The following is a 72,089-nucleotide window of genomic DNA, read 5'->3' as shown; positions in this document are numbered from 1 at the left end:
TCCGTGTTTCTATTCAGTCCGTTGACGTTCACTGATAAAATTTTGAGGTCTTTTGTCGCCATTGGATGTGGGTTGGATAAAGACGTTAATATTTTTCAGCGTTAGGGAAAGAAAGGGAAAGTGGATAGGGTAGGGTGAAAACCCACTACACTACTTTCTTCTTTCTTTTTTTCTTCTATTTTTCTGCATTCTTGAGTTGGAGCTGGATGCAGATGATGAGGAGGGTTGGTCTTCTTTTTTTCTTTTCTTTGTCTGTGATGCCGATGTTGAATTTGCTTCCTATTATTTTTGCTGTTTTTTCGACATCTTTTTGTGGTGTTAGGGGTGGGCGTATTGGGGTCATGGGGTTTACGTCATTTGCCTTTGATCTGCAGGGGGAGAGGATTCCTTTGGGTGGTAGATTTTGGAGGTTTTTTGGTGTTCCATATGATGAATTTTCTGATTCTGTGTTTGTCATTATTTTTAGATCACCAGATTCAGTAGATTTTCCTGGTTCTTCTTTTTTGTCTTCTATGGTTTCTGTTTCTTCGGGTTGTTTTTCTTTTTCTGTTTGGATTTCTTTTTCTTGTTTGCTTTCTGTTGGCAGAAACTGTGCTTTATTTAAATTCTCCATTTTTTCTTCATGTATTTTTATTCGATTCAGAATTGGAGATAGGTCTTGTGTTTCTGTCACTATTCCTTTGCCGATTGGGGTAGATTTTTTTGGTATGGGAGGAAAAGCGTATTCGAAAGATAACTTTGGTTGGCTTTGTGCTTTATTGATTTTTGACACTTCCGGGCACCATTTGCCTCCGTGTCCTCTTTCGCCGCATATAGGGCAACGATTTTTTTTAGGACATTGTGTTGTCCAGTGTCCACGCTGATTGCACAAAGTGCAAGCGGGTCCAAAGGACTCTCCAGGTTTCGCGATTTGGATTGAATGGCCGAACAAATCTGTAATGCATTTGATGTTCTCTTCTTTGAAATCTTCTAGTATAAGATGTACGTATCCGTTGTAGAGGTTCCTGTGCTTTTTGTGTGTGAGGAATCTGTGTTCGATGTATGTTCCCCAGCCAAGGTCGTTTGTTGCCTTTTGGAAGTGATGTTTGTCCATTTCAATTGGAACTGGATATAAAGTGAGTTGTGTGCGCGGTTTTGGTGGTTTTGACGATTGTATAATTATCCCGTATGTTTCACTGAAGTCATAGGGGGTCGGATCTTTTAGTTCCTCTAAGATTTTTTCTCTGTTCAGCAGTGCAAAATCTAAGCCCGAATAAGAGATTTTGAAGATCGATTTTGTTTTGTTAACGGATGTCACCCCTATCAGACCATCTTTATGTTTTTCTAGCTTGGTTTGGAATAAGTCTATGAAAGCTTCTAGGGAAAAGTGATCATAGTTGATTATTTGCAAGTAGGCCGATCTATCCTCAACAAGGTAGTTTGTTTTTTTCAGCATTTTCTTGTTTGCTGTAGTGTGTTTGTGGGTTTTTGAGCGTTAGGAAAGGTCGTTTGAGTGAAGGTAGCGGTTTCGCAATAATTGTACAAGGACTTTGACGACAGGCGTTAAACTGTTATTTAATTGGTCTCCGCGGAAAACAAAGCGGGGAACCAATTAGGAAGGAGGAGGGGGAGCCTCCGGGTGCAACTCAGGAGGAGTATTACCGGAGGGTCGCCTTCCTGCTTTCTCTCAATAATAAGAAACGTTCTCCTTCGTTTCTGCCTCAGAGGGCAATGAAACGTTGGGAGGATGTTTCTTGTGAGCTCTCTTTAGAGCACAAGGTTGGGTCCAGGAAACAAGTTCCTGGCTAGCAAGCTGACTGGCACAGGTAAACTGACACAAAATACGTCTAGACTGTTATAATATGGCTTTATCGCAAGTGAAATCAGGCAACAAAAATGAGCATGCACAAAAAACAACAGAGCACACGTGGTTTTGATACTTCCTGCAATAACCGTGAAAATGAACCGGTGAAGGCCCTCGTCAGGTAAGTATGCTTTGCACAGCTTCTTGAGAGGTAGCATTTTTGTCGTCCGTCCTTGTGTTTGCCGCATTGTGCATTTCACGGCTTGTTTTATCTGGTCTCCGACAAGCACAACAACCAAATGTGCCGTTAAATTAATTGCTCTCCCGCCCTCCCTCTCTACCTCTCTTTCCTTGGCGTGTGCATACAGACGACACACACACACTCATGGGATGCACCGCTGTTTCGTGCAATTGTTTTGCGAATGATTAACAGATGGTTATTCCCACATGTGTGGGAATGTGGGCCGTGCCTAGAGGTAGTGCAATACCAGGACAACCCGTGGGCAGGTCGAAGCAAGCTCCGGTACCGTGCCCCCCGTCCAAAAATCAGGTTAATACAAAGACATGCAAGCGAATCGCTTGCGTCCCAGGTATTAAACTGAGAAGAACAAAGTGGTGTACTAGTACCAACCCGGGTGTTAGTCGGGTGGACCATTCGCCATGCCGAAAGGGCTGGTTTGCAACCGTGGCCTCCGGTCGCCATCGCAAGCGACAGCAACCGGGCGAGGGGGTGTTGGATAGGCGAGTTCGCCCGTCCGGGTGACAGACAAGTAATCTGTCGGGTTCGTTTAAAACCGCGCCGAACCTGGGTCAAAAGACTGAGGTCGTGCGAGGGCACTATGGCCCCTCTGGGTATAAAATGGAAGGAACTCAGGTCTAAAACCCTCCCCGAGAAAGAAGGTCGGGGAGCCGACCACCCAAAGGGAGCAGACGGGGAACCAACGTGGGGGGTTATTTCTGGTAACTACAGGGATGAGTCGGATGATCGCTCACCGACCAGAAGCAGAGCCCTGAAGGAACCACGGTATGCCCGGGTAGCCAACCCCTTCTTAGCTCTAAAGAGCCGAGAAGCGATGCCGCAACATCCACTGAGTCCGCAACGTCCGGAAGAGTCCGTCTCGCATTTGCTGCCAAATTTTATTCCGGTGAAAAATGTGGAGAAAGTTGTGTTTCCGTTCGTTGCGTTTGGGGCGTAGAATCGAGTGGAACGGGTCGCCCTGTTAGAGAGGGGTCAAGCTTGGTAAAGTATGCATGCATTCAAGACAAAATTCTCCTCAAATGGTTGCCTTTGGGATACGTATTACTTTACAGTTGCAAATAAGAGTAAAATTTGAATATTTGGTGTATTATGCTACCCCAGGAAGCAAGTCAAAACCTTATATACGGCGCATGCCAATGATGAATCATCGCACTATATGCAGGCCTGTATTTGGCGATCTCAGCAATTCTGCATTGATCATGAGGTTTTGTGGAATAATCCGCCTTGGCATTATACATTCAAGTCGGGACAAAAATTAGGTTACCAGAAACTGTGGGAGGACACTTACCACACGCCAAGCCACCAATCACCGGCAACCAATAAGCCCTGGTTGATCGGAATCATGAGAATCGACAGAAGCAGAGTGAGTTTGTTATGGGATAAATACTCCCAATATGACCTCCATCCAATGCTCCCCACAGACTTTTCCTCTTCTTTCTCAGCTACCGCCATGTGTTCAACCTGCAGAAACATGGGTGTGTTTTTATGGAATTACGGCCGTTTATAATGTGTCATATAATGGTCCAAAATTCTGGGCAAAAGCCTCTGTCAATGCTTTCTGTACGTTGTATTACTGGTGACCAAATTCAAAATCCACATTTATATCTCAGAAGTCACCTTTAATAAAAATGGTCGAACGTAACAATATCAAGCACGAGAAACATTTTTGGTCAAGCGGAGAGAAGTATTTATACCTGTTGAACCTTTAAAAGGGTCTCGGAGAGTTGTTTCGACAGCCTACGTGATTTCAATGCAACGGATCTTTTTCTCGATGAAACAACGCGATCAGACGACTCAGCAATAATATCTTAAACGAAATAACACCCTGAGCACTGTAGTGGTTAAACGCTTAATTTTGTACCGTCAACTTCCTCATGCGAGCAAATTCTGTGAAATCCGTACCGCTTGCTTGCAGCTCCTCGCATGTACCCGAGTCTGCAATATTGCCCTGTTATTGAAAATAATTCTTTTGAGCAAATAGTTGTTTTAGCGCAGTAGTTCTACCACAACCACAAATACTCGCTATAGATGTATATCATATATACAAAATACAAGTGCACAACATCTTCGCAAACCCACCTCTTTCCTGCATATTTTTAAACTGCTGAAGCATTTCCTGAAACCGCCAATGTCGTGCGCCTAAATTATCAGGAGCTAGAGTTGCCACTGAACCCCTAATGGTTTCAGAATTGTCACAACTGGTCAGGGTTGCCAGGTTGGCGCTTTCGGCGCCAAATTCCCTGAATTTGGCTTTTTTCCATTTTGTCTGGCGCCCAAAATTTGGTTTGGCTTATTTGGCCCTTTTCTGGCGTTTTTCCTGTTAGCTTTGCGTTCGGAAGTTGCCCGGGCTCGTTCGTGACGAAACAGGTTCGCGGTATGCTTCTTTTCGGTAAAAACGTCACGCATCACAGCCCAAGCTAGTACAGAAGCGTTGCAAACTGTATGCCTGGGTAGCGTAAACTTGACTACTTCTATAGTGACGTCATAATTTGAGTTTTGAAAGACTGTTTGTTAAAAGTTTGCGTAGCACTGGCACTGCTATGCACATAGAAAGACGGATATAATCCAAGAGCATAAATAAACAAAGAAGAGATTGTATGTTGCTCTACCGCATGAATGTAATTTGCCTGTAAATACAATTGAACATATGTTCGGGAAGCAGAAAATTAAACAATACAGTATATAAACGATTGGCTCTTTTCTGTTTCACTCAAAACTAGTTTTGGCGCTTTTTGGCGTTTTTTGTCGTGTTGTTTGGCTCTAAACAAAAAAAATATTCTGGCAACCGTGCAACTGGTTTTAATTTGTATTCCACTCTTTTCCAGAATATTGATATCGGTCAAAAGAGGCTGTAAAACTTTTATGTAGCCCAACTCTTTTACTAAAGAAGATTGTGTTATAACGCAAACAAAAATGTTTTTTAAAGATGACAAATGTTTTTGACCTACATTTCCAACTGTGAAGTAAAAGCATGTTAGCTTGTTCTTCTTTCAAAAAGATCCAATGGGATTACACATTTCCACATCATCACAATAGAGATGCAGGCGCAATAGTTGTTTGTTGCCATAAAAGAAAGGGTGATTTAGAAAAAAATTCGCTCATGTAAAATCTAACATCATCTCATCGCTGCAATGGGCAGAACTATTAATTAGATATTCTTCCCATACTTCTGAATTTTGCAGGTAAATGGTCAAGGTCTTTAATATTGGCACATAGAAAACTGACTTATTGTCATCAAAATTTACTTGAATTGCTTGCACTAGTCCAATTGATGAACAGTATGTAGCAGATTCTGTTTCATTTTTATTTTATGCCATAGATTCATCAAATATTCTTTGTCGTTTAAATATTGATATTCTTCACTTGAGCTCAAAACCGAAGAGTGAGCATCAAGTACAGGACTGAAAACTTGAAAACAAACCCATCATTTCATTGATCTGGGAAATTTACTGGGAAGTTGATCTTGGAACGGAATACCTTTCTCGCATCATTAACACAAATCTAGCCATGTTGTGCACAAAAGTTGTTTCTGCTGGAATGTACACCCTGCTCTCAGCAAATCCACTGCTAGGCTCAGCTTCTATTGGCTCATTAATATCTGTCTGTTCAACAGCCATTGCCACGGGTGTGTTTTCCAATTACAACAAATTTTAATGCATTCTTGAAATGTGCAAAGCTTCTTATACTTATATATATTTTACCACAATCAACTATTTTGCATTACAGCAACAAAGGCCTTGATAAAACATGATCAGTTCTCAAGTGGGCTAATAGTAGTTTTCGACTTGGAAACAAACTGTTGCAACTTCGAAATGGGGATGGGTATCTGATTATCTCCGTCAAAATGCAATCAGCCGTAACACTTACAATGTAATTCACTCCCTTTAAAATTGTCAAACAATCAAGTATTTTTAACGCGGACTCGACAAATGGAATTATGTAACCTAATGGAACAATAAGTTGCAATACGAGAAAATCACAAATAACTTCACACAAAAGCTTAAGTTCAACTTCTTTGAAACACAACATGCCTTACTCACCACACACCAGATTGGAAAGTTTGCAAACTGCGCGGAGGATTTTTGTCTGTGGATGGTGAATGCGCGGATTGTGCGCGGACTAGCGATTTTTTTGCGCGGATTGTAGTAAATTTTTTGTTGTTTAATATACAGTGCCTTTAGAAACAACTCTATTTTCCCTTTGGCAATAACTATGAGAAGAATGTATTTTTAAGAACCGATTCATAATATTTTAATGTTGGAAGGGTTTACTTCAACGAAATCGCACTTTTCACAGATGATTATATCGGCTTTTTAAGCGGTGATCAGCTGCAATGGATTAGCGTAGTTGGCACGGGTGGCGAAAGCTAGTGGGAGGGTTGTGAGTTGGAATCCCGTGTTCATAGCTTTTTGCTCTGGGAACTTATTAATATTTTATTGGTGTTATTCTTGCTGTCACGCAGTCACAACGTACAACTTAACAAAACGATTTGCCACAAACAACTGTAAAGCAAAAACAAGCGTTTCAAAACGTTTTAACTTTATTTACACTTCATTTGTAACTAGCCAGTTGCCATCACGAAAATTTATAAAAGAAAGGGAAACTTGGGTTCCTCATTTTTGAGTCTTGTAACCACTTTAGAAGCAGCGCCATGCCTATGTTTGCTTCGACGATCTTTCGATATGGGAATGAAGTGCCTTCTTATCCCATGTTTCTTGCTGCCTTCAACATAAAGTGTAGCCATCTCGAACAAAGCCTCGTCACACTGGATTGCATGGGGCAGAGACCAATCAACGATTGTTCTGTTCTTCAGAACTTCAAAACTTTGTTGCCCATCCATTTCTTGTTTTTCCATTACTCGGTAGAAAGACTCGGCAACTGCTTCGGTGCCTGTTTTTGCATACATAGTATCAAAAACCAAGCAAAATTCCTGACCAATTTTCGTGTATAGCTCGGGGTCGGTGTATATAGCGTGGATAAACTTTCTTTCGTTGAAGGCAGTAATGAACGATCTTCCATCATCGAAAGAAACTTTGAAGACCTCAGCTAGTGTGAACGTTTTGGGTACAAAGGAAGAAAACTCAAGCAACCGAGTTGTAGAAACATTAATTTTAGAAAATGGCTCTTGGCTTGGGTCGCAATCTTCCGTCTTGATGTGATCAAACATTACTGCAAAGTGAGTTTGAAACATATTCCCCCAAACTACATCAAGTAAAGTTGACTTTAACCTCCAATATATGCTGGCAGAAAACTCTGGTCCAAGCTCCAAATTTTCGTCACGAACATGCGGTAATTGGGCCACAAAATTAACACATTTTTCGAATTCGGACAACCCAAAAGATGCAAGCTTTCGCTTATTAACAGGATGATTTTCTGCAAGTCTTCTGCCACACATCTCTTTGAAAAGCAACCCAAAATCCAAACATTTTGACAATAAACTTAACAAATCTGGACAAGCAGAAGAAAACCTTCTTTCAAGTTCAGCGACCACTTTACTTGTCAACCGCTTGAGGTCTTCGAAGCAATCTTTTCTGTCACTAGGCTCCCAGTTAATTGGTTGCCCAGGTTTAACATGACCCACAACTAGCCAGCCTTCAACCAGATCACAGCTGCCATACTTTAGTTTTGCGATTTCTGGCAAATACTTTGCTAGCAAAGGGCATGTTGACAATGAAAATCTCTCTGTCTCCAGTGCTGCGCTAAACTGTTGCATTGCCGACAAAACAGCAGGAACGTATTGTGTCAACTTCCAACCAGGACACCAGTGAGCTTGAACTTGTTTCATTAAAACAACCAGGGGCCACAGCATGTCCAATAAGCCAAGGAGATCTGTGACAAAATCAGCCCCATATATTTTGTAGCCCAATTCCTGTCTATTGTCGTGATCTTTGTAGGCCTCAAGACTTTCCTGAAGATTTTTCAATGACAAATAGCTGGAACTTAGAAAGCGTTGTTGGGCAAAAGCGCTTGTCACCTTTCGGAACCGCGATTGCTCCTTAGCCATGACCGTTGCAACGCTGTGCATTTTCCCACGCCCAAACAGTTGGTGGTACATATTAGAACGTTTGAGCAACCTGTCAACAAATTCGGAATCTTTGAATTTGGAAAAAGCTTTGTCTAACCAGTGACTTGGGTCCCACTGACATGGCCACCAAAATTCGTCGTTAACCTCACGACTGCTGCTAGTTTCGGTTTCAAGCACAGAAAATATTGCCTTGTTAACCGTGGAGACAAAGCGCCCGGTGAGATATTGACCATCAGTAACTTTTCCTTGCATTTGTACCATTCTTTCATTCCAAATGCCCAAGTCTTTCACACCCGACAGCAAAGTTGTTGCTAGCTCTTCTGAACTGCCACCAATGCCCTCGGAAGAAGTATACACCAAATCGACTGAAGCGACTATTCCTTGGCGTCGGCCTTGCACCACTGGGCATACCAATGTTACTTGGTTTGTTTCCCTGTGATTTGTTGACTTGTCGGCTGTAACATAAAAGTGTGGAGGAAATCCAGTATTGGCAAGTGGAGCAGATAAAAATTTCGAACATTTCTCTTTAATATATGCCACAGCTACGGCTGCCATGTCTGGAAAAAGTTTTCGAGAATGGCCAAAATCTCCGATTGGTGCACCAGCAGCATACAGTTCTGCCAATCGGTCTTCATAGTGTAGAGCAGCAGACTTGGACTTAATCACGCCAACTGCAGTGCGAAGTTGATTTTGTACAACATGTTTACGCATAGCTAAACCTTTTAAAACTGTTTTGTTATGCATTGCGCTTTTTTGATGCAAATCACTTTTTAAGTGTTGTAAGAGACGCGATTTTTGGTGATACCAATCTTCGTTATGACCCATCAGAAGATTGTCGCAGACCTCTGGTTTAATAGTCACTCCCATCGCTAACGTCCCCTGCTTTGCGGCTAGTAAACCCGTACTTCCAATGGAATTGGTGTACTCTTTACAAGTTTTACACATCAGAATGTGCAAACTGTCATCAGAAATTAGCTCGAAGTCTTCATATTCTTCGATAAAAGCAGTCAGGTTGCCAGCTTTGGATACAAATTGCTGCGTAGGCTCTCTGCTTTTGCTTGAAAATCCGCCAGGCAGAAGTTTCTGAAGTTTTTTTGCCACTTTGTCAGAAATTACGTCTAAGTCTATTGTCGATAACAAGTTGGTTGAAGTGGTTGTCGCTGGCAAGATACGTGTTTGAACCCTGCAAAACAAAGATTGAAAAAGGCACTAAGAGCAAGTCAACTTAAATCATGTGTATTTTGCGCAAAAACAACTACTCGGGCCTAACAATAGAAAAAAAATAAGGAAAATAAAAAATCAAGCAAATGTAATTTACTTCACTAACTTTATGTTTCTAGCTGTTGGTTCTTGATCAGAGCTACTTAAAGGGCCATGTGGGTCACCGCTGCTTGACGGTCCCTGCGTGTCACCACTGGTCGACGGTCCCTGCGAGTCGCCACTGTGAGAGGGTTGACTAAAAGAAAAGATAATATTGCAAAAATACAAAATTTGTTTGTAGATTGTGACCACCTGACCTATAAGGTTAAGTGCATTTAACACCAAATAACTTTTCTTAAAAATATGCACCTCGGCTGGAGTGAAGGGACGTCTTGTTTCTGGGTGTAGCTGGGATTTACCGTCTCTAATGATTGATTGCCCCTATAAGTAAATTTACTGTATTTTGGTTGTTGCCACAATTATGATAACAAAATCCACCCGGTACCTTCTTTGAATTTCTTTGTATTTATCCAGTGCATGTTTCGCTTCCGGCGATTTTTCCCCCACAACATCCGTCTCAACGGTCAAGTCGTTTTTGTGCGCATAGCGTATGTGTGCAGCTATGGTGGACTTGTTAAACCGACTAAGCCAGAAATGCTTCTTGTTTTGGCGAAAACATGCTAAGCAAAATGCTATTTGGGTGTTTTCATGACCCTGCTTAGCTCTTTTAGGCGGAAACGTCACATCTTTACCCGGTCGTTTAAAAAGACTTGCAAAAGCTGGAGTAACAAAATACTGTCAGTAAACGATTAAAAATAAAGAAACACAAACAAACAAACAAAAGTGTCTTACCTCTTGATTGTTCAGCGACCTGTTTCTTGCTGAAACATTTTTTGCAAACAACATCTACACCGAAGCCTTCTTTTGCCTGCTCTGCAAATTTTGTTTCACAGCACGGCTCAATTGCATGACAAGGACTCTTACATTCGCTACATTTGTGTGAACCACATTCTTTTTGGCATGTAATGCACAAATTTATTTTTCTGCTATAAGATCTGAGCTACACGACAAACCAAAAATATAATCTGAGTTTCTTTGCAGTAGAGTTTCTGGACTATAAATGACTATTGACTGCGACTCGTACTTCTTCGACCCTGACAATAAAACTCCCGCTGTTTCTTTCCGAATCCATCAACTGATGAGCTAGTTTATCTTATTAAAGTCGTAACATCTGGTTTACAATCGCTTTCCCTGCCTCAGCATGTCTAAACACTTGCAGCTGTACATAAACTCTTTAAACTCCCCATACGGTTGAACTCTTAATCGTGACTCACTAGCATCCAAATACACTAAAAATCCGGTTTGTTAAAAACGTAATTGCAAAATATTGTTACCTTATTGTTAAAAGTTAAGGGCTGCGGTACTCACCGTGGTCCGTAGGAAGTCATATCTTGCGTTTAAATGATTACCTATTGTGACGTTGCAGCAGTCTTTATTAACTTTTGTTACTAAGAAATAGTTAGTGACGTTTGTTACTCATTACAGGGAAACTGTCAACCAACCTATAAGAAAAAACGTATCTTACCTTAAATCGTATTATCACCATACCAATAGAGTTTCAGAATTTAAAAGCGTATGTTTTTTCAAATATAAAGATCAAATCGTAGATCGTAATGGATTTCAAAATTTAACGAATGTGTGATGTGCGTAATTTATGCCATTATAAAAAAAAAGTTGGCAAATATTGCATTCACCCCGCTCGGCCTAGTCCTTTTTTCGTTGTTCGTGATTTTCGAGAGAAGGAGAGAAAAAATCAACGCGCAGGTCAGTGAAGCATATCCAAAAGCCTTCGAACCGAACATTGGTGCTGATTTACTGCTGAACAGTTGGGGTCTTGGGGAAAAGTCATCCAGTGTTGCAAGACTTGGAGCGATTTGTGCGCGGATTAATAATTTTTGCGCGGATTGCTAGTAAAATCACGAAAATTGCGCGGATTTTTGACCGATGTTCAAAATCCTCCGCGCACGACATATTTTCCAATCTGGACCACACACGTTTCGTTCGTCGAAAACAGAAGACAACCATCATCACGTGGTATCAAAAGCTTTGATCATAGAAATTGAAACACTGACAATGTTTATGTCAATGCACTCAAGTTGGAAGCAATACCGGAGTTATTTGTGAATCGATATTTTAGTATATACTCAACAAGCTTTATTTTTTTAAATGTACGTTAATTAGACAATAAAAGTGTAACCTTCCCGTTATCCATTTGTAACTTAGCGGTTAAACACTACTTTCATTATACAGTATCAAAAATTCATTACCTCTTATACACCTAACGTGATACATAAATGTCAATGGTACATTCTTCGTCGCGAAAGGTGGAATTCTATCACCCATACATTTACCACCAGACAAATGGTGGTATTAAAACACCCCAACACGCGCTATAGTTACTAAACGAATGGTGTTGCTTCAAGGGTTGACGAAACCATGCAAAAACAGCCGTAAGGTATAAAATTACATCCAATATTTATGTTTCCCACCCTTTGGATTTAGAGTGCACGCTCACCAACCAGAGTCTCATCGCCGTTTTCCAGAGCCTCCAAATCCTGTGCAAGTATTAAGAACATTATTAATGTAGATGGGCTACCTGAGGCACCATTGAGTGAGAGTTATAGTCAAGCTTTGTCAGCATGTCTTTCTTCATTGTACAGTTTTCCTTAAATTCGGATCAAGTTAAACTACAGTAGCGATAGAAATTGGAAGATGTGCTAAAATTTTTTGTGAAACCTCCTAACCAATGACTTCCAAGATTATCACACAAATCATCAAGACGCTAGCACCAACAGTAAAACCAGCACCAATATCAATGCCTTCATTCTCTAACAATTTTAGATCATCTATCAGTGAACGAAACAAAACTGTCTTTGTTACTTTCATTTGCATCTTTTTCTTTGCACAGTTGGACTACCTGAAATGAATCAACCTTTGATCTGTTCCGGGGATAGACATTTGAAACAAATGATTAGATTTAAATACCAAACCATCTGCAAAGTCAGTTATACCAGTTGTGTGATTGATAGGGTTCTAATACTGATGCTTAACCAGTGAAGAAACGTGCTACCTGACTGTCCAAGAATAATTTGTATTGGAGAAACATAGTTGAATTTTTTTTAAACGTACTCTTTCCTGCTGTGGATTCGAGAGAAGCGTGAATTTCAGATGAATGCCGGAATAGAAGTTTACTTCCTGAACAGTGCTTACTGGTACAAATGCTTGTTCTGGAGCAAAAAAAAGGTACACATTCTTTAGTTATGTCAGCATCCACACTTTGTGAACTTGCTGCGTCTGTATGAACAGGTTTGATAGAAAACGATTCCTCAAAAGGCTTGTTTCAACAACATGGGTCTTGAAATTTTTTGCACTGTACGCATGACAGCGAAATAGGTAAGAAGAAAATGAATTTACAACAGAAAAAATCTTTTTCCAGCCATCCATAGGGCAAATCACATTTTCGACACGGCAAAATGTTACAAAGTGGTCTTCGTCGAACAGCCCCCTGTCCATTCATTGGACATATGTGAAGACAAATGGTTTCACAAAATTAAGGCAAAAATGTGTTGTTTTTTGCTCAGACTTATCGACGAAGTTCCAACTGTGTTGTCATTGTGACAATCAGTGTATTCAATGGGCAGTGTCCGTTGTCAGAAACTGAGGTACATGCTGATGAATGCTTAAGTAGAAAGCAAACTGCATTTGCATGTGGTACAACAGAAGGCAACGACTGCATCAAATAGGAAGAAGACGACGAAACTGAGTACACTGTCTCGGATGATGGCTGCAGTACGGCTGTGAACACCCCGGTAGCGACAAAAACAGCAATTGTGGAAGCTTTGTAAATGGCTGTAATTGACAAATCAGATGTCGATGCAGTAAAGATTCAAGTACAAAGAAATTTAAAGAAATTTTGCTTTTCGCAACTTTCACAATTTCTTCCTGAAATCATGGAATTAGAAAAAAAACGGAGTATCGGGAGATTTCTATGCAGGTGGTGTGTGACCTATGTGCGTATTGTGCTTCATGGCTGTTATTGGTCTCGCGATTGCACGTCTTAAATTCATTACAACAAAGTGTATTGTTCCAGAATCGCTGATGTAAGTCAAAGAGCAGTTATTTACTGAATGCTTGGATGGAAGTGGTTATGAGCCCGGGACTACATGCGTTGCTGATGGTACAGCGCGCAATATTGGGCATCTCATCAGGGTTACCAGAATTATTTTTTATTTAGAGCAGGGGTTCTTAACCTGGGGTCCATGAACCCCCAAAGGGTCCGAAAAGATGCATTAAGGGGTCCATGAAACGAAATAAAATTATTCCGAAAATCCACGTATTTTCCTTTGTCCATAAGGTTTCGCTGTCCACGAATTTTAATTTTTCGACATTTGCAATGTGTTTCTTGCAAAGGGGTCCATAGCTTTTCAAAGAATGTTTTAGGGGTTCAAACACTGATTTAGAGCCAAACAGCACCAGAAAAGCGTCGAAAAGAGCCAATGGTTTAAATATTGCATCGTTTAACTTTCTTGGCCGTTTGGTCAGTAAAGTCGTCTTATAGTCGCACCAGCTGCACTTATGAGACCTTTTAGGTCGAAACAGTGGCCATCTGTCTGCAGCTTATACACAATTCATATTATTGGCTCCATATTGTTTAACTTTCTGTTTGGCCTAACGTATGTTTCTTTAACTTGCCGTGTCAGTTTATGCACTGTTTTTGTAAGAGAGTGACTGGTAAATAACAGGTTTGTTAAATAACACGGTGACAACAACCAAGGAGAACTTTGGGACATACCCATGTGGGACGCGAGCTAATCACCTCATGACTAAACATGGGCAACACTTTTCACCATAGGGAACATTTTCCTGCAGGTCCACCAACGTCATTTTTGTTATGACGTGTGCTCGCTGTCCACTAGCTTTGTTCATTGGGCAAACCGGGCAAACACTACGACAACGGATGAACGGACACAAGTGTGATATTCGGCACAAGAATACCGAGAAACCGGTAGGAGCGCATTTCAACGAGTCGGACCACAGTGTGGAAGACATGAGAGTTATGGTTCTGCAGAAGGTAAAGAGAAGAACTAGACTAGCGAGAGAGACGGTGGAACAACGCTATATCGAAAAGTTCGACTCCGTCAATCACGGTCTCAGAGACTGGGGCTTCATGAGTCACTACACTCACCACTGATGCCACGGGCATTAAGTGACCAACAATGGTCACCTTTTCGTGCGTTTTTCCCTTTTTTCTTTCTTGTTTGACACTCCATTTACTGCACCTGAAAACGCGAGGTAAAGCTCGCGAAAGCTCGTGCTATAATAAAGTTATTTACCAGTCACTCTCTTACAAAAACAGTGCACCAACAAGCATTTTATGTTAAACTGTATTTACAGGCAAAATACACTTATGTGGTGGAGCAACGGTTAAACTTTTCGTCAAGATAACGCAAACTTTTACAGCAGTCACAGTCTTTCCAAACTTGACAAACAAATTATTACGTCACTATCACCACCCCAGCCATAGAGTTGCATTGGTGAACAGGATTGCCATTTCAATTTTGAAAGTGGAAATTAGTAAACCAACATCTGAATTTTGTCCGTTACTGAAATTTTCTGCTATATTGTACTTGCATTATATTTTAATCCAAATGTTCATGCACACAAAACCTGTGACAAAAAATCCCGCCAGTGATGGCAGTAGATCTTCATCAACCAACAGCAGTAAAAGTAATAACGCCATAAACAACGAAACAAAAAGAATGCGTGCAGAAATATGACACAATGATAGCCTATATCACAAAAACAGATCAATGTCCACAAAATCTACATTTTTGCAGATGGAACAAAATCTTTGTCAGAGATTAGAAGATCTTTCCTAATTCTGGCAATTGAGTTTTGAAGACTTAAGGCCCGTTTACACTACAGACGATTCCGTGTTTTTTTTATTGTACGCGTGTGCTGACTTGTGCTGGGATGGGATGTGCCGGTCTGTGCTCGCTTTTGCTCGAAGAGCATAAATTCGGGCACAGTTGGGCACACATTGATGCGAAAGTGCAAGGCGACTGCTTAAAAGGAGAGGACATATATTATTTTAGTTGTGGTTGTGTGATGTGACCGCGTTTGACATGTGATCGATTGATTTGAGCGTGTGAAATGGGTGCCGTAACTGCATTACAAAGCGGTGTATGGAACGGCGCTTCAGCGGGATGCTGCTTTGAAAAAAAATAATGGTTTTCCAAGATGGGTGCAGGCAGAGGTTCAATAACAGCAGATAGACTGTGTGTATTTAACTTGTATAGAATGTCATTTACTGATGAGCAACTGGTAATTTAAATATATGAATGTTTGTACAACACAACCATGCAGGGTTACCGAGATAGAGATAGAAAAGCAAATGCTTGGAAAAATGTAGCAATTGCATTAGGATTAACAGGTATGTTTTATTATACTTACGGCATTTCATGTTGGACAAATCTGTACTATTTATTTTAGGTAAACATGGGCCGTGTAATTGTTGTAAACGCTTTAAAGCCCTTCGACAGAAATACATAAGGGAAAAAGGAAAACAAAACCCAACATACTGGGGATCTGCTTAAGGTTCTTTCCTTTTTGGAACCATTTGTAAAACCACGAAGGTTATTTAATAATACCTAAGAAATTGGCAGAAAAACAAAAAGTAATTGTGTTGCAGCACACAATCCAACATGGAGTCTACAGAAACAGTTCAACCAGTCCAGCTGATGAAAACTTAATAATTGAAATAAATTCCAAAGCTGCAGACAGGGTGTGTACACGCACTGTTTCGACCTGTAAGGTCTCATCAGTGCAGCTGTTGAGTGGCACTGTGCTAGCTTTCACACTAGCAGGCACACTAGTTTCCACTTTGTGGTACCTTACGGTCAACGTCGATCTCTGAAATAAATTCAGAATCAAACTTTTCAGAAAGCCAGTCAACTGATAATAAGAATAACATCCAATGTCAACAGTCTACGAAAGGTTTGTAAAGGATTTTGTTGTGGCTGGCAACCAATACAATGATATTTTTTAGAAATGAAGGGGACATCTAAACGCACCAAAAGAAAACAAGTTAACAATGATGACAGTTTGGACAAGATATTTAAGGAATTAAAACAATCAAATGGTATTTTTATTTGTTCAAATTTTGTTGTGAAGTATTAAAAAAATATTTTATATTGGACAGAGCCTGCAGACAGTGGTGACATGTTTTTTTGCTTGCATGGCGAAAGAAAGAGGCAAAACTCATTCCCAAGTCCGAACAAAAATAATGACAAGTATACACAACAATTAGCTGTAATTATATTTGCCCAGCATGCATGTTTCTTGTTGTGTCTACATATTCTACATTTTTCACTTGTACATATGGTAACTACAATGCATAATACTGACTTTTTACAAACTTAAGAGTATTATTGTACAATACCTCAAAATGGCAAATCAAACACAAAACTGTGTTCACTTTCTTTCTTGCCATTCTTTATAACCATGTTATTGGTATGCATTTTCTTGTAACTAACCGTTTTCGGTTTTCACTTTCACTAATACTACATTCATATCAAACCACATTTTTGACATGATTTTACATTTATTGTGACATATTTTTGTAGTGAAGAAAGGTTTACTGCTAACTTTACAACAATTTTACCAACAGCATAAGACCAAATAATTATGACCGCATTGTAACATCATTTTTCCATGGTACGGTTCCCATTGGACTTGTAAAATACTTCACAAAATCCTTGCGAACTTCAGCTTTTGCTGAATGCTTTCCTCCAGTACGCAATAATGGTTGCAGAACAGTTGACTGTGAGGTATCTGCACGCCATTGTCCTGGTTCAATTATACCATCTTTGTTTTCATAATCAGTGGTGTTTGGTTCAACATACTGTAGGGTTACCTTGCGTCGTAAAAAATTATGTAAAACAGTACATGCCTTAACAATGTCATCAACAGTTTCTGGCCGAACTAACAAAGGCTGGTGAAACACCCGAAAAGGTGATGCCATGATGCCAAATGCATTTTCCACTATGCGCCTTGCTCTGCTCAACCGATAGTTATAGACTCTTTGCTCATGTGACAAATTATACATATGGAAGAGGCTGAGCAAATCCAGATAAACTAGTGGGGGTAGGTAAATCTAACAGGTCACCTCTTAAACCTTTTCCTAATACATTTCCATCACTCTGTCTGCCACAAGCTCCAACATCAACAATTATAAAATTGTTTTAAGCATCCACAACCGCCAATAGCACAATGCTATATGTCTTTATAATTGAAGTACAGTGAACCTGAATTGGATGGTGCTTGAATGAGCACATGCTTTCCATCTATGCTCCCCAAACAATGAGGGAACTGCCAAAACGTTTCATATTCATCAGCGATTTTTATCCCCACCGTCTTCTTTTTGGGTGAGGCATCACTTCTGGCTGCAGTACATTCCATAGGTACAATCCTTGATATTGTTGACTTGCGCATTCTGTATGAATGAGCAATGCTGGTATAACTGTTTCCTGTTGCTAAAAATCTAAAAAGAGTTTGAAATGACTGAAGTCATGGTGAACAATTTTAGGCATATATTTCTTTTATGTTAATGGGCTTGTCCGTTTACCTTAAAGTAACAGCCAATCTTTCTCCAGCTGATATGAAAAACCATGGCTGATGCAAGATTCGCATGCTTCGCACAAGATTGTGGTATTCGCCTGATTACGTAAAGTTTAAGGAGCGCCAACAAACATCAATTGACTTTAAGACAACATACCTTCAGTTTTCCTTGTTTTAAGCAGTGGATGAATCCAAAATTTACGTTTTTTTGTTTCTTTGTTGAAGAATATGTACAGACAATAGCAACAACTTCAATTTGTACCTATAATAACGCTGCAAGTCAAGACTGACATCCTTAAAAATTATCAACGTCACTTGCACTTGTAGGTTTCGTGTTTATATCAGGGAAATAGGTTCTTAATTTCTTCATTTTCTCTCAAGTCCACAGTACTAATGGACGAACTGATCTCGTCACTTAATTTTAGTTTTGAAGGGTAACTGCAAACAAAATAATACACCAAATAATTACTGGCATAAATGTTCAATCATACACTCACAATTTTTTCTCCCCATAATTCAGAGACACATTGGTGACAAAACTCTTTTTGTTCGTTGTTGAAAAATAAACGTCTTTATTGAGTTGATCGATGATGATACTCCCCTGAGAGTTCGCAAGTACTCTGTCTTTAAGGTCAGCAAACTGAAACCAAACAAAAGGCCTGAATTATGGCAACAAATTTGCATTGTTGATGTTAAATATCTGGACAAGCAAGCAAATAGAATATTAAAGCTATCATCAAAATAACTAGTGCTTCTTACAAAGTTTTTTGATGGGGGAACTGTGGATTCATCAGTCAATGAAGATAGGAATCTATGAATAGTTTTTCTTTGACCAACAGTATCAAAACCAATTAATTTGAATTCATTTTCATTAAGTTCAAATAAAGTCTGTCCATCAATGTTTTCATCTGAAATGCAAGAGTTAGACATGTTTCATAACCACATAGTGCAATTGACCAGTGCTTTTAGGTTAAGAGGATAAACTTTTTCAAGTTCATCAAACATAACACACATGTATTTTGGGGGTTTTGACTATTCAAGGGCATATGCATAATAATGATTATCAAAACCGTGCGTTTTAAACATACATACTAAAAAGCACACTTTATTATCAGGTAATAAGAACATTGTAGATGCGTGTTCTATTTTAGAAAACTCCGTGTAGATCTGACACCATTTCAGCATAACAATCTTTTATTGGGATGGCAAAAACTTAGCAAATCCAAGAGTTCAGTTATCAATTTAAACGTTCGGTATCGAAATAGTCAGAATGGCATTGAGTTGAGTTGTTAGAGTAATCTGGTCTTTAGACAATGCATTACATCGCTTTTTTTAAACCCGCTTGCAACTTTCTTTCGAACAATAAACTTCTTCAAGTTTTTATCGGGGTCGCAAGCGAGTTAATTGTTTTAGAGCGATGGTCGTGAAAGTTTTAAATGGTCGTTCAGAGTTACGTGAATGCGTGAGTAAACGCTCCAGGGTATGAAATTTGCACAAACATAACATCGGCAAGTAATCAACGTACATTATAAAAATACATCTTACAAATACACATGTGTGTTCACTACAACATTTGGGCAATTTTTCCAAAAACAGGCCAATTTTCATTTATGTTATGTATGGCAATAACAAAGTTACGCCTGTAGGAAATGCTGCCAAGTGAAATCGGATGAAAACACAATTTCCATAATTTGTAGTAGTAGCAAAATTAATTCCAGAAGTGGATCATCTTCTGAAAGCAGGTCCCCAAAAATTAGTGGAAAATGCCGAATAAAGCACCATGTTTGAGCAGCTTTATCTTTTGCCTCAACTTATGATTTTTTGCACATATGCCAAGTTATGCAAAACTAGTTTTATTTCCTTTGGGGCCACACCCTTCAGTAAATCATGCATTGGATCAAATGAATAATTTTCTGTAATTTTAAAGTACTTTAAATCAGCCAAACATGATCTACCAGCAACACCCAACTGGGGAAGGGACCCATTCCCAACAATTAAGTTGTGACTATCAGATGTCCTCAAGTGAAAATTTGACTCTTTAAAAGCAGTTTGGGCTTCCTCTCTGCTTGCATAACAAAGTCGACAAAAATAAGTTGCTGATGGTGACTGAAAGCCAAGCGTTGCATGAGCCGCAAGTGAGTCTGCCACCAGCATTGTGACAGTGCCCCGCAGAAATCTAGAATTTATCAAAAGCCCTTCTTCACTTTCAAGTTCATTTATTTCTTTAATAAACGGAGCAAGTATTTTTTTAAATCCATACTTCTTGACATCAAGAGAGTGTGCTACTGCCAACAAATATATATTTTTCAGTGCAGCATTGCATTCCAAAGGAAAGTTTTGTATGGTGTAATAAAATAGGGCTAGTTCATGCACTTTTGTTTTTGAACCAAGGGGATTGACAATTTCAACATCATCGTAATACAGCTGAATTTGTAACGCATTTGGGTCACTTGCAAAAAGAACATGCTTTTTGTAGGCCTCTCCATCAAAGTACGACCTAATCATATCATTTTCCTGTGAAGTTTTGTTTGCACTCAGCCATGTTGCTACATCTGTTTGTTCCTTAAGTTTTTTTTGGAACTTTGGTGATGGAAATATACTGAAAAGTTTCTGTTACTGAAACAGGAATATGCTTATCCAAATCCCTGTTGTACTTTAAGTCAATTCGGCTGCCTAAAGCCACTTCAGTAGGTTTAACCACTTGCAAAGTTTCATTGAAAAACTTATTTTGCTTGTATATAGAGTCCATCTGATTGATGGTACTTCTTATCTGACAAAAGATGTCTTCAATAGATTGCTTTAAGTCGAAAGAAATAGAAGGTTTTCAAAATTCTTTGTTATTGCAGATTCCATATCAAACATACTGCAGCGTAACCAATAGGATTCCCCGTCGCTGCTTTACTGAATCTAAAGTCTGTTTGCGTGTTCTTGCTGATATAGACTACTGAATTAAAAGCTCCGTGGACAGACGCTACCAGGTGGCTTAAGTTTAACTTGTTTCAAGCGCGTTTAACACGTGACTGAATTGCAGCGAATTAACTATTAAAAGAACGTGCGAACGTTTACAGCGCGATGGCAAGAATAACGACAGGGCCGAGAGAGTACGAGCGACTGAGAGACTTCAAAAAACGTACAAACATGACAGTAGTGCATTCATTGATCCCCGGTTTAGATCGCATTTCCAATAAAAATTGCAAGAGATTGGTTTTCAACAAACCTTGGCTTTCATTATTGCAATTTTCATCTTCCCCAGAAAAACTTGTGTCAGTTTCAATACTACTGCTTGCCAAGAATTCATTTTGTATGCCTGATGATAGCACATGGTACTTTTTTAAATGAGATGTGTAATTGCGCAAATAAATAAAGGTGGAAAAACATCCTTGTTGACCACAGTCAATGTGTCGAAGTTTATTGCTATGATGAAGCCTAAGATGACTTCACAATTGTTTTATTTCTTTGCAGGTAAATCCACATTTGAAAGGGCAGTTATAACTCTCACTGTTCATTGTTGTTTATTTTTAAAGTTTACGATATTAAAGTAGGCAATTTTTGAAAAAGATCAATACTATAAAATATAACCTAAAAACACATATTAATTAGTACAAGATAATAAACTAACTTACTTCTCATTTTCTCCTCGATAGCATCGTCAATTAACTGTTTATCCCTTCAAAAACAGTAGCAGCTCTTCAATGCTAAATCGCAAAATCTCTGCCTTCCTACGGCGCTTTCAGGTCAAATACTTTCGAAGTCTAACTTGGTGATAATGTTTAGGCCTTCAAATTCCATGTCCCGCAGTTTTCGCGCAATAAATATGTCCATGGCGTAATTCAATTTCGATCTCCTCCCATGCGCCAGCCAATCACGTTGTCGGCTGCGGAGCGCGCGATTTTAAAAAGAGAGAAAGGTTCTCCTATTTCGTTGCGAAAAAAAGGGTTGAGCGAAAGCTTAGCTTGCCTCGAAGCGGCAGGCGGGAATTTCGCTCGTTGCCTCCCGCCGGAAAGAAGAAATGAGCGAAGTTTTTTTAGAGTGTATTTGCCATATAAGGCCTATACATAAACATATTTATGAAGTCTTTTGGGTTGTTTACAAAATTTACAGTGTGGAGAAACAAAACTAGATAAAAAAATAAGCAATACAAAATGTGCCTGTTAACTTAGATTCAAAAATGTATTTTTCAAAGAAGCTTCGGGTTTCATGTTGTTGAAATATATTCTGATGCTAGCATGACACGAGTATTTCCTTTGCAATTGTACATAAACAAAGTATCCTGTTTACTTTTTGTGTGGTGATTGGTTTTTGCTAGACAGAAGACATACATTTTGATTTAGAATTTATTATCATACACCATAAAACTTACAATAATTTTAATATTTGAACACATTAAATGTTTTCATCAGAGATAGAATTCAAATAATATAAATTTGTGGAGATTGGTACAAAAATCTTGCTTCTTTCATCTGAGAATTCTGAAGATTGTCTGAAATATATTACTTCTGACATGTTTTGGCGAAATAGTATGTGATAATTTGGACATACAAATTTAGGCAAGGAAGACAGATTAAGTAGAGTTTTACTTTAAACTGCAACATGCGAACTTGTGACACAATACCAAAATCTACTAATTTTGTTTGGTGACTTAGTTTATATCCAACACATAAAAATGATCAAACCCTATTAAAATATTACATCAAGATGCAAGATACATGCAAAAATAGATTAGCAGCACATTTATAAATGTCTGAAGACCCGGAATAACTTCAAAATATAGTCTACTTGTGGCAGACTACGTTATTTTGCCTTGAAACAAAGCGGTTTTAGCCATATTAGTACTCGCAAACTGCGTCATGATTACGTCAGCAGAGGCATGTTGAAACACACTTAACAACAAAAACAAATCTAAAGTGGCATACTTACGCTTTTTCATTCGATTTGCACAAAGCCTTCAAAAAATTCTTCGGAAAAACGACGTGTTATTTCAAAAAAGGAAATGATTTATTTCTTATTTTTTTACCCATTCGAATCACGTTTTAAGTAATTCGAATTTGTTTGCGAGTTTCCTATCTCTTCGTATGCAAAAAGTCGCATTTGATCTCCTGGAAATCATGCGTGACAAAGAAAATAGGAGCCGTTGCACTACCATAAGAGTATACTATGGTCTGCGGGACGGTTAGGTTTAGGTAATTTGTTACAACTACGTGAGTATACTGTATGTTACATGGTTACTCCAGTTTTAGTACATTAATTTTGATTAATATTGTGTAAGTAATGAATGAATTGTGCAAACATCAAGATACAAAAAAGCAAGATTCATTTTGGAGACCTCAAGAAAACAAATGCATTGCAGGGTTGCTGGCACTTGCTTCAAACAAGAATGATGTATCCGTAAATATGAGACTCATGTCCATATTGATGTGACATGTACATTTTCCATCACAAAAAGAACATTTTTTAGTAACTGAAACTATTATTTGGCTTAGTTGTGTTAACTGATTTCATTTGATGCCGGATGTGATATAACAGAACAAGTCAATGCAAACTGGTTGTTTATTCATTTTTACTGCATCCTTTTTATGAAAGGATTATGTGAACAACAATCAACCATAAAATACAAAAGTAGGCTTATATAAACCTTCTCTGTTTGTCAAAATCAAATCAATATGACAAGAATGCCATGACACAAGTTTATGCTATGTAACTATCACATCTTCTGCATATTTGTTTCAAATTAATCAACATTGGGCTGCTCTTAAACATTTCATCCAGCCTTTTTTGGCACCCAATTGTACATGGGATCAGACAGCTTCTGAAAAGAAGAACAGAGACAATTAATACAACTAAACATACAGTTTTCAATTGAATGCTGTTGTTGTGAAAACATTCCAGCCTTTTTGTTTAATCAGGAATTAAAAAATATGGATTGAAGCAGGCAAGGACCAATTTGCAGAAAGTCTTTAATGGCGTAAACTAACTGCCAAGAACTTTTTTCTGCATTTCTAATGCAGAGTCTGAATTTACAGCCTGTCAGTCCGAGACAGCTTAACTTAAGCTGACTTGAAAGCCCCATGTAAATTCTGCGTTTTCGCGCGTCGAATTTGAAAATCACGTGACCCGGTTACGAGTCGACTTGGGCATGTACTAAATGCAAATAATGATTCCATGTAGAGTGTGTAGGCAAAACTGTTGGCGATGCATCAGATGATATGTATTTTGTTTGCCCAAGTTAAACACGCAAATGTGCAATTTTAGCAAAACCTACCCAGTGTAATCACTTGGGTGTATGCCACTATGCTGTGCGACGGTTGCAAAACCTTGGCCAGTGTAATTACTTGGCCATTATGTGACGTATGTATGCCACTATGCTGTGCGACGGTTGCAAAACCCTGGCCAGTGCAATCGCTTGGGCATCGAGTGAGGTTTATATGCCACTATGCTGTGCAAAGGTTGCAACCTTTTATTAATAAACAAAGCTATTTGTTCTTCAGTTTATTGGTGATGCTGAATAAAAAAAAAACAATATTGTAAATGACATGCATCCATGTGGTGGAACAAAATTAGCATCCAGTGTTGACAGTTACCTCTGGGTCTTTTTTCGTCAAAACAAAAATGATAAAATGTAGACCGGTTTATATGTGCTTGAAGATAAGATTAAAAAATATGTCTTTCATAAGAATTGCAGTAGTTACAACTGTAGCGCAAAAGAACTTTTCAAGTTGCACGCTTCTGTTATATCATTCTTTACGACACGTTATTTCACCTTTCACCTGTTCACAAGCTCCATGGGCCCGACATGCATGAGGTATGAATTCACCGTTCGCTCAAAATTTTCTTGGGAAATGTAATCTAGGACCTTCGTATTCCAAAGATGTACGTCATAATGTTACACAAACAAAGATTTTTGAAACTGCATCAAGAAAACATTGCATGTACAGATAAACAAAACGACAAATAATTGAAAACCGATAATTACACATGAACAGTTTGATGGTACTCCCTAAAGCAAGGCGAAACACACAAATACACATTATACAGTTCACATTATTGCATAGTCCGCATCCTTGTTTAAAATTTTTTTGGTAGGGAGTTTTGTGACTGCAGTTACCTTCGAGGTCAAAAAAGTCGCTGAAATGTTGTATGAACTTGCTTGCCACCTAAATTTGTGTTTGTAGACCATTTTTAGCAATTTATAAAACAAATACTGCCCATTTAGACCCAACTTTTGGATTGTTCTTGACTAGTCAAATCATTAAAATAATGAGATTTCGGCCTCCTTCGTCTCCAAGTAAGATGGAATGAATTTCCAATCAGTGTTTTGGCTAATGCCCATAAACTTCCAATGCTTGTAACATATTGCTGCGAATGGTTCACGGTTTGGTGTAGACGATTTACAAATTTCTTTACGCTCTCCACTCATCTGACCAGATTTCTGTGGCCGGGAGAATGTGGCGACGGATAACCGCTTCTAAGGTATGCTGGTCACGGGCGGGAAACAGTCGCATGAAGCACCAATCCACACACGCTCCATTGGCAATCTCTGCAGATTGCATCCAGAGTTCTTTAGAGGACGGTCATGGAGAGGTTGCTTCTCATAAAGAATGGGCACCTCCAACCATAGGCGTCGATTTGTCAACCCTGGATTTCGTTTAAATTAAAAACTATTGTCAGGAAAGCCACATACATTCGTGGATTGTTACGCAATGCAGCAGCTTATGATGGTAAGAATCGGCATTGTTACGTAATGGGATTGTACATCATTTCATAATTACTATATCTGCAATAGACCGAGTGAACAAAAAAATGTACCGCTTTCAGTAAGGGGTCGTTTGCGTATCTTTATGGCAATACGACTGACGAAATGTTTTTTGAGCGTTTCTAAATCATGGAAAAGTCACCCTTATTTTACAAAACGTAAAAAAAATGACGCATATTCCTCCAACCTTGTAGTTGTTGCTGACAGTATACCATGTTGACTAGCCCAATAAATGGCGTCGTTGCTGTGCAGGAACGCACCACACAAAGATTACTGTCGTGAAATAAGATCCACCAGCGAATTCATGTTTTTATCAGGAAAAGACAGTTTTTTTGCATTTCACGTTATACCCAAGTGATTAAGATGCCCATTACTAGACAACCCAATGAGCATTATTGGCAAATTTGCAGGGACTTGGACTACCAAATAAGGCAACGAAAATATGCTTCCTGGTATTGCGAAACTACTTTCAGTACCACAGCAAAGCAGTTCTGGAACTGTAAAACACTGTTCTATGCACACAAATTTTGCAATTACAGTACATTTGAGGTTTTTCAATCGCACCCATGAGGTAATCTCTTTACGATCATTAGGTTTTTTTTGACTAAGCGGGACCTTTCGCCAGGAGCCTCACATTTTCAGTATGGTGCTTGGATCGTTGCTATTTGTTCGCGGCATAATTTACACTATGCATTATGAGAATCCACAGCTTTGGTCACCCAGGTATATTTTTTCTCCCACGACATCTGATACTTCCGACCACTATCATAGCCTCCTTTCCATTTTTTGGTTTATGTGATGTACCTCCTGTTTTAAAAAATAACGTCAAAACAATGCGCAACCTTGTAATGACAAAAGTTTTTTTTGTACTTGGCTAGGCAAGGTTATTAACACTGTATAATATATCACAAGAGTTGTTTTTAACCTCTCCAATAGCGCAATTCATTTGCCCATATCATCGACCAGCACCCTCTTTCAAAAATACAGCTTGACGTGAATCATTTAATCCAGCCACATTAGTCTTTGTCAACGATGGGCAGTGTTTCAAAAATTAATAGGCGGCCTAGCTGAACATTTATTTGCAATAATTAATGTTGAAAAGTAACGTTGAAAACCAAAAAGCGCAAAATAACTACAAAAAAGTATACGAATGTTATTGAGCGAAACAAATTTATACTCGGGAGGAACAGAGTTTAGCCATGTCTGCTCTGATAAACTTAAATACTGTTGCAAGTAAATCCACAAAAAGCATTGCTGGTTATCAAAACATTTGTGGACGATTGTGTTGTCATGATTGGTGCAAATGGCCGAGTTAGTAACGATATATGCTTTTTGTTAGCGACATGGCCGGTTTTGAAAGATCCTGTAGAGAACAGTGTTTTAAACATACAATTTACGTATTTATTTTCGGCTATCTAGTCGTTTGTATTGAAATCAGCAAACTTTGTTTGGCCGTAAGAGATAAAAAAAAATGGCCGACAAGTGCTATAAACATCTGGCAGCCCTGGAGCTCACTAATAACTTTTTTGTTTCGGAGCACTTGAGCTTTTGTGATTTCTGTTGGAAGCATCTATATTCGGAGGCATTTCCAAATAAGATTTTTTTTAGACAATAAAAATGTGTTGGTTGACGCTCTAGGAAAAAATACGATTCCAGATCTACGTCACAAATTGTGCGTTACTGTCGTGCGTGTTGCATCACACACAACATTGTCCTGTATTCTCACTGCAAGCTGTTATTGGACTTATGGAAACCATGTGTTGTTGAACAAATCTTAGTACGATATTTGCAAAACGAAGATGTTTTTCTGTGGCATGAGTTTGTATCTACTAAACGACATTGTCGATCCATGTGCCCGAAGTCATGGCAATGAAGAAAAAAAAAATGGAAGTAAAACCTAACGCCCACCAGTAATAGATACAACAAATTACACCTGCGTGTTTAGGCAGAGGTGCACACATTAGAGCAATGCTACAGGAGTGCAACAGAAATGTAAAAAACATGCAAGTTATTTGAGATCGCATGCAAAGAACATTTGTACACAGACAAGATGAATCCAAAAATGGTTCAGTAACAATTCATGCCATAATTGAAAAATACGTGCGCACTGCAGCTGTTGTCGCACATTCTCAAAATATCTGAAAAAAATTTATGTAACCTCGACAGTACAAAAGTTCGTTTACTCGCTTTAAAGTCGACACTCGCTTTTCCGTTCTGCTTGTTCTGTTTATGCGTTAAAGGCAAGCAATTCGCACCAGTTTGCCTGGCAGCGCAATTTACTTACTCGATATGGGCAAAAATTCAGGATGTCGATTTATGCCTTTTTCGCCATTCTAAATGTTCGACACGGACGGCGTGAAATGACAAAGGCAACTTTAGGTACAATGATAACATACATTGTTTTTCGGTACGAACCGTGACAAGCGCCGATTGCCCCTTTCATTTAAATTTATCAGCGCTTGAGTAAACATTTCCCAAAAGTGATGCTTTGGATTTATTTTACCATACACACTTATTTTGAAACACATTAAGGACTTGGTGACTCGCTATCAACAGGTTCTAAACTTTGGTGGAATAACATAGAAGAGATAGAGGTTGTGGATATGTTAACTTGCTTTGACATACACAGATGCACGCAGAATTAATTTCAACAACCCATGCATGAAAGCGTTCATGAAAATGAAGTGTGTCTACTTATTTGCATCACATTATCCAATGATAGACCAATGCACACAGTCCAGTTCACAGAATAGTTAATGCCATCAGCAACAATTTTTTCAATCTTGAGTAATATATTTAGTTGTTGTTGGAATTCCTGGGAATTGCGCAAAAAAATCATTCCTTTTACATATAGTGCCTGTAACGGACAGAACTGAGTATGATTTCTGTGGGTGCACTCATGCGCGGAAACTTATTTTGTGTTTGGGTTGTGCGCGGTAGATGCTAAAGAACCGTCACCAGAATTAGTCGAGATATGCAAATTCCATAGAAATCTCGGAAACATAGAAATCAGCGCGAACGGTAATTAAACAAAGCAATCACCTGCTGTTTAAACACATGTATTATCAATGTAAAATAACATGATTATTTTAAAACAGTTGCCTTCTGCATAACTTAATGCTAATGTCTTCTATACCTAATGTCATGGATGTTGCCGCATCACACAATGAATGGCGGGAAAGCAATCACGTGAGTCTTTTATGCAGCGTGCGAATGCGTTTGGGTGATTTTACGTTGACGGTTTGCACCCAGGCATAATAACAAAAATTTAATCTATCTAACTAATTGTTTGTAATAGTATGCTTTTATTTATTATTTTTTTTTATTAATTTAAAGATGGAGACGAAAATTAGTTGCAACACCATTAATTCGGTGGTGATGAACCACCACCACCACCAGCCGCAGCAACAGCACCGAAGGCGCCGCAAAAGGTAGGAAAACAGTTTTGCAAAGTCCTTTTTTTATTTTTACTGTAGAAGAGTTTCAACGGCTGCAATCGTAAGATGCTTTTCATATATTATTTTTACAAAATTCTATTCACAACTTAATAACTAACACAACTTTTTTTTAAATAGAATAAACAGAATATCAAAGAAAGTTGGCAGGGAAAGCAGTTTTTTTTCCTTTACAGATGGGTCCCAGAAGACATTTTTTTGGGAGGAATTGTAAGATAATAATCTTTGTACTGTAAACATCATTTTTTTTGTTAGTCTGTAATATTTTTGATTGATAAGTAGACTTTACACGCTGTTAAAGGGCAAAGTGTTCAATCTTATTGTGAAGGATTTGCCTATTAAATACCAATCAGTTTTAATTTAATATGTTTTGTTCCTGTTTCAGAGGCAAGTAGAGAAGGAGGACGATGTGAGTATATATTGTCTTATACTAATCTAACGTTGTGTATCAGTTTTAATTTAATATGTTTTGTTCCTGTTTCAGAGGCAAGTAGAGAAGGAGGACGATGTGAGTATATATTGTCTTGTACTAATCTAACGTTGTGTATCAGTTTTAATTTAATATGTTTTGTTCCTGTTTCAGAGGCAAGTAGAGAAGGAGGACGATGTGAGTACATATTGTCTTATACTAATCTAACGTTGTGTATCGGTTTTAATTTAATATGTTTTGTTCCTGTTTCAGAGGCAAGTACAGAAGGAGGACAATGTGAGTATATATTGTCTTATATAGTAATCCGTTTCTTTTTGTTTGTAGAAAGAAGTTAAAAGAAAAGTTGTAAGTATAAAATGAGCCAGTCTCAGTACATATACACTGTAACTAAACTTTGCATCCAATAGCAATAGTCTGTAAATATACTAAAATGTGGTAATGTTGTAGAAAATTTGCCAAGGATTTTTGCAAAATATGCAGAAGTATGTCAAATTTATTTAGCAAATAATTCTGCAGATTAATGTTTTCTGTATTTTGTAGGAGGATGATCAGACCGTTGTAAGTACAACAAATATCCTGCGACTAGATGCACACACACTGTTGCGAAAGTTTTTTATTGTTTCACAGAAAAATGGAGAAAAGAAATAAAAAAAATTAATGCACTAAAGTTGTGATTTGCAAGTCATAAACAAGGTGTTAGTGTTATTCAGTCAATGTTTGCACAGGATTTCCAACCACGGCTGAGGGAGCCATCCTGCGTGTGGTCGTTGGTCATTTTTGATAACCCAGAAGCCTCGCCAATAGCCATATCAAACTGGGTCTTTCATAACTATTTGTTACAAGGTTAGGGCTCAGCAAGTTAAGGTTAACCACACTTTTACAAGCGTTCAGCTAGCATCAGGTATACACAAGGGAAGTTTCATTTTTTCATAAACCTTATCCTTGTGCAGAACGTTCCGATTGTCTTCGCTGGTTGATCACACTTGCGTTCCACTATGCTTTTGCCCTTACAGAATGATTTATGCATTCAAAAAATATGTGTATTTACATTGGACAGACAAGGAATTTATCTTTCTTGGCATATTCTAGTGAATAGTTAACGCACTTTAAATGAAACCATTTACTACGTTTCCATGGCCACATTTGTACATAGCCCGAAAACATGGCCCGATCATATACTAGGCCCGAACGAACAGGCGCAAAACGGCTTGCGTTTCCATGTCCGTTCAGACTTGTGCATGTTGTGGAAAGTACGGCCAAATAATGCTGTCTTTCTGGTTATTAGACATAAAAGGGTGCCACAGAACATTGAATTCCCAAGAAAATTATAAAATACTGTAAAACACCACCAATCTTGTCTATTTCCACTTTTTGTGAAAATTAAGAAGTTTTAAACAGTTGTACACATTACAGATTCCATCATATAACTGTGCCCAGCATTAGACAGTAACATATTTTCTTGGGTGCAAAGTATCTGGAGTTAAATAGTCTAAATAAAAAAGCCAAAGCTAGAATGCTGTTCATCATAATGCTGGTAGACATATTTTCTATATCTTTGATTTTTTTAATCCACACAAAACTTTGTGATTTTATTTATTGAATTGAAACAAAACATGGTACACAATTCATTCATAGGTGAGCATTCACAAGGCCCATTTGCTTTCAATGGTTAGGTCCATACACACATAATACTGTGCACCATGATCAAGCTCATGTGAAGTTTCAATGACTGACCATTTTCATATGTCTGCATGAGCTTTAAATGTTTACTGGATTAACAACCTAATGCATTGTTTACAAAACATTTGTATGTGATAACAAGTCATCAAAATGTATGTGATAACAAGGGAAGCATATGGTGATCCTTGTAGAATGGGAAGTTCCTTCAAATACAACTTGATTTCTGAACTTTCAAGCCAGTAGCTACCTGACAATTAATATCCATAAATTTACAAAAAAGAATTAAATTGCAAATAATTAGTCATAAATAGTGAAGCTGTGACCTTTCTAATTTCATCAGCAACCAGCTGTACAGTGAGTCTACCACAATCCGGTTCATAGCATTTTTGCAAGGTGGCTATGTAGTCACATTTTTGTCTCCCTGCAAGGATATTATTTTCAATAAATTGTTACTACTCAAGTTAACAACACTAACGCCATTCGCAGAACTATTTCTTATCACCACACGACTGCACAGTTACAACTTCAAAAAAACCGAAATCCGTCGGGCCGAGTATACTCCGCCTCAACTCGGTCAGGCAACCCCTTCTAGACCGCCCGACCAATCGCCAGTTCAGGCGCAGTAAAGCGCCCCGTTTTACTACGTCACTTCCGTTTTTCGGCCTTCGGGCCGAGTACTGCGCCTGAAAAGTGGCCATGGAAACGTAGTAATTGTTTGCATCGAGTGCATTCAATCCAGACAAGTTCCGAAGAGTCGTCACCTTTATCTTTGCATGATTTGCACACATCCTTTTTTGTTGTATTAGTAAGGCATTTGCCAGCAATCAAGTTTAAGATTTGCATTCGGTACCCTTTAACAGAACCAAATTGTTGTAAGCATTGTCCTGATGCTAGCCATTTTGCATACATGCAAATCATAACTCCACAACTTGATCCATCTGGCTGCTGTTCTCTTTCTGGAGTCACCACGGAAGCAATTTTCCAACCAAACTTGACAGCTAATAGATAATTAACCATCTTTCGTGCAGTGGAAACATAATCGTCTGTTTCCTTGCAGGGCATTGACATTGGATCAATGTAGAGCAGTGTTTTTCTTTCAATATGAACAACTAAAAGTACCCAATGACAACCAGAAGGGTTCCAGGGTATAAAAATCACACCCTTCCAAATGTTTGTAATTGACACTCTTCTTTGTAATGCTTGAGCTACAGTTGAACATGCATATATGGTGTGTTCAAACATGGAAGTTAATTGCCATAGGTAGCTGTTAATGATTTCATCATAAAGCCAACCAATATGAAATCGGCTGTCATGCTTTTGCAAAACACAAACTTCATCTGCAGGCAATTCGTCATCCAGTGATTTCAATTCCAAAAAGGAGCTTGAATGAGGTCCATTTTGCAAAGCTTTTTTTATGGGATTATAAATTTTAATGAAGCCAGTTATGCCCTGATTTCTGCTGGTTTCAGGACACTGAGGCTCCTTCATGATACGTGCATTGCAAAAAGAGGACTTACTTTTAAAACTTTTAGTTGTTTGTTTTTGCATTTTATCCTGTTTACACATTGGAAAGAGTGTGGTAACTTGGTGCAACGGTTGCATCATATTTGCATACTTTCCAACACGAGAGGCAAAAGGATTTGGTTTGGGCCACTTACGCGGCAGTTCATCATGAGAACCATGCAAAGGTGTCGGTACTTTTCTTTTTCTTCTCAGGGATGTCAATTTTGGTGATTGTGTTATTCTCAATCCGGCATCAATGGAACATGCCTTGGAAAATTCAGAAATAATTGCTTGAACATCTGAACACCCTTTTTCCAATACTTGCTCTGTAGTCACATCATATGAAAGATCTGACAAAAATTTAATCAGGTCAACAAATTTCCGATGTGTTTGTTTGCAACTTTTAGTGTCTTTTTCTGAATTAACTTGTGAAGTACTGTTGACAGGTGTTATTTTTAATGTTGTTGGTGAGTCAACAATTTCTTCAACTTGTGTATCATGATAAACGTTTCCTGGAGAGATTTGATCCACAACAGCAGGATCCAATACCATGTACACTGAGCTGTGGTACCACTCTGGTAGGCTATACCAACCAACATCTGAAAACTTGTTAAAAACTGCAAACATGTGCTTGCATGGTAAAAAATGTAGTGTAAAATCAATGCATGTGCATTTTGGAAATTCACTACCACTACCAAGTTTTACATTGTACACTTCACATGTGGAACTGCTCACTACAGTAAACACATTGTCTCCTATTCTACAAATTCTACCTTCCTCAACATTTACAGACTCTCCGATTCGTTTAATACAATGTTGCACCACCTTTTTTGGTTGATTTTGTAGATAGGTGGGAATGTTTTCATTGTAACATCTGTAATTGCTTGATGACCGCAAGTTTTCTTGTTTGTATCTATTCAAAATGTGTCTTGTCATTGAGCTCTGGTAAAGCACTAGTGATAAAACACAATAGCTTACTTGTTCCAACCGTTTGGCAAAAATTCCTTATGTAAAATAGTAATTAGGCCAGACAGGGACTTGTCAGTCCTAAATCTGACATGACATTCTTTCAAAACACGATTTTGTCTCTCCACACCATTGTTTGTGCGAATGAGAACCTTTAACTGATCGGCTCGATGCAACCACAACCATCGCTGAAATACATTTATGGTTTACCTTATATTTTATATCTCTGCCTATACATACCTTTTTTTCTTTGAGCCAAATATTACTGAAGTACTTCTGCAGTTTTACATTATTTTTCCAGTGTGAGCTGGACTGTAAAAACTGCAATGCTTTTTCATAGCTTTCTACACATTCTGCAGTTGCAACATTTCTCATTAGCGCAAGCACTTCGTCCTTGTGTTCACCCACATTGTTGTCAGACTTTCTATATTGGCAAAGTGTAGGCTATGTTTGGGTAGCTCACTAAAGTAAAACATAAAACCCAACCCAAAAAAATACATCATGTTTTAATCCAAACCAAACAGAAACATAGGACTTGTTTCTGTTTGGTTTGGATTAAAACATGGTGGTCTAAGAACAAGGCCATGAACTGTGTGCAGTCACCTAGACATTTCTTATTTGTTAAAGATTGCGGAGGCTGGCCCTTTTCCTGCCAATTTCCTTTTAAATTTAGAATACTGCATAACGATATTGTGGACTGGAGCCAATTATTTTCTAAATTTTTTTTGGGAAAAAAATAATAAGCCTATAGGAACGATATATACTTTCCTTCTAGCCATCTTGATAAATGAATGTATCCAGTCTTGTAAAAAAAACATATTTCTTTGTACTTCGTTAGAGGGAAATCTGTTTTTAACAATAAAATCGAGTATGTATGGTACAATTTTAACCACTTTAAAATATTTTCGACTACCTTTCCAATGCTGATTGTGATGTGTGCTTACCCCACGATTGTTTCTGTTTTCTTTTTCCGCAGCCAACTGCACAGCAACTTTAGAAATCCATATTTTTGAACAATGCTTACATACTCCTCTACGGTAGAAATTAGGGATAATCCGTAAATTACCGCTGTACTACTTTTTCTAATCCTAAAATCACCCTCTCCAATGCCTTCTGCACGGGAAGTTGGACCTTCCAAGATGGCGGCCGCGTCTTTCAATTTGCTTCAAAAATCATTCATGCGTCACAGTGAGATGCGCAATCCAGTGTTTATAGATCTCTATTAAACACTGGATAGCGCAACACCGTTATGCGCATGAGCGATTTTTGAGGCAAATTGAACAAGGCGGCGGCCATATTGGAAGGTCCCACTTCGCCCAGGCTTAGTTGCCAGATTAGACGTTTTAAGGCCTAATTTTGTTAATTTGGCTTTTTTGAAGAAGTTTAGCATTGTAAAATTTTGTTTAGTCTTTGTTCATTTGCATGAACGTTTATTACTTGGGAATTATTGATGAAAGTGTTATAATCTAGAATTTTTGCATCGTTGGTAATCAGTAACTTTCATGCCTGTGTAGACTGGATATTTATTTTAAGTCTATGCTCTGCAAACTGTTGTATTAAAAAACAAATAAATTGACAAGTTTTTCAGATAATTCTGATAATCCTGTTTGTAGACCATGGCTTCAAAAAGAGGAACACAGTGTTGTGCATTTGGTTGCACAAAAAGAAAAAAAAGTAAAAACGTAGATAGGAGTGATAGTGAAGGGAGTGAGGATGAGGAGTCGGCAATTAAACGACAACAACCAAGAACTTTTCACAAGTATGAGTGATGTGAAACATTACATGTTGGCCAAAGTTAATTATTTGCCATGTCATTGGTGCTGCTGTTTATTTTCCTTTACATTATTTTGAAGTTTTTTTTCTTGTTTTGATGCTGCTCATATACAATAAAACAACTTTTAAGTTTCATTCAGTATTCTATGTGGTTGTGCAGAATTGCAGGTTAATAACAAAAACAGACTTTATATACATATATAAATGCTTTCAATAATAACTGAAAAAACTTGTGTTTGGGCCACCTTTGCAAATATGTTAATGCAAGGTATATGCAATGATGAATGAAAATAAAATACTTAGTTGTGAAAGAATATGCAGTAGCAGCAAAAAATGTATTACAGATTTCCAAAAAATCCAGTGCAAAGAAAACAATGGCAGAGTAAATTGCACAGAAGTGGGTGGTCACCCACAAAAAACTCAGAGGTTTGCTCAGACCATTTTTTTGAAAAAAACATGAACCGAACAGGCCAGATAGTGTTGCTTCGTGAAGGTGCTGTACCAACGAGGTTTAAGCTCTTTCCCAAACATCTCCGAAAGGTATCAGTCATTTTTATTTTTACTATTAACTATACACAATGTAATTCTAGCAAACAAATGAAAGAAAGCAACCAATAAAGCGAAGTTTGGCAAGCGGAAAAGAAAACACAATTCAAAGGCAAAACAAAAGCATAACTGAGACTGCAGAAAAGCGAATAAGGTTTGATCACAATTATTGTGTGACAGAATCCCCAAGGAAAATTTTATTGAAAGCACAAGAAAGGAAAAATAAACTAAGTTGCAAATTAAAAAGAGCAAAACAAACAGCCAAGCGCCAACAGAAAAAAATAACTTCATTAAAAAGTGCAATAAGAATTTTAAGGGATAAGAACATGATTACTGCTCAATGTGAGGAAATGCTCACGCAAAGTCTGTTAGGTGTGCCATTGGCAATTATGCAAAGGATTGTCAAAGGACAATCAGGCAGAAAAGAGAAGTATCCCCCTGCCCTGAGAGCCTTCGCAACAACTTTGCAGTTTTATTCAGCAAAGGCATATGAGTTTGTACGTAAAACATTCAACTTGGCTTTACCCCATCAGGCCCAAATAAGAAAGTGGTATGGGCGTATACCAGCAGACCCAGGATTTACCAGGCCAGCATTTGATGCGATTAGAGAAAAAGTGAAACGAGCACAAGAGGTGGGCAGAGAAGTTGTATAAAAAAGCATGTTGCCTGGGATGGTCATAAATTCCGTGGTTTTGTTGACCTTGGGAATGGAATTAATGACGATGACTCTTTGCCTATAGCCAAAGATGTGTTAGTACTTATGGCCGTGTGTCTGAATGATGCATGGAAAGTTCCGTGTGGTTATTTTTTTTATCGATGGTCTGAGTGGTGCGGTACGTGCAAACTTGGTAAAGGTTTGCATAGCAAAGCTAGCAGATGTTGGTGCAAACGTCACATCCTTAACATGTGATGGTCCTTCCTGTCACTTTGCCATGCTCGCAGAATTGGGTGCAACTTTAAACCCTTGCAGTATTCAATCTCACTTTCCACATCCATCAATCACAAGCAAAAAAATCCATGTCTTGCTGGATGTGTGCCATATGCTGAAACTTGCACGCAATACATTTGCAGATTGGAAGCTTTTAGTAGATTCTGAAAACAGGAAAATCAGTTGGCAGTATTTGGTTGATTTGCACAAACTTCAAGATGATGAGGGTCTTCGTCTAGGAAATAAATTAAAATTGGCACATATTCAGTGGAAGCAGCAAAAAATGAAAGTTAACCTTGCTGCGCAAACTCTTAGCTCAAGTGTTGCAGATGCCATTGATTATTGTTCAACAAGCCTTCATTACAAGCAGTTTGCTGGGTGCGAGGGGATAGTCAAGTTCATCAAAATGTTTGACCGTCTGTTCGATATTTTGAATTCCCGTAATCCACTTGCCAAAGGCTATAAATCACCACTGCGCACATGTAACAAAAATTATTGGTTTCCTTTTCTTGATAAATATTTCTCCTACATATTTGGATTAAAAACTTCAGATGGGGTTCCACTTTATGAATCTAAAAGAAAAACTGGGTTTGTAGGGTTTCTTACTTGCATATCAAGTATAAAAGGATTGTTTTCCGAATTGGTATGGGAACAAAACTCACCATTAAAATATCTTCTGACTTACAAATTCAGCCAAGATCATTTGGAATTGTTTTTTAATGCAGTCAGATCATCAGGTGGCTGTAACAACAACCCTACCGCACAACAGTTCACAGCAGCATACAAGCGATTGCTTGTACGTAGTAGCATAAAAGGTGAAAATGGAAACTGCACACAAGATTGTACAGGCATTCTAAATATTTTGGATGATACCTGCAAAAGCACAACCCGTTCAATAACCATAACTGAAAGCATTCTTATGCGAAAATATAACCTAAATGATCCAAACCCTTCCATGATTGATCATGACTATGCAGACGTTCCCAATTTTTCAGTTTTGTCAGATTATAAACAAAGTGCAATTGTCCGCTATGTTGTAATTCCCTTGGCTCAGAAAACTTCCCAGCACAACAAAGCTTTTTAAAATTCAAAGACAGAGGTGGGCTAGTAAAACCAACACCATGTGTAATTAAAATCTGTGAAGAAACAGAAAAACGATTTCAAAGGATGCTATACACACTGGATAAAAACTTACCACACTGCAGAGGTCTACCTGATGCAGTATCATCATCAGTTCTGAATGATGTTAGTGTCTCACAGCTTTTCCGTAATTTAGACGAACACATGTTTGAATGTGTTCGACTGATCAAGACTGTTTCTAAATGCTACTGCAAGATTAGGTTGCACCACCTGGGCAAAGAATACTCTACAAAAGTTACAGGGGAGAAAATAAGAAAAAAATTGAATAAACTTGTACTATTTAAGCACCAGTAAATAAAAACTGCTTTAAAATTTCTGTTTCTGTTGAATTTAGTTTTTGTGTTTGTTTACAATACGAGATCTGTATAAAGCAAATACATGCTTGAGATTGTTGGTACGTTTGATCACGCCAGTAACGCGTTGCAAGTATTTTATGTCCAATTTGCCTGAATTCACTTATTCACACAACCTTCCAGAAGTTCAACCTTTATGTCGTGAATAGCTAAAAAAAAGTAAACATTTGTATTTAGACTAAACAGCAACTTGCATTTCAAAATTTTTACGCCAATTGGACAAAACCTTAATCTTTAACACATTTTCCGCATCTGCTCTGTGCAAAGTGGGTCCTTCCAACATGGCGGACACGATGTTCAATTTGCCTCATTTTTTGACCAATCAGTGCGCTATCCAGTGTTTAATAGAGATCAGTGATATCGACTAATTCTGGTGACGGTTCTTTAGCATCTACCCAGCTAGGTCGGCAATTATGATCATAGAAATCGTGCAAATATGTGACACGTCGGTTTCGGTAAAGAGTAAACAAACACCTGTCAAATTAATTTGGTAGCATTATTTAAATCTCAATTAATTTGAAAACATTTACCGAATCAGCATCTAATGCCGAAATAACACTTTTACCTTGCAGGCCTCATGTGGGGATATCACAGAATGAACGGCGGGTAAGGGGATATCACAGAATGAAGTAATCACGTATACAAGATCTTGTTTTGTAGCGTGCGATTGCGTTTGTGTAGTTTACATTTCAATCGCAATTTGTAAGAATCATGTTTTTTTTTCAATGAGTTTGATTGCTTCGACTCCAAGAAATGAGGCTATTTCAGAAACTGTAGTCATATGCTCAAAAAGGCTTTGTATCAATGTTGCATTGTGAAACAATCAAATGTATTTAAACAATAAAACTTATATGCACTAATCCATATTCCTTCTTTATTGTCATCCATCAGAGATGAAATTGTCAAGAGCAAGATAAGCATCAGATCTATTAATGATCAATGATGTATGGTTGGTAAAAGAACTGGCTTGCAGCATTCGCTTTCCTAGGAATGGCGATGATTCAGGTCATGTCATTGGGGAAGTGTGTACAAGTTTGGAATACTAAATAATAATGGGATAATTTTTTCAATCATTTTAATGTTAAGGCTGCTGGATTTCTACAACCTATTGATCTTTCCACAAATGGTTTTGTTTAAACTTTTTTGCTGGCAAATGTCTTGATAATGCAACAAAGACATTTGTAAATCATGCAAAGATGAAGGTGTGGACTCTTCAGAAGTTGTTTGGATTGAATGCACTCGATGCAAACAATGGTTTCACATAAAGTGTGTTGATTATTCACCAGAAAAAAAAGGACGATAAATACTTAATACACATTTTTTTTATAAATACATCAATTATTGTGTAAGGGCAATGGCCTATTGAACACAAGTGTGGTCAAACAACCAAATAAGTGTGAAAGGCTCAATGTTCTGCACAAGGATGAGGGTAATGACAAAATTAAAATTCCCTTATGTATGAATGTGGTTGACCGTTAGTTCATTACATTGTGATGTACCTGAACACTTTGAAATGCAATTATATGAACAAACAGTTTATGAAATACCCAGTTTGGGTTACCAAAAATGCCCAACGACCACATGCAGGATGGCTCCCTAAGCCGTGGTTGAAAATCCTGTGCAAACATAGACTGATTAATACTAACATCTTGTTTAGTAGTTGCAAATCACAACCCATAAGTAAATCATATTTTATTTATTGATGATTTTTTTCTGTAAAACAACAAAAAAAATGTGAGAACTTTTCCAATAAAAAACACAAAACTTCACAGAATATTTGTTGCACTTACAAGGGTCTGATCATTCTCCTACAAAATACAGAAAATGTTAGTCTGTGAAATTATTTCACATACTTCTGCATATTTTCTAAAAAATCCTGGCTTCTTATCTACAACATTAACACAGTTAAGTATGTTTAAAAGTATTGCTTATGGATACAAAGCTCATAGTGTATGCATACTGAGAAATAAAAAAGTCTTTTTGCATCTTTCTAGTAACAAAAGGAAAGGGAGAACTACACTATATTAGTAGGAAAGAATATACACTCACATTTTGTTCTATTTCTATCTGACTCGGAAACAGAAACAAAACTGATTAGTATTTATAAACCAATAGCTTACTACGCTATATTAGTAGGAAAGGCACCTTTGCATTCAGGGGTATTATCGGACACTAACACCATGTATTAGAATCATAGTATTAGATGTCCAAACTTATAGTGTAAAAAGAGTGTTTATCTTACCTTTTCTAAATTAACAATAGCAATAATAAATAAAGAATACTCACAACGTACAGTTATACAAATAATTTTTACTTCAAGCTAATGCAAATCGTTAAAATTACACAAACGCAATCGCACGCTACAAAAAAGACCGTGATTACTTACCCGCCGTTCATTCGATGATATCCCCACATGAGGCCTGCAAGGTAAAAGTGTTATTTCGGCATTAAATGCTGGTTCGGTAAAATTAATTAAGATTTAAATAATGCTACCAAATTAATTTGACAGGTGTTTGTTTACTCTTTACCAAAATCGAACTGCCACATATTTGCACGATTTCTATGATCACAATTGCCGACCTAGCTGTGGGGTGGTTCTTTAGAATCTACCGTTGTGCGCGTGCTTGTAATGTTGAGTTAGTGTATCCATTGCAATCTAGTTATTTCTACGTTATTTTAATGCCTTCTTGGCTGTGATAAGTTACATTCTATTTGAATAAGGTGGAGCCGTGTAGGCATTCAGTTTTAAATCGTGTTTATTCTAGTTTTATTTATCTGTATACTGCATTGTTTTGAGTTACGTCTATGATCTGTTCACATTGTGACGTAATACGCAACGTGCCAAGTTGATTGGAATGGATGAATCAGGCGAGGAGCCCAATGTTTCTGAGGAACTGTTTAAAATACTGGACGTTGTGCGCTCGGGAAATGGTTCTGTAGGGAGATCAAACGCTTCAACAAACTGTGGTTCCTTTGGAAAAAGTTTGCGTTCCAACAGCTCGCGTGCACGTAGACTTGTAGATGAAAAATCACTGGCACTAAAGTATGCTCAGGAACAAGTTGCCATCGAGAAAGAAAAACTGCTTGTTGAAGCTGAACAACGTCGTTTAACTATGGAATCTGAGCGTCGACGTATAGAACTTGAAGGTAAAATAAAGAGCTTTGAATTGAAAAAGCAAATGGCTAAAGCCAGGGAAGAGGTGGCACAGGCCACACTGGCTGCTGAACATGTCAATATGAGTTGCTCTTCATCAGAATCTTTGTCTGATATTGCGTTAGATGGTACACCAGCAAAAAGGTTGCCAATGAAACGTTTGACGTGCCTGACGAAGGATTTCGATGAGCGGCGTGGCGGAAAAGTTTCTGTTCATGATGTTTCGCCAACATCACCTTTTCTACTAGGAAGACCACATGTTAATGCTGCATCTATAAATGTTCGTGCTGGTCACGAATCACCACTTGTTGCATCAAACTCGTTGGGTCCACTGTTAGAATTGGACGAGGCGCATAAAGATTTGCCGCCGTCTCGGAGGGAAACTGGTATTTTGCCTCCAACCGATACTGATATTCCAGGCAAAGGAGAAACGCTGACGTGGAATGGGACTCTTGATCAAAGCCCTATGAACCAACCTCTTGGACCTGCAGTATCAGGTACTAGACCGACTTCAGATATGGTGTTTTTTTGCTGAAATGATCAAACAAAGTTTTAATTTGCCACGCTTGACCATAGAGAAGTTTGATGGTGACCCGTACAACTATCACAAATTCCCGAATGACTTTGATCGTCAGATTAATCAAACGAACCCAAGTAACTGAAAAACTTAGTTACCTTTGTAAATTTTGCACTGGACGTGCAAGGTCTAACATTGTGGAATGCAAAAGTTTGCCATCTCATATGGGCTATTCTGAAGCATTGAAAATACTTCACCATCGTCATGGACGAATTGAATTGGTGGTTCGTGCACATATGGACAAAGTGATTGGAAGGAACCAGCTGCGAGAAAATGACTTTCGAGGTTTGCAAATGTTTCGTGCGCAGGCAGCCGAAAGTTACAAATTGTTTGGAAGATGGAGTTGCCGCTACACGCTGGACTTGCCACAGAATTTGGAGGCTGTGGCTCAGAGAATGCCACCGGATTATATTGCACAGTTCATTACAAAGTGTTCGAAACTTAGACTCAAAGGCATATCTCCAACGTTCCAGACTTTGCATAATTTCTTGGAAGTTCAGTGTGAAGACATTCTGTCGCCGATGATGAAATACCTTGTGCGAGACACTCAAAAGACAAAGGTTAGGTAAACAATCTCGAAGTGTGTTTAATACGGTTGTAGCGAACACGGAGTCTGATGGACATCATTGTAAAGGGTTGCTGGAATGTCGAGATTGCGGTGGACGACATTTACTACGTTTCCATGGCCACATTTGTACATAGCCCGAAAACATGACCCGATTATATACTAGGCCCGAACGAACAGGCGCGAAACGGCTTGCGTTTCCATGTCCGTTCAGACTTGTGCATGTTGTGGAAAGTACAGCCAAATAATGCTGTCTTTGTGGTTATTAGACATAAAAGGGTGCCACAGAACATTGAACTCCCTAGAAAATTATAAAATACTGTAAAACACCACCAACCTTGTCTATTTCCACTTTTTGTGAAAACTAAGAAGTTTTAAACAGTTGTACACATTACAGATTCCATCATATAACTGTGCCCAGCATTAGACAGTAACATATTTTCTAGGGTGCAAAGTATCTGGAGTTAAATAGTCTAAATAAAAAAACCAAAGCTAGAATGCTGTTCATCATAATGCTGGTAGACATATTTTCTATATCTTTGATTTTTTTAATCCACACAAAACTTTGTGATTTTATTTATTGAATTGAAACAAAACATGGTACACAAATTCATTCATAGGTGAGTATTCACAAGGCCCATTTGCTTTCAATGGTTAGGTCCATACACACATAATACTGTGCACCATGATCAAGCTCATGTGAAGTTTCAATGACTGACCATTTTCATATGTCTGCATGAGCTTTAAATGTTTACTGGATTAACAACCTAATGCATTGTTTACAACACATTTGTATGTGATAACAAGGGAAGCATATGGTGATCCTTGTAGAATGGGAAGTTCCTTCAAATACAACTTGATTTCTGAACTTTCAAGCCAGTTGCTACCTGACAATTAATATCCATAAATTTACAAAAAAGAATTAAATTGCAAATAATTAGTCATAAATGGTGAAGCTGTGACCTTTCTAATTTCATCAGCAACCAGCTGTACAGTGAGTCTACCACAATCCGGTTCATAGCATTTTTGCAAGGAGGCTATATAGTCACATTTTTGTCTCCCTGCAAGGATAATATTTTCAATAAATTGTTACTACTCAAATTAACAACACTAACGCCATTCGTAGAACTAATTCTTATCGCCACCACGACTACACAGTCACAACTTCAACAAAACCGAAATCCATCGGGCCGAGTATACTCCGCCTCAACTCGGTCAGGCAACCCCTTCTAGACCGCCCGACCGATCGCCAGTTCAGGCGCAGTAAAGCGCCTCGTTTTACTACGTCACTTCCGTTTTTCGGCCTTCGGGCCGAGTACTGCGCCTAAAAAGTGGCCATGGAAACGTAGTAATAGCTTAAAAGGATTGCAAGTCATTTATAAGACGGTCCCTCAAGGAGAAATACCAGTTGGCCCGTCGTTGCAGACTGTGCTTTAAGTGCCTTGGGGCTGGACACTACATTGATGTATGTCCATCTGAAGAGACATGCCAAGTAAAAGGTTGTGGCAAGTTGCATCATACACTGCTACATTGGAGCAAGATTAACAATACATTGGGACAGTCACGTAAGGGGCGAAGCTCAAGTGCCGCCATTAACCCAGATACGGTAAATGGGGTCGGTGTTGTTGCTTCAACGTCTACTGCTCGATCATTTAATGTGCGATTGAAAGTTGTGCCCGTCAAGGTACGTACTGTTACATCGGATAAATGTGTACTTACATATGCATTTTTGGATAATGGTGCGAATGGATAAGCTTGGGCTTAGTGGCAGGTTGAATCCTTTGTCTATTGAAACTATAGCAGGGACGCATAAGATTGATAGTTGTTGTGTGACTCTTTCTGTTCATGGTCGCCTATGACCTAACTGATGTTAGGGTTGTTCCGAAATTACCCAGCTTGGCTGGGAGCATTCCTGTTGGCGAAGACAGTTTAAGATACCCACATATTAGCCATTTAGACTCCTGTGGTTCGAGATGGTGGGGTTGATTTATTGCTGGCAGCTGATCTGCCTGAAGTTCATGAATATACAGAGATTATCCGTGGAGGTCATGGACAACCTGATGCATTACATACACCACTGGGATGGTGTCTGTTTGGTACAGAACACACCAGGGGAAAGCCTCAAGCATCAGTAAATTTTGTACAGACTAGCTGTGATCAGTGTGGTCAACTTGATGAAATATTTGGACGAGACTTCATGGATCAGGGAGGTCATAAGCCCACATACTCATTGGAGGACAAGCGAGCTCTTGCTGTGATGGAAAGCACGGTCACTTTGGTGGATGGACATTACCAAATGAGCCTGCCCTACAATAGAAATATGGCAGAGAGGAGACTAAAGAACCTTATGCGTCGCTTACAGAATGACGAGAAGCTTTGTGAGCAATATAAGAAGATTGCCGATTACATTGAAAACGGATTTGCTCGTCGGATTCCGGATGAATGTCTGAAGCGTACTGATAAAACGTGGTATATTCCTCATCATGCCACTGGGAAGACGTTTCGCATTGTATTTGACTGTGCAGCAACGTTCAAAGGAACATCTCTTAATGACAATCTGTTTCACGGCCCTGATTTGACCAACTCTCTTGTTGGTATGCTTTTACGCTTTCGCCAAGACCCTGTGGCAATTATAGCGGATATTGAAGCCATGTTTCATCAGGTTAGAGTCCTGCCTGTGTATTGTGACTCTTTGCGGTTTCTTTGGTGGCCTGCAGGTGATTTCACAAAGCCACCAGTTGATTATCAAACAAGTTCTCCCAGCTGTGCAAGTTTTGCATTGAAAAAGACCGTGTCGGATAACAGCCATCTTGTTGGTGAAGATGCTGCAAAGAGTGTTTCAAACAATTTTTATGTGGATGATTGGCTGGTGTCAGTCGCTTCTACGAAGCAAGCAATTACTTTGGTAAGGGACGTTACCACAATATTGGATATGGGGGGCTTTCATTTGACTGAATTTGTAAGCAATTCTTCAGAGGTTGTTGAGTCACTTCCTGGCTCAAACCACAATATTTCCTTCCTTGATTTAGACTTTGAACACCAGTTAGTTGGTCGTACACTGGGTGTCCGATGGGACATAGTTAAGGATTCTTTTGGGTTTAGAGTAAACATATCACCCAAGCCATATACCCGTAGAGGGGTTTTGTCAATGAGGAGTCAAGTGTACGACCCCTTAGGTTTCATTCAGCCTTTTCTTCTGCCCATGCGGTGCCTTCTGCAGGGTCTTTGTAACTTGTTTAGGATGGAATGACCCCCTTCCTTCAGATGCATTAGTGCACTGGGAAGAGTGGCTTAGACAATTGGCTCTGTTGGAGCACCTGCACATTCCTAGTTGTTTAAGGCCACCTTTAGGGTTTACTTCTGTACAAATACATTGCTTTGGGAATGCTAGTAATTTAGGATATGGTGCAGTGTGCTACCTTCGATTTGTTGACTCGGTTGGTCATGTCATTATTTCATTAGTTTGCGGCAAAAGCCGAGTCACTCCCTTAAAGCCCGTTACCGTTCCGCGGCTTGAGTTGGTAGCCGCTGTTATTACAGCGAAGCTCGGTGCTATGGTGGTGCGCGAGTTGGATTAGGTCATCGACAACGTGATGTTTTGGACCGATTCGTTGACCGTGTTGCACTATATCCACAACACTTCAACAAGATTTCAGACATTTGTCGCCAACCGTCTTGCTGTGATTCATGAGTTGTCGAAGCCTTCACAGTGGCATCACGTTGGTACAAAGGATAACCCGGCGGATATTGCTTCGCGTGGTGTAATGCCGAAGGAATACAGTAATGTACGGACGTGGTTTGAAGGACCGGAGTTCTTGCAGAAGGAGGCGAAATTTTGGCCAAGCCGGCCGAATTTGGAAATTGGTTTATTCCAGGACGATTTGGAGATAAAGAGGCAGCGGCGTGTGTATGTCACGATTGCGTCTCCCGATGTGCTGCATCTTTTGCTGCTTCGCTATTCGTGTTTCAAAAGGCTACAGAGGGCGGTCGTGTGGTTGCTGCGTTTTAAACGGTGGATAATTTGGAAATTCTCTCGCCGAGAGGATAGAAGACCAACATTTGAAGTTGAGGGACTTACAACCCACGAGATAACAAATGCGATACTGAGCATTGTTCGACTTGTGCAACGAAAGTCATTTCCGGAGGATGTAAGATGTTTGTTGAACTATGAGAGTTTTGCAGAAGCTTTGAACCATACTACTACACCCAATTACAAATCTAATTTGTGTCCTCTCAACCCGTGTCGCGTTAAGGATGTACTGTATGTTGGAGGACGACTGCAACGAGCGAATTTGGACCAAGAACGTATGCATCAAATCATCATGCCGTATCGGCACCATGTCACCGAATTGCTAGTCATGGACTGCCACATTAGAGAAGGACATTGTGGGGTGCTACATGTTCTTGCTTCTCTAAGACTCAAGTACTGGATAACTAAAGGACATTCCGCGGGGAGAAGTGTTTTGCGGAAATGCCTTTTGTGCAAATTAAGGAGCGCCAAACCCGGGACGCAGATATTGTGGCAGGTGCCTCTGGAGCGAGTTACAATTGGAAAACCTCCGTTTTTAAGTACTGGTGTAGATTATATGGGACCTCTCTTTGTGAAGCTTGGAAGAAGTCAAGTTAAACGCTACGCTTGTGTTTTTACGTGTTTATGCACAAGGGCAGTGCATTTGGAAGTGTCTCCGTTACTGGATACCTCGGTGTTTATTAACGCATATCGTCGTTTCACTTTTCGCCGTGGTGTCCCGACTGATATGTTTAGCGACAATGGAACAAATTTTGTCGGCGCAGAGCAGGAGCTTCGGGAAAGAATCAGTCAATGGAATCAACATCATGTCCATTCAAGTTTTCTGCAAGTTGGGACGAATTGGCATTTTAACCCACCAGCGGCCAGTCATCAGGGAGGAATATGGGAGAGAATCATCCGGTCAGTTCGACGTTTTCTGTGCGCTTTGCTTGGGAGCACTTCTTTGACCGATGATACCTTAACGACCTTAATAAGTGAGGTAGAACGTATACTGAACAATCGTCCGCTAACATCAGTTAGTGACGATGCCAAGGATTTGAAGGCTCTCACATCAAATGGGTTGTTGATCAATTCGCTTCATCCTTCCCTCTCTCCTGGAGTTTTTTGCAAGGCAGATGGTTACCGTCGATCCTGGCGCATGGCGCAGATGTTCGAATATATGCCTTTGCTCCAGGTGCGTCAGAAGTGGTTGCATCCTTCGCGAAACCTTGCTGTTGGAGATTTGAAAGATGTCTCACCAAGCACAAACACACCCTATATGTTTGTTCTACTGTGGTTCAAATATTAGAGAGGAAACCTTCAATCACAAAATGTTGGAGAGGGGTGAATTTAAAGGTGAAACAAAAAGTTTTTGTACAATGGAAAACTTCTGGATGTCATTGGGTTTCACTTGTGATTGACATCTCCAACCATAAAATGATGTATGTAGAAACTGACAACAATGTTCGGACTGAACAAGATATGGTGAAATATCTTTTAACAACCAAATTTGGTTGGAATATTACCGCTACAAAAACTCCACAGAGAACACAACGGTTGGATGGATCAATCTGTGGAGTTATGACTAGCAACAGGCAAAAGTCTTCAGCAAAATGTTTGCACATATAATTATAGAACCGAAATCTTCAAAGTAATTGCTGGCAAATGCCTCCAAGGCACAAATGATAAAGACACCTATAAAGCATGTGAAGCTGAAGAGGACGACCCCATGAATACTCTTTGGGTTGAGTGCACTCGATGTGGTCAGTGGTTTCACATGAAATGTATGGGTTTATCACAGAAGCAAGCAGAAAAGAATAAACGATTTGCCTGCACATTGTAAATTCACATGACTGAAATTTTACACTATTTTACAATTATTAAAAAAAAAACAGTGTGCTCTAATTGATGGATAATTTATCAGGTTTTGTTGTGTGACATCGGGGTGAATTTCATACCGTACCATTTGGGCTTTGACTTAAATGGTGTAACACTCAATGGGTGATGGTAAACTTGACCTATCCGGCTCTATTTGAGAGGTGTCAAATGCATTTTACAGTATATCATTTATTGGCAATCACTTTGCTCCATGAGACGGTTGGCCAAGTTTGAAATCCGTGGTTGAGTATTTGACAACGCTAATCTCACATAATCATTAACTTTCATTATGTTTCGTGCTTTCGTCTTGATAGGGAGAAGAGCTGGAAAACCACTCTCACAGAGATATGTTGCGGCAAAGGGCAGTATCACTCGAAGAGCTTGTTCGGATAGTAGTGGGTACGCTTCATACATAGAACACCAGAATTGCGAGAGCGGCTTCTCGTCAAAAATATCACGCGCGGATGAATCATTCCTAGGGTCAAGAAACTGATCTTGCAACTCATCGGGAAAATCCGCAACATCCAAATACGCGGAAAATGGGTTTCTTGCAAGAATTGCATCATTTTTTCCAACTCGGGAAAGTATCGTTGAAATTCTACTTCAAGGGATTAAAGGTGATCTACAACAGAAATCTTCAACTGCTCATCGAATTTTTTAGTTTTGTCAACGATACCAGACAACCTTTCGAACAACGGTACGTTTTCTTGTCTTACTTTTCGACGCCAATTTTCCAACTTCGAGACAAATGCCTTTAATCTTTCGTTAAGCTGGATGATGGTGTATTTTCCTTGCAACTTTAGGTTCAGGGTGAAGAAGACAAAAATTGGCTACATTTGTTTTCACAGAATATCCTAATTTCATCCTTCATCTCAAAAATACGATTCAGGACGTTTCCTTTAGAGGCCGTCTGAAAAAAGAACTTCGTGTTTGGAATTCATCTCCTTGCACTAAGGCTTCCAGATTTGATGTAATTGACAATTTTTACTTCCGGGTTTAGTACAGCCTGCAAAGTAGTTGGCAATGTTTTGCTAACTTATTTTTGGAAGCCCGTGAGCCCAGCATAGCAGGAACTCAACACGAGACCACGGCAGTTTTGTTGACTCGAAAAAAGTATTTATGTTTTTCATCACATCTGCACTTGTTGTTTCCAGCACATTACAAAACAGGAATTCTTCTTTTAAATCACCTGAATGTACATATCTCAAACTGACATCGGTTGACTCGTCAACTTAAAATGAAAACAGCGGAGATGCTTTTATTTCGTTCACAACTTGCTCTTTCCGACAGTTTCATTTTTGCCTCACCTCCCCAAGAAATAATTTTACAGTTTTTAACAAACATGGCTTCACGAGCGTTTCTCCAATAGTATGAGGCTTTTTTTGTTTAGCGACTTCAAGTGCAACTTTGTATGATGCTTGTAAATTGGCCGCATTTCCTTGATGAAAACTTCCTCCCAAGTCAAATCTCTGACGTTTCAAACCTGCCTCATGACGTTTGAAGAATTCTAAATCTTTTTTAACGTGTTGTTGATGCATGGTGTGTAAATGGCGACCTAATTTGGACGGCTTCATTAATTCAGCACTGAGCACCACGTTGCACAAAACACGCAGAGGCTTCTCAGTGCCAGTGCAGATTATGCGGGTAAAGCCAAACCAAACATATTTACGCTTCTTCCCCATGACCAGAGTTTAAGAAAAACACTGCACCTTGATATCTCAATGCTACAACTAAACGCCCAAAACTGCTTTTAGGCTACTGTTTTATACTTTCATTGTTAATGACAATAATTGCTGTGACGTTTTAATGACAATGCCTGAGCACGATGCTGGCACGTAGTCTAAAAAAATTTATCACATCTTTGTCGCGTCCCACAGGTTGGGAACCCATGCTCTAGTTCCTTTATCAATGCCCATGCCATTCTATTTCTTGTGCGTATTGTTCATCTACGTAGTTGTCTGTACGACTCGTGCTGGTCGTTTGAAACTATTTATAGCAACCGCATTTTGTTTAGTCCCTGTCTACGTATTGACACCGTCAAACTGCCGCCATTCCCGTTTGTATGAATTGTGTTATGTTTCATCTTTCTTTTACACTTTCGTCCATTTTGAACAGTCACATTTCATGTCATGATATTTAATATTTTTGGTCGCCGCTTCTTTTCGTGCAGCTACATCTTTTGGTTGACGCAGAACCGAATAACTTTGGATATCCGTCACATTTCATCTCATTATATATTATGTACCGGATTTCCACATATCTACCGAGGCTTTCATATACGCAGTACGGATTTTTAGTTACGTTACCTAGTGAGACGTTTGGTGTGCTGTGCGGTTAACGGCAAAGAAACACTGAATATTTTTCTACATTATTGTTTTGCCTCTTATGAGATAAAGGTCGGTTTTTGCCGTTTTAATAGTATTGATTCACTCGAGAGTCCGATAGCGCATTAATAATATTAAGGCAACAAATTTAACCCATCATGTCTTTTTGCGGAAAATACACCTGATTTAATTGGGATATTTTTAACTAACACAATGAAATAAACTCATTTCGATCGACAAACGTGATGCAGAGACCCACGCCATTGAAAGTATTTCTGCTAGTATGAAGTCTCCAAAATTTATTACTGCACGGTAAACCCACAACCATCTCTAAAACATATCAAATAAATATAAGTGTGCTACATATGCACTGTTCTTTTTCTGCTAACCCCTTTCATTATCTAAAACATTTTTGAAAACATCCCTCGCTTTTAGCATTGGCAACAGCTCTCATTAAAGCTAACACATTTTCTCTGTCATTCCCAATGTTATTTTCTGATGTTTTTACCCAGCGATCCCATGCCTGCTCTCGATGAAAGTCGCACATAACAACTTCACAATCTGCATTAATAAATGATCACAGTCCGTTAATGTAACAATCACACATATTAACAGATTTTCTCACCTTTAAAAACATATATTCGCCGTGAAAGCACGCCTATACCTCCTTCCGACCAAGAAGGTTCGGTCACGATTTCGAAGACGCGCCCAACAGGACTTGCGATGCTGCCGCTGCGGTTACGAAGTCGAGACCCTCCCCCATGTACTGAATCATTGTCAGTCGGTCATGCCCAAAATTTTACATCGCCATGACCGGATTTTGGAGGAGGTGAGGAGTCACATACCAACAGGTAACTTCACCAGGATTTCTGTCGACCGAGTTTGTTCGGCGCATGCGGAGGCGACGGGCGAGAACCTGCGGTCGGATTTGGTGCTAGAGGGTGCCAGCGGGTTATTGGTCGTCGACTTCGCGTGCCCGTTCGAAAACGGTGAGGATGCCCTTGCCGCTGCTGCGGCCCGCAAAGAAAGCAAATACAGGGAGCTCTGCGGGAACCTGGCCCGCGCCACCAACAAAAAAGGTCAGGTTCCTCACTTTTATAGTGGGCTCTCTGGGAAGCTATGCCATGGGCAATAATTCCACCCTCTCCGCCCTTGGCATTACGGGTCGTCAGCAGTCGGACCTGGCCAGAGAGTGCTCCGCTCTGGCCTTGAGGGGTAGCCACCACGTGTGGCAGTCCTGGTGTAGGGTGATAGCTATAGTGGGCTTGACTTTAAACCACCGTAATTTTGTTTTTAGATCATTGTGCAGGCTGGTACTTTTCCCCCTTTTTTTCCATTTTGTCTACTCCCACGTATGATGATCGGCGTGGCGGCGGCGTCAGGGGTAAAAAGAACCAACCAATATGGAAAACCGACCGATTTACTACGAACAATACACTACGGCTAGAGGGCGCCAGCACCACTGAAGCAACCAACACTACCCGGCGCCCTCTCCCATCGCTCCCAATGAACATTCCAAACAAACCAAAAAAAAAACAACCCCATCAATGAAGATCCAAACCAGCGCTCAAACAACAATGGAAGCCAGAACCCCCTGTCGCCGTCTCCCGTCGAGCCGTTACCCCCCGATCACTCATGGGGCGTCCCTAGCGCACACACAACTACCAAGACTGGACGCCCCTCTTAAAGATAACCCAGGGGGCCACGGCGAACTCACGAGCACTCGTTTGTCATTTTTGTTTCGCCCGTAAGATGCGAATTTTGTGTTAATTTCGTGAAAAAATAAAACATATTCCTGTCACGTCGTCCTCCTATTATAAATTAACACATTGGCACAAATTCACTATAATTTTTTACACAATATATAAATTAATCTTTAAAGTTTATAATGTTATTGTTTTGTAGTTCCTTTTTTTTTTTTTTTATCGCACAAAAGGAGGACGATCATCACAACACATATTGTTTTTTCTGATTCTTTTCGCATTTAGGAGCCCAGCCCGCACCAGTCAAGCCCCTAGCCGCATCCTATTACAATCATTATATGGGGTCAACGGCGGCCACTTTACATTTTACTTTACGTATCCTCCCATCCCCTCTTCTTCCTCTCCCCGTTTATTGTTCGACCGTCGTTGTCCCCACTCAATATAATAATTAAGTTAAACTACACAGAATCATTATCATCAAACTAAACAAACATAAATAAACAATATCCTATAATATTAGCATAAACTATAATCAATATTCGTTTCTTTCAGTATCAAACCTAACACAACAGGAAAATTATATCACGGTGGAGGCCGTGCGTGCAACGCGATCTGAGATACGGCGATGCCTCCGCAATGTTGATTTATGTCGCAATTGTGTCCATTTTTCAATAAACGAGGTGTAGAGTCAAAAAAGTCTGCTCTTCTCAGTTTAATACCCGGGACGCAAGCGATTCGCTTGCATGTCTTTGTATTAACCTGATTTTTGGACAGGGGGCACGGTGCCGGAGCTTGCTTCGACCTGCCCACGGGTTGTCCTGGTATTGCACTACCCACATTCCCACACATGCGGGAATAACCATCTGTTAATCATTCGCAAAACAATTGCACGAAACAGCGGTGCATCCCATGAGTGTGTGTGTGTGTGTGTGTCTGTATGCACACGCCAAGGAAAGAGAGGTAGAGAGGGAGGACGGGAGAACAATCAATTTAACGGCACATTTGGTTGTTGTGCTTGTCGGAGACCAGATAAAACAAGCCGTGAAATGCACAATGCGGCAAACACAAGGACGGACGACAAAAATGCTACCTCTCAAGAAGCTGTGCAAAGCATACCTGACGGGGGCCTTCACCATAAACCTTTCCGTACTCTACCCTCTTAAATAACCCACGCAATCCTAGAGACAATGGCGAAGGAAAAATTCCTAGAAGAAGACAGATCAGTATACATACAAATACTGAACCAAGACTACTTTCCCCTAGACAAGTTCATAGGCCTCTTCGACACTGTCCTAAAAAAATGCAGTCTATGAACAAAAGAGAATCCAGCTATAAAGTCACATATGCCGATCTTGATTTCGCACTCGAGACAAGAAAAACAATGTTAGAAGAATTAAAAGAGCCTACAGATTTTGAGATGTCCGACCATTTTAGTCTAATAATCCAAGCCAAACTTCCACCGAAACCCAGGACCCAACTCACATTGTACCCACTTCCATTAGAGATGACAAAAGAACACTTTGAAAAGGCCGTCAACGACTTAAAATGGGGGAAATACGCCGACCATAAATTTCTAACTCATAAAAAATACAAGAACCTACACAACGGTTATGTTCACCTCTTCATAGAAGACTTCAAAAAGGCAAATATAAAATATGTTACCAAAATATTTGGACATAATATAAAAATTGGCAAACCCGGAGAGAGCTTTGGCCCAGTCTGTACAATTTGTAACCAACGTGGACACTGGACGACACAATGCCCCCAAAAAAACTTTGCCCAATATGCGGCGAAAGAGGTCACGGAGGCGAGCAACTCATTCCACGAACTAAAGAAAGCCGTAAATTTGCCATTCAGCTTGATGAGTCGACGGACATTTGCAATATGGCATATCTTTTGTCATACGTTAGATACATTTACAAGAACGACATTCACGAGGATTTACTGTTTTGTCAACCATTGCATGAACGTACTGCAGGGATGGATATTTTTCAGAAAGTTGATGATTTTTTCAAGGAAGTGGGGTTATTTTGGACGGACTGTATGTACTGACGGAGCTGCTGCAATGATAGGATATACAGCTTGGTTTCATGCAAGAGTGCGATCTGCGAGTGATACACCTATTACTTTTACACACTGATTCATCGAGAGGCCCTAGTAGCCAAAAAGATTTCTCCTGATCTAAATGTTGTTGTGCAAGATGCTGTGAAAGTTATTAACTTTATTAAGAGTCGCGCACTCAATACCCGTATTTTTGCAAATTTATGTGGCGAAATGGAATCAGGAGTTCAAAACCCTTTTACTGCATTGTGAAGTAAGGTGGCTTTCAAAAGCAAAAGCTTTAAAAAGGCTATTAATGTTGAAAAATGAAGTCATGATTTTTCTAACGGACAAAAATTCAGATATGGTCCACCATCTTCGCAATGAGAGCTGGCTGTTGAAATTATGCTATTTGTCAGATTTGCTTGAAAAACTGAACGAACTTAATTTGTCCCTCCAAGGAGAAACACTAATGTTTTTACATTGAAATCTAAAAATTGAAGCCTTCATCAAAAAATTAAACATCTGGAAACAAAAAGTTGAAAATGATTTATTTGAAATGTTGTCATTTACAGAAAAGTTTTTGGCTAACAAATGGTGTGGAATCAAACGTTATCAAACCTCTGGTAATCGACCATTTGTCAAATCTGTTGAAACAGTTTCAGAAGTATTTTCTTCCAGAATTGGACAAATCAAATTAGATTGTATCCAAAACCCATTTGCAACGCAAAAACAAAGTACCGAGCATCTCTCTCTCATATCTCAGGAAGAACTTGCTGATCTATCTTCTGATTCTCAGTTGCGGCTTGAATTTTCTGGAAAAAAGCTTCACACTTTTTGGCTAAACGTCAGAGCGGAATATCCATCATTATCTGACTCAGCAGTGACCACACTCCTGCCGTTTGTCTCGACGTATCTTTGTGAGTCAGCGTTTTCAACGTTGACGGAAATCAAAACAAAATACTGTTCCAGCCTAAGCAACATTGAAATCGCCTTGAGACTAGCATTAACAAGTATAGAGCCACGTTTGGACTTGCTTTGTAGCAGAAAGCAGTCGCACCCATCACACTGAATAAGTGTTTGCTTTTTTGTTTTGTTTCCAGAAGGATACCTACGTGTCATCTATTATGACGTCACCCCTTTAACCCCCCCCTTCCTTTCAGTTCGGTGTGTTTAACAAACTCACTCATTGTTTCAATCAACATCTTTTATTAAAAACAACACAACACGGTACGTACTACTATATCTGTACTTGGCCCTTGCCAGTACCTGTACATTTTTACATTGTACGGTGAAGCCCGTACGTACTTAAAACAGTCCGGCTTCAATAGCCGCCTCCATGACTGCATCCGTTTCCTCCAAGTTCCTCAGATTCTCCATCTCCAGTCTTTCCTGTTGGCACATGCATTGTGCACTTATTCCTTTATGGCTGCATGTCCTGGAGTCCCAGTTATTGTCGTTCAATAACCAATCTAATGATGTTTCTTTGGGACTCTTTCTCTGTGGTTCTTCTTCTTCGTCTGTAAGCACCTCCCAGACTGGGAGGCGGCGCTTCAAGGGCGCGCCACCTTTCCCTCTCACTGTCCGCTACAGTGATATCCTGCTCCTCTTCTTCTTCCTCGTCATCGCTCATTTCATTTTTGATGTCATACCATGTGACGACATAGTCGAGCAGGTTGCGGACGCAATCGGCGATTTCAATGCCGTCCCTTACGTCTCTCATCAAATCTTCGACCAGTTTATCTAAAAGTTATCCTTCGACGTCGTGCAGTATGTGATTTATGCAAAACAAAACCGATATTTTTGGAGAAATTTGTCAGAATGCATTAACAATGCTCGCTTCCCTATTAACAACCACAGGTATATGCAACACCCCGTCGAAACCGATTTCTCTAAAAATTCCTTTTTGAAATTCTTTATGGAAAGTTTGAAATTTTCTTTCATGCAAAAGAAATCCAATTGGAAAAATAGGATCATTTCTAATGCGAACATTTCATCCAATAAGAGGTGAAATATAGAAGTCGCCCAAAGAGAATGTGGTGTCGTATGAAATTAGATGTTTGTACTGAGGACCCAAAAGGAACAGTTTTTTAACGAAAGTTATCATCTCTGGCAAAACAAGAATTATTGTTAAATCTGGTGTGAACAAAATTTTGCAAATGAATCCACCCGTCTGACCTTGCACTTCGCAAAGGCTAAAAATTTTGTCGCGAGTTAGACGTTGCTCCTTGCGTTGCTCATATGCAATATTAGCGTACCGTTTCGTGTTACGTGGTCTATTCACTGGCATTGACTTAACCTCTGCCTGATCTTGTAGCAGGGCATAATTTATTTTTGGCTTGTGTAGGTTGCCCAGAGATGAGTCTATTCCCGGATTTGCTGTTTCCATGAGGCTTTGACTAATAAACGGTGTGGTCGCCCAACTACATACGTTGGTGGAGCATCACTTTCCATATCGTCAATTGAGCACACGACGTATGATGCAAGCAAAGACATGTGCAAATCATACACGATTGAAGATGATGACCCATCAAAATTAAACAGGATTGCATGCACTCGATATAAACAATGGTTTCATCTCAAGTGTGTTAATTACTCGTTTGAAAATGTGTCCATTGTAAGTGCAGTTATGTTAAAAGTAGTAAAAACGACCATTATCATCTTAATGTAACAGCTTAGTTGAACACAAGCGTGGTTAACCAGATTTAAAGACACAGCGTTCTACATACCCATATGTATGAATGTCGTTGACCAATAGGTCATATTACATTGTGATGTGCCTGAACGCTTAGTATGGTTGCCATCTAGCTCGGTGGTTCTCAAACTGTGGTACACGCAGAGTAAACTTGATGAGTCGCCTCGCCAAGTGTAGCCAATTGCTAGTTTATGTCCGCTTTACACAAAATGACACAGTGAAAACGGAATTAATTTTGAGCCAGGAGTTGGCTACTCCAGCCCCCATTTTCGAACAGATTGCGTTAGTTCCGGTTCTGAGTAACATAGATTGCGTGTGTTGGCCGAAAGATGGCGCTAGACGTTAATTCTATGATTTATAGACATTTAGTTTACTTCCAATGGGTCTATGAAAAGATATAATTCAGGCAAGCAAACGGGAAACGTATAGATTGCGCAGATTGCGTGTTTTAGAGAAGCCTATATTATTGTGTTTATAAAACAAATTCAAAATCAAGCACCGACCACCGACCCAAGGTACAGTAACGAATAAATAGCAATTTTTTTGTGAGTTTTACTTTTTTGTGAGAACTCAAAATTCAGGCTTGTGGAAAAATGAATCGTTTAAGTGACCGATTATTCGTGATTTCAAATCACCACATCACTTTCCTTGTCGTATTGGACCCATGAAAAATCTTTGGCCCACTTATCCTGAAACTTTCGGCCACTTGTTCATTCTTTTAATGAACAACACGGCTGCTCTGACCTTGTCTGTTCAACAGGAATTGCTTTGATATTGTCTTCATCTGTTTGTTGTTTTTTTTTCTTCAAAAAACACTCAATGCTAGTTTGTGCACAACTTCTCTTCATTGCTCTTTATTTCGCCTATAATCGTCAAGCAGAAATCGCACATTTATCTCGAGTACTATCTGCTTTTCCAAGGCCACGATACCGGTCAAGACAAACGGATCAATCGCCTTTTTTGTCGCAACAATGGAATTGTTGCATTAATCAGCAACTATAACAATTTGTTTTATCAATAACATGGCCGAGCCCAGAAATGCGCCAACTATATACCTGCTATTACAATTGGTGCCATTTCATCTAAATCATACACTATAAAAATAAAAAGTGGCTTGGATTGAATGTATAGCCAGAAAATTGAGTGCAAGTCCACATGATTGTTCCCTTCGATGTAGTAAAATATGAACCATGGCCTTTTATTTTCCCAGTGTAAGCCGAACTTCTTATGTCTTATGGGCCAATGCTGGGTATGAATGAGTTAAATGTTATGTCCATTGCTAAACTTGCTGCATAAAGATGGATAAAATCAGCATATCCCCGACTTTCGCAGCGCTGTGGAAAATTTCGGTGTAGGAGAGTGTTATAATTCTGGAGTCTTGGATTTCATCTTTAAATAACAGGTGATTGGTGTCGTAGTACTTTCGGTTTTCAGGGATTTCCAGAGCAGTGTAATATCTGAATAGAAGGTGGTGTTTTTCAGAACCATACAGCATGAGTGATAAGGAGCAAGAAAAACAATTACCGTCTCCTAAAGTTGACAGTGGTGTGTACTCTGTTGCAGTGTTTGGGGACAAATTTTTTTCAATATCTTTGAACTGACTGCATCAATCTCATCACTTGATTTTATTTTTTCTTGCATCTCTGGCTCATATGCTAATATGAGCATAATTTCCTGAGCAACATGCATACTTCGCGTGGTCTCATCCAAAACTGCTAACGAGAGCCTTTCTGAAGCCTTCCTGTAGCTGAAACAAAACTTAAACTGTGGGTTGGACCACTTTTCTTTTTAATAGCTATGCACTCACTCATGGCATTCATCGCACTGAATGCAGTCGGTTAAACAATTAATTTTGGAGTGTGCACACAGCCACATACTGCATTGCCTTTATTTACAAACTTCTTTGTCGAGCAATTATCTTGATCCTGTAAAATGTAAATATATTGTAAATATAAAACAATTTTTTGGCATTGTAATCTCTAGGAGTTGCGTTCCAAGTGAACACCGATGCTCGGAGTTTGCAACAAAAGCGTTATTTTAAGATGTGTGCTTACTCAAAGAATATGCGTTTTTTTACATACACAAACCTCTTGTTTTGTAACTTAGTTACCCACGCTAACCAACTAAAATACGCGAACCTCTCTTCGTATTGTAACTGAATTGTCCACACTAACCAAATTCTCTCCAAAATACGCAAACCTCTCATTTCTATGTTTAACAAAAAAATTCCTATTTATACGTTACTGTACCTTGTGTCGGTGGTCGTTGCTTGTTTTTGAATTTGTTTGTTAGATTTCGTTAAAAATCAGGATTTAAAGCATATGTGAAAGATATATCACCAAAAGCCACAAGAGAAAAACCACGACTTTAAGAGATGATTTGGAGAACGTCGAGTTATCTCACGGCTGGCATACTTGTCGGGTATTTTCCCGGCTCTCAACTTTGTGAATCTGTCGTTCCAAGGATCAAACAACAATATCACTGTTTTTATTACAAAGCAGGAAGCATTCATTCGCAACGGAATGTTCAAACTCCTTACCAATCGTAAGAAATTGGTGATCACCTTAAGCTGCTCAAAACGGAATTAATGCATAATTTCCCACATTTAGTAAGTTGCAATCATCCATCCTACCCGTAAAAACAAGAGAACAAGAAGACATTATTGACCGAAAAAGGTTTTAAAAGGCAATCGTGCGTGTGGTGAACACCCTGAGGTAACCAAGAACGAATTGTGCAGGTCAGAAACGGCGCCTAACCCCGCCGCTCAGGTCAAAATGCGTTGTCCTGTATGTGATGGGCAGTATCCATTGTCAGAAATTGAGGTACATGCTGATGAATGCTTAAGTAGAAAGCAAACTGCATTTGCATGTGGTACAACAGAGCACCAACTTAGAAGAAGACGACGAAAAATGATGGCTGCAGTACGGCTGTTAATACCCCGGTAGCGATAAAAGCAGCAATTGACAAATCAGATGTCGATGCAGTAAAGATTCAAGTACGAAGAAATGATCCTTTCGCGAATTTCACGATTTCTTCATGAAATTGGAAAAAAAAACGTAATAGGGCCTATCACATTAAGTTTATTGGTGAAGCGGGAATTGACACCGGGCTGTTAACAATTCCCTATAGTTGGTCTCGCGATTGCACGTCTTAAATTCATTACAACAAATTGTATTGTGCAGCGGCAAAGTTTACAATAAGCTGTTTCTGATCCATCTTCTGCTTTTTTGCACCATACATATTTTTTTCGCAGTTGCTATTGTATTTTCTGTTGCTGTCATGTTGGGCTTTCCATTTTTCAGAAGACATTTTTTTCAGTAAATCTAATGACTTCATTAGGAGTATTTTTAGAACTGTCGTCGTACTTTTCAGACTGAAGAAGAATCGTATATATACTCATGCATGCAGGCAAGATGTAAAGAGTATTCACATGCAGAACAGTTGCTTACACCTAAAACTGTGGTTTCCTGATAGCCGTGACAAAGATGGCCCTTGTATAGGTGTTTAACGATGGGCGTGGCAACGCTGGGCCACCAACATCAATTTAATTTCAAAACAAAAATTAATTCCAAAATGCATTCACAAATGAAAATAAAAATGTTAAAAGGGAAGGTTGTAGGAAACGCAAATGAGTATTCACGCATTTGCTCCAAACACTTTGTATGTCATGCAGAAGTGTTTCTGGTGACTTTGGCCTCAAATCTCATTGCCCAAAACTGCACAACTGGTCCACGTTTTAATATGCTATCAGGTAAGTGAAGCAGATAGTGTTGTTATGGAAAAATTCTTAAATATAAACAAATAATTGCCACTCAACAAACGGAACAATGAAATTGATGGTGTTGCAACAGTAGTAGAAAGAAGGTAACTGTTAAGTTCCAGTAACGTAGTGGTTACGTCCAATGGATTAATGAGAATATAAAAATTCTGGCTAATGTCCACATTTGGGTTGCTGATTGATGAAGCTTTCCGGATCAAAACAGGTGAACTTTTGTTGATAAAGATATGTGTAATTGAAATGAACAATACTTTCATTAATTCGCTCAAGTGTGATTATTTTTGTTTTGATATAACATTGTAGCATTTCCTTAATGCAGCCTTCCAGTACAATGTGCATGACATCATGCGGTGTTCCAGCAAAAATATCAAAATGTTCCACTTCGAAAATATAAAAAATTCTGTTTACACCTGTTAATACTGTTTCTGAAATATTGTTGCAATGATTTTGTATATGCATGTCCAAATTCCTTCATCAGTTCGATTGGATTACTTCATCAGTAAAACCGAACTTTTCAGCTGCTGAATAAATGGCGTCCATGTTTTTCAACTTTCTGTAATACCTTCTGCGACTGAACACAAACTTACATAATGTATTGTTACATCGAGTATGGTTCCAAATATCTTATTGCGTGACAATGCGCATTATTATCCTTTGTTGCGTGGTTCCCAGACTGATAAGGTTTTATTATGTGCCTGGTTCCCAGACTGATTAGGTTTTTTTATGTTTCTTTGCATTGTCTTCATTTCTTCAAGTGGGAAAGGTAGGCAAATATGGCTTTGGCAGTAACTAAATGGTCTTGCAAGTGCGGAAAGCCGGGCATCTATCTAAACGACTACATGCGTCATCTTCGCTGTGATTGGCATGCAATTGGATCTGTTTTTAAGGAGCACAACACATACTACCGCCATTGTGTGAAACACCATTTCAAAGCAACAAGCCACAAACACATTTGCAGGAGTCAGACAAAATATCATTGATTTGTGACAATGATGAAACGGAGCAAAATAGTTATTGCAACGACATGGCGTTAGGCCAAATTCACAAAGCAGAATAGCACAATTCTAGCAATTACGGAAAAAGAAGCAGCACTGTTTGTATTAAAACTAACCCAGGTAAACAGATCATGATATCTGTCCGCGAAAAGCCTGTTAACGGCGATTTCCTTTGCAGGTCGACTCAGTGCGTCGTTGCTATATTAAAACTTGGCTTTGAAAGAGAAAAGTTTCTGTATCGATGTAACACATGGACATCGAACTTTCACGGGTTAATGTCAGCATATAACCAGGAAAAGTATTTGAAGCAACATTTTGAGCATGTTTTTAAAGGGCAACAACATTGCATACCCCGGTGGGATACCTTTTCCTTTTGAAGAAAAAGACGTCGATTTGTACAAAAAATTTGTTCTTTGTCACTTCCGCTGCTAATTCTGGTGGTATTTCGTTCGATAGGTTCTTGTACATGTACTTTATGTACGCGGCCAGATCTTTTACTGATCCCAAATAGCTCGTGTTGATGCCTAGTTCTCTTAGTCTTTTGGATATCGTCTTCTTGGGCACTGGGTTGCCAGTCTTCGAATCGCCTGAGCTCTTGGATATGTAGAGCCCATGCTTGTGAGTGTTGCCGCTTTTGCCCCTCTCCTGGAGTCCGATATATATCCTTGCGTGCGGGCTCTGCCACACCCCTGGCTTCCCAGTTTCCGTAGTGAAGGCCCACTTTCTGCCTTTGGGCGGGTCTGCTGCACTCTCGCGCAAAATTCCGTCGCTCAGAAGCTTCGACGTCCCACTTGTACTGCATTCGCTTTCGCATTGTGTCACACTTTGTGTCATTTTGGTCAGGATTAAAGTAGTTGTCTACGATTAAATCTAAGTCAACTTGAAGCATCTATAAATGAATACAAGTTTTGGCACGACACAATAGTACACAAAATAAACTCAAAGGAACGCAAAAGCAACAATAAACATTAGGCTGTGCCTAGCGAGGTAATGACATCTCGATGTCAACCTCCATAGTGTATGGAATAGCAATAAAATTGTCTGTCTTGCTGGCATAATTCTCTGTGTTCTTGTTATAGACTTCTGCACGTAGATCTTTCTTTATCGACTCCTGGTACACGTGCATCTGTGTCCACATTTGCTTACAGATCGGCGCGTGGGACAATGAGTGTATGTCAAACCACGGTGTCTCGAAATAGTTCTGAACGGTTGTGCCAGTGTTATTTGTATCGCTTTCGCTGATACGATGCGGTCTCTTTGCAGGAACTGGATCGGTATCTTTGTAATACTATCTCCCAGCTGATATCTTTGTGCTGAATGGTTGCTCATCAATGGCATTTGATAATTGAATTGCCCAGCTACTGTGTTCTTGCTATTGCCTCTGTCGAACCCCTCTCCTCCTCCTGTAATGGTGTCCTTATCCCAGGCTATGTCTAGATATAGTAGAGGTGTTGTCCTGCCTGAGTCTTCTTGACGATTGATGGCTGCACACGGCCATAGATTGCGGTGCCAATTCTTGAACCGAATCATTTCATAGTTGGTAAAATTCGTCTGTAAGAAAACCTAGTAAACAAGAGCGACTGGGAATTTCTAAAAATCTTTGCATAGAGTACCCAATATTGCAGTGTGGACAACGTCAATGGTTTGCTTTGAATGAAGTCCTCATGAAAAGGGCCAGACATAATAGATGATTTAACTAGAAAGCCTGCTGCAACCCATATTTTTTAATTTCTGATTAAACTAAACGGCTGTATATGCCACTATGCTGTGTGACGGTTGCAAAACCCTAGCCAGTGCAATCGTTTGGTCATCGAGTGAGGTGTACATGCCACTATGCTGTGCGACGGTTGCAAAACCCTAGCCAGTGCAATCGTTTGTCATCGAGTGAGGTGTGTATGCCACTATGCTGTGCGAAGGTTGCAACCTTTTCTTAGATTAATAAACAAAACTATTTGTTCTTCAGTTTATTGGTGATGCTGAATAAAAAAAAACAATATTCTAAATGACATGCATCCATGTGGTGAAACAAAATTAGCATTGCATCAGTTACCTCTGGGTCTTTTATTTCTTCGTCTAAACAAAAAAAAGATAAAATGTAGACTGGTTTATATGTGCTTGAAGATAAGATTAAGAATTGCAGTAATTACCTCTGTGTCCTTGGTTTCGTTTGTCTAAAAAAAAATAAAATAATGACTGGTAATGCTGTACAGTTACTTATTACTTACTACTGTCTTGTTAACTTCATGAGCCTTAGCAAAAAAAATAAAATTATGACTGGTTTAAATGTTTTTATGGCACAAGTATTGCAATACAGTTACTTACTAAAATTTTTTTGGCTTGTTAAGTATATTTTTGAATAACATCACATAAACTTTCATACTTTTACTTGTTGTACATTACCAAACGTAGATTATTCAACACTATACTTACCACTAAGGATTCTCTTTTTTCAAACTAAAAAATAAGGTGCTGCAAAACCTGAAGTGGTTGTGTTTTCATAATTTACATACTAAAAAAACTAGGGCGTGTCAAATTATTTGAATAAATTTGGGCCACATAATTTAAGTTTAAGCACAACACCTACAATAAGAGGAACTCCCAAAAATTAGAAGCATTTCTGTAAACAGCTTACATTTTCTATAAAATGTTCCAAGGGAACCCATCTGTGGAGTAACAGTTATTACGGCTACTGATGCATGTGTACGATTAGTGTTTTACAATTTACAGACACTTACTTTGACTTGCTGGGAATTCTTTTCTGTCTAAAAACTTGGTGTACAAAATGTTTGCACAACTGCTTACCTTTGCAATTTTTTAAACTTTTTTAATGTAAGAAACCTGCAAAATTGTAAGCTATTAATAATGTTAAAAAAAACATATACTTAACTTAATACCCTTTCGGAAATTTCCTTCTTTTCTGCAAAATATAAATAGATCATAGTAATTCTACAAAAAACAGTATGAAAAACTCTTACTTGTGCTTGATGCAAAGCAGGTTAGTTCGTCTGCCCTACACCCTGGGTGGAATCCCCGGAGAATTGTTTAGCGAGGTTTTGCGTCAATAGCAAGCTCGCTAAAGTTAACGAGATGTGCTCATCATGCCGCCCCAGGTGGCTTAACTTTGCGCGTTTAACAAGAGTTTATCACGTGACTAAGTTGCAGCGAATTAACTATTGAAAGAACGTGCGAACGTTTACAGCGCGATGCCGAGAATAACAAGAGGGCCGAGAGAGGTCTAGCGACTAAGAGGGCAGACTAGACTAGGCTGTCGAAGGATTACGAAATGGGCGTTTTATAACAAAGTGTCAGAAAAAATGTGTTGTCCAGCAGGATGCCAGAAAGCCTGTGGGAGCTCAGGCTGGAAAGCTTAACACCGTCTGCAAACTCTTCTTTAAAACTGCAGTGTTTGTGATTTTTTGTTATAAGCTATGTGCACTGGAATGATGCTGACATTCCATATATTGTTGTCCAGTCAGAGTGCTGTGAATTAGTTTGACACTTTGACAACTATTTGCGACCCAATGCTAGATGAACGCTTACATAGCATTTTTTTTATTTTTTAAACCTCAACCCATGGTAATCACAAGTCACCTTTCACTGGATCTGTGAGTACATTTTGTTTCAGTATAAACTACTTAAAAATAACAATAATATTTATTATGGCCAACAGCCACTTCTAGCCCACTGCTTGTAAAAAGCTGTGTGCAGTGATGAATGTTTTATAACAAACATCATAAAAGTTATCTTATGTATGTCATGGAACCGAATCTGTATACTTACTAAGGTACTTTTCACCCATGAAATGTTGCTAAACATTGATTTGATATAAAAACAAAGTCGCATGCTAAGATGATGTTATGGGCAAATGAAGGTTTCTTTTAGCCAGTCTTGAAGCGAAAAATATAAAATTGTTTTCAAAAATCCTACGAAAGAAATCTAAATTTTTTCCCAGTTTGCCGTCTACCCTGCATTTTAAAACACAGCAATGGTTTGTATTACCTGTTTTTTTCTTCTTCCTCAGCATGAACCGACAAGTTCATCCGAATCCCATTCCAATTTGTTTTAAAATAAACCAGTTGTAAACCTTGAATCACCTGTGCCTATTGAAATAGATTGTAATTCAGGGGTCGGCAACCTTTTGCTAGTCACGGGCCATATGTCGAGTGTACAATTCTTTGGCGGGCCGGAATTTTTATTAATACTATAATTCACACTCACTTCAGTATATTATAATGCTACATTGCTGCAATCTCAATCATACCAATCACAAAAAGAGCAAAATATATGTATGTATTCACACTTAAACAACACAGCATTAATGTGACACTTGATGCTGCTTGCCCTCTGGTGACAAGTCAGATGAAGCAAGAACCAGAACATTTTCTAAATGGGCGTCGGAAATGCGTGATCTTAGCTTGCTCTTCGTGAATTTCATTGTTGAAAACATTTGTTCACATGTGTACGTGCTACCAAACATCGATGCTATTTCTTTTGCATAAAGACCACTTTCAAGAAGGTACTTTTTGTAAAATTCAAGCAGCGATATGCCCTTTGTATGAAATTTTGCCATTTCAATAAGGTCCATTTGAAATTTTTCGGGAATGGTATTGGCGTCCACATCAAACGGAGTACTGAATAGCCTGAATTTATTTTGTAGAGAACGAATGTCGGAAAAACGTGAGGAAAATTCAGTAATTAAATTTCCTATCACAGTGACAAAAGTAGTGTTGCTACTAGGTTTGCTCTCCTCCAGTATAGGAAAGTGAACATAATTTTCTTTGTCCACTTGACATTCCCAGAGTCGCAGTTTCGTTTCAAATGCGAGTATGTGCCTGCACATCTCATGTATCAGTTGTTTTTTCCCCTGAAGTTGCAAATTCAATTTGTTCAGATGTGACGTTAAATCTACTAGGAAAGCAAGATTGGATACCCATTCTGGATTACGAAATTCTGTGGCGTTAATGTTTTTATTTTCAAGTAAAGTTGCTATTTCATTTCTCAGCTCATACACTCGTGCAAGCATAGCTCCTCGACTTAGCCAGCGAACATCGCAGAAATACAGGACATCACCATGTTGATTGTCTGCTTCTAGTAACATCTGGCGAAACTGTAGGTGATTCAGTTTGTGAGACAAAATCAAATTCACGGCTTTCACCACTGTATTTATAACACTCTTCAAGTTTGTTGTCTTGACGCACAATGCCTCCTGGTGAATTAAACAGTGTACCTTTGAGATTTTGTCATTGCGTCCGAGATCTTCCAAATGTTTTTGAAGCAGAGCAACGGCACCTTTGTTTTTACCAATCATTGCAGAAGCTCCGTCGGTTGTTGCCGACACCAATTTTGACAGATCGAGGTTCATACTGTTAGTGCACTGCAACAGTGCCTTCAGAATATCTGCTCCTGTTGTAGTGCCATTCATAGGAACTAACTCAACGAAACCTTCAAAAATATCAAAATTTGAGCTGACTCCACGAAGTCAATAGCAATTGAAAAGTATTGCAAATTTTTTAGACAATCTTGTTGGCGAGTTTTTACATCCTGTGACAGTTCTTGCAGAAAGGCTAACATCGGAGAATAATTTTTTTTCTCCAGACATATGACTTCGACAACGGCCATCAAACAGTCCTTCACGAAATCACCATCAGTGAAGGGTTTTATGTTTTTTGCAATTGATTTGGCGACCTCATAGCTTGCCTGAGTGTTTTTTTCTGATTCAGTGTTTTCTAAGCAGAGTTTAAGTCGGTTAATTTTGTCTTTTCTCGTTTGGCCTCTGTACTCCGAAAACTTGGAATGCTTCGTCTCATAATGACGCTTAATATTAAATTCCTTGTTTACAGTAACAGACTGATTGCAAATTAAGCACGTGGGTTTACCAAAGTGTAGTATGGAAAAGTACTTCTCCGTCCATTCTTCATTTCGGCACTCATCATCAACCTTTCGACGTTTCGCTAACATCCTAATTATAAAAAAGTTTAGGTTGAAGCTCGTGTGCATCTCTCTTTGTATCTATAGTGACTAGTCTAGTCTACTCAACAGACAATCTCGTACTTACGCCTTCGCACCAGTTTTATGGCGTAACAATACCACAATTTTTTCGAACAGTGCTAACACTGCAGTTTGGAACTCAATAAGAGACGGCGGGCCGTATTCTTGTGATAACTAATTAATATGTCTCAGGCCGGACGATTTCCAATGGCGGGCGGGATCCGGCCCGCGAGCTGTAGGTTGCCGACCCTTGCTGTAATTGAAGATTAATAAATCTAAAGGCTTTTTCCACAAGAAAAGAAAACTTTTAGAGAAAGTTTGCAGAAGCTAAATAAGCTAGGAACGGGATTGCTTGTAAATTAATGGCATTACATGCGATACCCGTTTTAGAAAATAAAAAAAAGTTTTACCCGGATTCGTCAGTAAGCTTAAATTAATCTGCATTTGTCTACTTCTTTTTAGGTGACAGAGCGAGTTATAGTATACTATGGTCTGAGGTACAGTTAAAAACGGAGGTTTTGGATGCTTCAAAGGTTTGAAGGATTATTTCTTCCTTCTATGAGTACAGTTTATGTTATCTCAAAAAATAATTGAGATCTACTGATTTGTGGGACACTGTTGTTTAACTTTATTGACTCCGATTGGCTAAAACCTTTCCAGATTAGAAAGTCTACTTTTCAACAACTTATTGTGCTGCTTGGTGAAGATTTGAAACCAGTTTACACATTTTGAACTTAAAAACATTGTCATTTGTAGATGATAGATCAGTCAGGGCACCTATACCCCTTGAAAAAAAGGATTGCAGTTGCCTTGTATAAATTAGCTTCAGCAGCTGAATTTGGAGTTGCCTTCGGAATACACAGAATGCTCTCTTTGATTTGGAAAGCAAATTTTGTAGTCCATAACTTGTGCAAGGCCTTTATCATTTGCAGTCAACAGGCGTTTGATGGTTGCACTTGATTTTTTTATCTTTGAACAACTACACAGTAATAGAATAATTTCGTTTCTTTGTTGCTAAGCTTTTAACTCCATCATTACTTTAAGGCTTTAACTTTTTTTGCGTGGTTCATGCAACCTTCAACATCTTTTTTCATGTTCCAAACAAGTTGTTCGAGTCACGGAAGAAATCTGATGTCCATGTAGTTTCAATTCAATAAAAAAACTGAACCCATTATTATTTAAAAAATGGCTTCCCAGCTGTGAACTTGTGTTGCAAAAAAAAACTCCTATTGGGTTGTCTCCTGTCGCATTCCTTACAACACTTAAATTTTTGAACGTTGTGATTGTTGCATGTATCTTTTCAAGGTTGAAGGTTGTGTCAGCGCAAAACACGGTTTTTCCCATAAGACGAAATCTTGCAACTGTACTTCTTGGTCCGTTTGGTTAAGAAAATTGGATCTGAAGTTTGTCGTGAAGCGTTTTGGCCTTTGCTGGTTTGCAAGAAACTCCGGGTTGGTTCTCAAGTATATGTTGTCTTTGAATAAGGCATTGCCGTGACATCTATGGTCTGGGTGCTTACCTACCTAGATATTCCACAAGAGCAAAGTTGTGTTTCCGAACATTTAAAAAAAAATTTCTGTTATCATTATTGCGAAATCCATGTTGTATCGTTGTGTTATCTCCATTGCCACGTTAATGTTCTGGTGTATATGTTGGATCTGTCTTTGCGCTAGTCCGCATTTTTGTTCTATTGCTATTTTGTAGTTCAGTTCTGATTGTAATCTTTTTGTTATGGGTTTACTAATGTTTTGGTATTAAGTTATTAATTTTACTATTGTATTTTTCATGTCTTGTGGTAGTTCTTTTTGAGATATATATTAATAGAAAGTTCGTGGAAGTATTCTAAAGCCTGCCAAAAGTGCTGGTAGAATTCGTCCGGGAGGCCGTCTAAACCGGGCGATGCATTTTTGTTTTTAGTATTAAGTGATTTTTTTAATTCTTGTTTTGTCATGTATAGTTCGAAGTTATGTGGTTCCAGTGTTTAATATTCTATGTTTTCTAGGAAAAAGTCTTGCTTTTACTTAACCGTTTTGATATCTCTACCCCAGAGATTTTTATAAAAAGTTTTTATTTCTTTAATTATTTGTTCTCTGTCTGTTGTATTTTCCCGTCGATATTGAGTGCTCTTATGACACTGTCTTCTTGGGGAAGTCTTTGTCTGTTTTTTCTTCGGAAGTTTTCTTTTTGGTTTGGGAAAGTATTTTGGCTCCGTTGTTTTTTCTTGGTCAATTTCTTTATTTCGTTTACGTATCTGCAAACATCTGTTGTAATTGTTAGTTCTTTATTGTTTAATTGTTCCATTTCTTTTTGGTTTTGTTTATATTGGTCGTCTTGTTTTTGTATCGAGTAGCTAATTGTTTAATTTTGACTTTTCAGGTATGTCCAGAAAGTAGTGATATCCCGATAGTTGTGTTTTTATTTTATTTTGCAAGGTATCTATGGTGTTTGCTATTTTTTCGACATATTCTTTGTTGTTCAGAAGGCTGGTGTTGAATTTCCACGGGTTTTCCCCCCATCTTGTATTATCTTCTGTCTTTAGTTTGATTATTGGTGCTGCTGTGTGGTCCATAAAAGTTATTAAGGCTTTTTATTTTATTTATTACCGGTAAATTGCAGTAAATCCTGTCTATTTTTGAAGCTAATTTTTTTGAAATATAAGTAAAGATTTTTTTTTCGGGTAGAGATATCTGAAAGTATCTTGTAAGTTGTGTATTTCTTTCAATTCTAGCCATAATTTGGTGTCGATTCGCTGTTTGTTTGTTTCTGCGATTGTGTCGATTTTTTCGTATGTAAAGTTAAAATCACCCGCTAATATTATCTTTTCTTTGTTTGTAAGGGTATTTATGTCTGTCTGTAGTTTTCGTATTTGGTTGAAGCGTGTTGTGGCGGATCTGTTACCGGATTTCAGGTAGATGTTGTATATTGTGATGGTGCAGCATCATTCGTTTGGAATTGTGGTCGTGTGATGTAAACCGCCTTTTGATGTATGAGTAACTGTTTTGAGGGAGTGAGAATGGACAACGGCGCTGCTGGAAGCTGTTTTGACCTTTTGACCAAAAAAGAACTTTTTCCCGTTTTCCATCATTGGGGGAGTTTTCGTTTGACAGGGACACTTTATCTTAAATAATGCCCCAGAGACTTCTCCGCATGGTAGTTACAAAACACTGCCTTTTTCTCACAATACCGCACGTCACGTGACATCCAGTTTATACGGTAACGCTTTCACCTCTCTGACCATTCTATTAATAATCCATTCTATTTGATTTGATTCTACTTTGAACAAGACTAATTCTGAATTCGATCAATAAACTATAATTGGAATTATTCTGTCTGCCCGCATCTCAGCCGAGAGCACAAGCAAACAGATAATTCAGTGGCAAATAGCCAACAGGTCGTTCGTGTCAAGGTTTAGGGATATTTTCTGTATGTGGCTATTTTCAATAATTTTATGGGTTATGTTTCGTTTGGTTGATTCTTGGCTTAATTTTGAAGATACGTTGGAATTCCTTTTCCTCTGTTGGTCTGTGCTTCCATCGGGGGATCTTTATCTTTTGGGATGTGGCATGGAGATAATAGGACTTATAGTCGAGGGTTTTGGGGGTTTCATAAGCTGATTTTTCTGTATTTGTATCTGAGGTTTGGATTTGGAGCTTTTGCGGCGATCTTCGCTGCTGAATTCCTGACTTGTATTTTTATCACTAGGTTCGGTGTCGATCAGCTCGTGTATTTGGTTAAGCCGATCTTTCTTTTTTTCTTGTATTTCCATGATATTTAATATTGGTGATAGGTTTTCGGGTTTTGGTAGTTGTGCTTTCCCCTTTGGGGTAAATCTCGATGGTAGTTTTGGAAATCTTTTTTCAAAGGTGCTTCCGTGTGGTTTTTCTGGAGATATTTTTGGTATTTCTTGGCACCA

The 72,089-nt window shown here is 38.9% G+C and overlaps 1 protein-coding gene, 1 non-coding gene and 1 pseudogene across 2 annotated transcripts; 1 reads left to right on the top strand and 2 right to left on the bottom strand.

Annotated features, from left to right (window-relative positions):
• Positions 1–2,237: 2,237 nt before the first annotated feature.
• LOC145896488 (U2 spliceosomal RNA) lies at positions 2,238–2,426 on the bottom strand. The gene has a single exon (XR_014401935.1). It is a non-coding gene; the product is annotated as a U2 spliceosomal RNA (small nuclear RNA).
• Positions 2,427–53,343: 50,917 nt separating this feature from the next.
• On the top strand, positions 53,344–53,529 carry LOC145896492 (U2 spliceosomal RNA; annotated as a pseudogene).
• A 12,974-nt stretch (positions 53,530–66,503) lies between these two features.
• On the bottom strand, positions 66,504–67,610 carry LOC145895532 (general transcription factor II-I repeat domain-containing protein 2A-like). The gene has a single exon (XM_082984336.1). It carries the CDS (start codon positions 67,608–67,610, stop codon positions 66,504–66,506), a length of 1,107 nt encoding a protein of 368 aa, XP_082840462.1.
• Positions 67,611–72,089: the final 4,479 nt, after the last annotated feature.

This window comes from Ascidia mentula, chromosome 3 (genome assembly GCF_947561715.1).
Source record: "Ascidia mentula chromosome 3, kaAscMent1.1, whole genome shotgun sequence".
NCBI lineage: Eukaryota > Metazoa > Chordata > Ascidiacea > Phlebobranchia > Ascidiidae > Ascidia > Ascidia mentula.
This window is presented reverse-complemented; position numbering and strand designations above follow the sequence as displayed.

What these genes read in the sequence shown, in the direction of transcription:
- LOC145895532 (XM_082984336.1), bottom strand. Translation starts at nt 67,610, where the DNA reads ATGAATGGCACTACAACAGGAGCAGATATTCTGAAGGCACTGTTGCAG.